The sequence below is a fragment of the Astyanax mexicanus genome, chromosome 3 (genome assembly GCF_023375975.1).
Source record: "Astyanax mexicanus isolate ESR-SI-001 chromosome 3, AstMex3_surface, whole genome shotgun sequence".
In the NCBI taxonomy this organism is placed as follows: Eukaryota; Metazoa; Chordata; class Actinopteri; order Characiformes; family Acestrorhamphidae; genus Astyanax; species Astyanax mexicanus.
Window position 1 is genome coordinate 11005904 of NC_064410.1, and position 72089 is coordinate 11077992.

General features: G+C 40.3%; 2 protein-coding genes across 2 annotated transcripts; both read right to left on the bottom strand.

Annotated features, from left to right (window-relative positions):
• Window positions 1-24153: 24153 nt before the first annotated feature.
• Window positions 24154-33641, bottom strand: LOC125799318 (golgin subfamily A member 6-like protein 22). Its single transcript, XM_049475800.1, has 2 exons — window positions 33375-33641; window positions 24154-30705 (listed from the first exon to the last, which is right to left on the bottom strand). The coding sequence occupies exons 1-2, from the start codon at window positions 33487-33489 to the stop codon at window positions 28739-28741; spliced, it is 2082 nt and encodes a 693-aa protein (XP_049331757.1). The 5' UTR covers window positions 33490-33641; the 3' UTR covers window positions 24154-28738.
• Window positions 33642-33776: 135 nt separating this feature from the next.
• On the bottom strand, window positions 33777-46248 carry LOC125799337 (GTPase IMAP family member 4-like). The gene is made up of 3 exons (XM_049475875.1): window positions 46169-46248; window positions 37465-37605; window positions 33777-34538 (listed from the first exon to the last, which is right to left on the bottom strand). The coding sequence occupies exons 1-3, from the start codon at window positions 46182-46184 to the stop codon at window positions 34039-34041; spliced, it is 657 nt and encodes a 218-aa protein (XP_049331832.1). The 5' UTR covers window positions 46185-46248; the 3' UTR covers window positions 33777-34038.
• Between the last annotated feature and the right edge of the window lie 25841 nt (window positions 46249-72089).

Consider the following 72089-nt stretch of genomic DNA (forward strand, 5'->3'; position numbering starts at 1 on the left):
TTTTCAGAACCATGAATCAAGCACTGTTTAATCAGGAAATACTGAAACTCTAAAATACTAAACTCTCAATAAACTTTCCTGATGTGATTATTTTATTCTTGCTGATAATATGAACACCAGCAGATGGAGCTCTGTGCACTATAATAGACATATTTGATGCTAGTTGCCTAAATTAGGCTACAGAAAATATGTAAAGAAATTAATGCCAAATTGAAAAGCAAATACTACCAGGCAAAAATGTAAATGCAATCTGAAAAAAAAAGATTGCTTTTCCACACTAACATGCAGAATAACTAGCAAAATAAAATGCAAAACCACTATTACATTACATTTCACTGCACTTGATCTCTTTATTGAAAAGCAGTACACAAGAATGGACAGTTTCCATCATTTTGAAGTCTAAAGCATCAAATACTAGTTTTTTTTTTTTTTGTAGGTGAGAGCAGAGATCAGATTAGTTTTGAGACTGAGCATTGCTTGTGACAAGTTTAAAAGATCATTATTTTACAGAAAACATTGTTTTAATAATACAAACCCAGTCAGTTGAAATCCACTAAATGAGTGTCATGCTGAATTCAGCACCCCCACCAGGGAAGGCACCCCCTGCCCCCAGGACTCCACTCAGGCTTCACAGTAACAGATGGGGAAGTGGCTTGAAAAAATCTTGGTTTGATAACATTTTCTTTCCATTTATTGGTAATTATAAACAAACAAATATTGCCAAAAATGTATGAATAATCGCGTTAGATCTTATTTTATAAGAATAATTCCAAATTGTTAATTGTAAATCCTTGTAAAATAAGATTTTTTTAAATTACAAATATAGCCCAAATTCAACTGTCATGTATTTTTCTGTTTTTTGTTTATATTTATATTTTTATTAGATTTTTATTATTATTTGTTATTATGTTTCTTTTATCTTATTTGTATTATGTTTATTCCACATTTAATTTTAATATTTAATGTCTATACACCTATGTAAAATTATTTTATTAAACATTTACATTTTCATGGTTTTTATTTGTTTTGTATTACTTATTGATTTACATTTTTTATTTTATTGTATTGTGAAGCACTTTGAGCTGCATTTTTATGAATGACTCGGCTATGTAAAAAAAGTGGGCTGCCTGAAAACACACCCCCTGTAACGACTTTAATCTGATAATATTACTTTAATCTTACAGTCAATTATTTGTATTTGTTTTAAGAGTGGTCCTAAACGTTGTGTATGAATAATAGCGCTGAGTGGGACAGGTGTTGTCTAATGTCCTGCTCCTGGTTGGACTGCTGGAGCATTAAGTTGTTTCAGAATGTTCCTCAGCGTATTGTTTTAAATTTGGGGAAAGTCTTTGCGCTAAATGTGAGAACAGGGCCATGTGCTCTAAAATCCACTCCACTCTAATCAGCACATAATCACCTGTAACTGCACCAGCCTCCATTTATAGAATTACAGTGTTTATTTCCTCTTTTATCCTGTTGCTGAAAGACACTTCCTCACTCTAGGGTAGCACCAGAACTTTTTAAATGAGGAGTTGAAAGAAAAGCTTGACTTCCACTCACGTAAAATAAACTGATAATACAACTTTGAATTTCATGTTATGTTATGTTTACACTATGTCAGAATGTATAAAGGTATTATTTTAAGAGAACTTACTAAATAGTTTGTATTAAGTGAATAAATACACATAGTAAACAATAAACAAGTGAAATATGAACAATACAATAATATATTGTATCATTTTTATTGTGACACATTGTGTACATTTTTGAGCATCTTGTGGATAATGTCAGTGCATAAATGAAACTGACATACTGTTTCACTACACAGAAAATAAATAGTCCTGTTTAATTTGAAGAAGTGCAGCACAATTTAAATACATATTACTGTACTAGGTATGGAGGAGTAATTGAATAGCAGTTTTTTTTAATCTGCAACTACAGATACATATTATCTGTGTCAGAATATCATGATAAATATTATGTATCATGAAAATGTTTTCAGATAATGTGTTAAATTATATTTTTGCTGTTTAGCGAATCACTACACTGCCTTGAGCAATAGTGACTGGAACTGAAAATTCTGCCGGATTAAAAAAGTTCACAGAGCAGAAAGTCAATTTAATCAAGTTTTATCATGTAAATTAAAAGTGCTGCAAGTGCACGTGTATAAAATATACACTATATAAAAATGCAATCTGCTTCTGCTGCATTGCTTATAAGCACTCTTTCAAGCCACGGGTTATGTGATGTTCTCATAATGAATAGCTTTTAAAATTGCTGACGGCCAAACTGAAAATAAACTGATTTACTGTTGAAGCTAAATGGGGATGTGGTAGACGCAGAGACAGGAAAATATGTTGTGAAACTTTAGGTGGTTTGGAGGAAGCACGTGGTACAAGTTCACCATCCCAGCACTCATAGCCTTGTGTGAAAATAAAGTTCTAAATGGTGTGTGGAACTGAAATTACAAAAATGTTATGAAATTTGGTGGAGAAAAAGCCAGCTTTTACTGTATGGACAAGTGTTAAATATAGAGAACTCAAAAATGAGAGATTATTCTCCTAATAAGGCACATAGGTTTAATGAAATTATACATTGTTAAGAACACTAGTAGAATCATTATCTCCCATGTGTGAATAGGCATGATTGGCAAAGGCTTGGCTAATAAGATATATAATCTATGTAGACAGAAAACTACTGTTGTCAGGTGATACACTTGAAAGCTGACAGGAAGCAGTGCACCGTGTACAGTGACATGCACAGGAATCTTGAAGGGCAGTTGCTCTAACCTCAAGAAAGAAAAAAAAAGCAACAGAACAACCTCAGAGGTTTTTCACTGTAAGCACACTGTCTTTATTGAAATATTACAGTGTGAAAATGTAAGCAGTGTAAAGTGTTAACAGTGTAGCAGTATACTTTTACACTAAAAGTTCAAAAAAGGAGGCGCCTATTTGGAGCCATGTTATTATGGTTAGCCTCCCACAAAACAACCTGAGCCATGTAAAACGTTGACTGCAAGTTAGCTGACTGTCGGGGTTTTTTTGCTACCTAAACGTGGCACAGTAGGTGGCTGTCAGATTATTTAGGATCACTAAAAATCCTAAACTCGACGACATCGGATTTTAGAGAAGTTGATTGTGATCATGTCTTGTAATACTGTGAAGGCTACTGTCAGGGCCAGACAGGAAGGAGACTGGTGCAGATACAATAAAATAACTTTTATTAAAGTTATAGAGCAAACAGGGGTAGTCAACAGAAACAGGGTCAATACCAAAAATGCACAGTGTAGAGAAACCATACCATAAACGGAGGACAGTCCAGAGTTCATACACGGAAAGGCAGTATCACAGGTTAGGCAAAAATCCAAAGTACAATAAACAGTCCAGGTCATACACGGTAATCCAACACAAGGGAGCAGGCAAAAATCAAAGTCGGTAGAAAACAAAAACAAGATCATACACGGAGAATAGCAAGGGCAAGAGAAACGCTTTGTATTGTAGGATTTACCAAACAGATACTCGGCGAGGTGTGAGCGTGAGCATGGTCCTTAAATACACTGAGTAATCAGTACTCGGGACTTCCTGGTGGCGTCATGTGACGTGTCATGTGATCGGGAGTGCGTGTTGTGTCATGGAGTGGTGCGTTCTGGGTATTGTAGTTGTTACTGTGAGAATCGCAGATAGAGCTGGATGTGGGAGACACAGACGTGCTTTCAGCACCAGACATGACAGTACCCTCCCCCTGAGGGACCGGAGCGGAGGCAGAACGGGGCCGACCCCGGCGACGACCACCCGGCGGACAGGGAGTACCGGCGGGAGGTGCAGGTGTCGGAGCAGAGGTGCCAGACAGACGGGGCTCACCAGAGCGAGAAACCCGACGAGTTGGAGCAGAGGAGGTCGGAGGACGCTTGGGACGTCCACGGGGCCTAGGAGCAGGCTTACCAGGAAAACGAGCATGAAACTCCACGAGCAAGGCAGGGTCCAGCACGTCTTTGGCAGCCACCCAACAACGCTCCTCCGGACCATACCCCTCCCAATCGATAAGGTATTGGAGTACACCCCCACGTCTGCGTGAATCCAGCACCTCCCGGACAGCATACGTGGACGACCCCTCCCCCTCCACAGCCGCGGGTGGAACATCAGCCGGTGCAGCGTCAGCGAGCGGACCCGGGACCATAGGCTTGAGGAGAGATACATGAAAAGAATTATTAATACGATACTGAGGGGGTAACTCCACCTTGTAAGTAACTTCATTAATACGTGACAAAATCTTAAGAGGACCAATAAACTTAGGCAGGAGTTTTCTACAACTACCCTCAAACCTAAAGTCCCGGGTAGAAAGCCACACCCGATCTCCTGGTTGGTAGTCTGGGCTATCACCACGGTGCTTGTCAGCACGCTCCTTGTACACGCGCAGTACCTCAGAGACTTTACGATGCGTGTCTTCCCACACCTGCTCACTGCGCTTCATCCATTCATCCACAGCCGGCACATCAGTGGACACCGCTGTCCAAGGAGCTAGAGGAGGCTGAAAACCCAGAACACACTGAAAGGGGGTGAGGCCAGAGGTAGTGTTAACTAGGGAGTTTTGTGCAATTTCAGCCCAAACGAGGTATTGTGACCAATGTTTGGGATGTTTGAAGCAGTATGTGCGGAGGAATTTTCCGAGTTCCTGATTAACCCTCTCACATTGACCATTACATGTAGGGTGGAACCCAGAAGTGAGACTGACATGTACACCGAGATGTTCAAAAAATGCCTTCCACACACGAGAGGTAAATTGAGGACCACGGTCAGACAAAATATCTTCGGGGATACCAAAGTGTCTAAATACATGCATATAAATAGCTTTGGAAGGCAGTAGGCAGAGCTGGGAATGGAATAAATTTAACCCCTCTAGAGAAACGATCAACAACAGTGAGAACTGTAGTATAACCCTCAGATACAGGCAGATCAGTAACAAAATCAACAGCAATATGCGACCAAGGTCTCTCAGGTACAGGGAGAGGTAGTAGCTTACCGGCTGGAAGGGTTTTAGGCGTTTTACATTGCGCACAGACAGAGCAGGAGGTAACGAAAGAGTGAACATCAGCACGCATAGAATCCCACCAGTAACGGGCAGAGAGTAATTGTAACGTGCGTGTGACACCAGGATGACCAGAGGTTAAAGCGGAATGAGCCCAGGTGATGAGCCTGTCTCGAAACTGAACGGGGACGAACGTTTTACCCTGAGGACAGTCCTCAGAATTGGGCTGATTAGCGTTGCTTTGGCGAATCTGATCGTCTAACTCCCATTGAATGGTTGCGATCTGAACAGAGGGAGGAAGAATGCGTTCAGCCTCCTGGGGCTGGGATGCGCTGTCCACTGTGCTGTAAACCCTGGACAGCGCATCAGCTTTAGTATTACGGTTTCCCGGACGGAACGAGATCGAGAAGTTAAATCGAGAGAAAAAAGAGACCAACGTGCTTGTCTCGGATTAAGTCGTTTAGCCGTGCGGAGGTATTCCAAATTCTTGTGATCAGTATACACAGTAAACGGATGAACGGACCCCTCCAGCCAGTGACGCCATTCTTCTAGAGCTAATTTCACAGCAAGAAGTTCCCTATCCCCTATCCCATAGTTACGCTCCGCAGGGGAAAGCTTGCGTGAGAAGAAGGCTACAGGAAACAATTTGGGTGGCGACCCACTACGCTGAGAGAGAACCGCGCCAACACCCGATTCGGAAGCGTCCACTTCCACTATGAAGGGAAACTCGGGATTAGGGTGCCTAAGTACAGGGGCTGAAGTGAACGCAGCTTTCAGCTCACTGAAAGCGCGATCCGCTTCGGTTGACCACTTCAGGATTTTAGCAGCCCCCTTAGTGAGAGCAGTAAGGGGCGCAGCAATGGAGCTAAAGTTACGGATGAACCGCCTATAAAAATTAGCGAAGCCAAGGAATCGCTGGAGTTCTTTAATGGTCTGGGGCACTGGCCAATTAGTAACGGCAGTTACTTTCTCATCGTCCATAAGGACACCGGAGGAACTGATAACGTAGCCGAGAAATGTGACCCGTTGCGTGTGGAACTCACATTTCTCGGCTTTGGCAAACAGGCTATGTTCTCTCAGGCGTTGGAGAACTTGGCGGACATGCTGTATGTGTGTGGGGAGATCTGGGGAATAGACAAGGATGTCGTCTATAAAAAGGACAACAGAGTGATTAATTAGATCGCGAAATATGTCGTTCATAAATGACTGGAATATGGCTGGGGCGTTAGCGAGACCGTAGCTCATGACCAGGTATTCATAGTGGCCGTTTGTGGTGGAAAACGCCGTTTTCCATTCGTCACCTTCCCTGATGCGAATGAGATTATAAGCGCTACGGAGATTGAGTTTGGTGAAGTACACGGCATTACGTAACTGTTCGAGAGCTGCTGGGATTAACGGGAGCGGGTAAGCGAACTTTTTAGTAATGTCGTTTAAGCCTCTGTAATCTATGCAGGGTCTCAAACCCCCATCCTTCTTCTTCACGAAGAAGAAACCTGAACCAACTGGGGATTTGGATGGGCGAATGAAACCCTGCGCAAGAGCTTCACTAACATACTCTTCCATAGCCTTCTCCTCATCACGAGACAATGGGTACACACGAGCTTTGGGCAGTACAGAACCCTCTAGTAAATCAATAGAGCAATCATAGGGGCGATGCGGAGGTAACTCGGTAGCTTTAGCTTTACTAAACACATCAGAAAAATCATAGTACTCGGAGGGAATAGCAGGGGTATCTACAGAATTAGGGCTTTCGACAGAGGTAGATTGCAAAGAGAGTGAAATTAAAGATAAACAGTTCTCACGACAGAAAGGAGACCAGGCAGTGATGTCTCCCAGGCTCCATGAAATGACGGGGTCGTGTGTCTTTAGCCATGGCGCTCCCAAAACCAGTGGATGTTCTGTGCGTGGGAGCACATAGAGAGAGAGCTGTTCCACATGTAGAGCGCTGGCTTGAAGGGTGAGAGGAAGAGTCTGCAGGGTCACAGGTTTGGAGCGTACAGTCTTTCCATCGATGGCATGGATGGAGATCGACTTGGAGAGAACTTTCGTGGGTATGGCGTGCTCCTCCACCAGATCCAGGCTGATAAAGTTCCCCTCCGACCCAGAATCTACAAGCGCTGAGACACAAAAAACATCCGTTGGAGTGGTAATAATAACAGGCAACACGAAACATTTTTCTTTAAGTTTAGAAACAGGGGTACATACCACGTTAGCGCGTGGAGTACTCTCCACGCGCTGTCCCAGAGCAGACGCTTGAGCAGAATTGGGCCGGAGTTCACAGTTAGCCCTTAGATGACCTGGACCACCACAATAGAGGCACAGGTGAAGGCGTATGCGACGCTGCCTCTCAGCGACGGATAGTCTGGATCGTGTGATGTCCATGGGCTCAGAGCTGGGTGCAGGCACAGATTCCGGAACTGGATTCCCGGACTGGAGTAGTGCAGGGCGAACCACAGGAGTGTGGCTAACAGCTTTGGGCTTACGGGAAAGGAGCTGATCCAGACGGATAGACAGAGCGATCAGCTGATCCAGGGTGAGTGAGTCGTCCTTGCATGCAAGTTCTCTTTGAATCTCGGGGTTAAGTCCGTGTCGAAACATGGAGATGAGAGCAGGGTCGTTCCAACTGCTGCTAGCGGCTAACGTACGGAACTCCAGAGCAAAGGCTGCCACAGATAGTTTACCTTGCTTCAAGGAAATCAGAAGCTCTCCACTAGATTGCCCATAGCGTGTATGATCAAAAACGCTGCGAAAAATAGACAAAAAAGTGTCGTAGCTGGATTCAGAAATGCTCTCCCAAATAGCTGTAGCCCAGTCCAAAGCCTTGCCAGACAACCGAGAAATTATAAACCCGATTTTAGCTTTATCAGAAGCAGGAGGTGAGTTGCTAAAAAACACGGAACACTGGAGCAGAAATCCATTACACTTCTCAGTGTTACCGTCATAGACTTCTGGTTTACACACAGCGAAAAAGGGAGTAGTGGGTTTGTTAGGACTGGCTACAGGGCTAACCACTGGGCTAGGGTTCTGGGTGGACAAACCCCGGAGGTGACTCATAATATCGGCTAGCTGCTGCTGTTGGTTAACCTGGTGGCGTGCTAGCTCATCAACAGCTTGAGTCACACCAGCGAGCGTTTGCTGGTGCTGACCTAAAAGCCGACCCTGGTTAGCCAAACCAGACTTAATAGACTCTGTATCCGCAGTCTCTGTCATTATGGCCGAGTATCTTGTCAGGGCCAGACAGGAAGGAGACTGGTGCAGATACAATAAAATAACTTTTATTAAAGTTATAGAGCAAACAGGGGTAGTCAACAGAAACAGGGTCAATACCAAAAATGCACAGTGTAGAGAAACCATACCATAAACGGAGGACAGTCCAGAGTTCATACACGGAAAGGCAGTATCACAGGTTAGGCAAAAATCCAAAGTACAATAAACAGTCCAGGTCATACACGGTAATCCAACACAAGGGAGCAGGCAAAAATCAAAGTCGGTAGAAAACAAAAACAAGATCATACACGGAGAATAGCAAGGGCAAGAGAAACGCTTTGTATTGTAGGATTTACCAAACAGATACTCGGCGAGGTGTGAGCGTGAGCATGGTCCTTAAATACACTGAGTAATCAGTACTCGGGACTTCCTGGTGGCGTCATGTGACGTGTCATGTGATCGGGAGTGCGTGTTGTGTCATGGAGTGGTGCGTTCTGGGTATTGTAGTTGTTACTGTGAGAATCGCAGATAGAGCTGGATGTGGGAGACACAGACGTGCTTTCAGCACCAGACATGACAGCTACACTTCAAGCTCACCTTCAGATCAGTCACTCTACTCCCACATCATCTTCAAACTCCTCTTGTGTCTCTGCTAGTTGGCTGAAGCGCCGCCCGTCGTGTGCTGCTCTTTTTTCTTTTTTTGTCCCCAGCTACGCCCGCGCCCCTCCCTTTTGCCTATCTCTCGAGGTGTCTGAATCTGAATGATTGACTCTGAAAACTTTGTTTTACGAAACTTCAATCAAAATGACGAATTATAAAGAAAATCTTGTTGAAATATGAAATCATATTTGCCTATGTTATTTTTTCCCCTCCCTCGGAAGGGCAATATCAGCCAAGGACGGCAAAAGGGCAGTTGCCCAAGCACATTGGGCCATAGCGTCTGCACGTCACTGACCGTTGCAATGCAGTGGTTTCCTGTCAAATTTGCACCCTTGTGGTTATTTGATATTTGCATCTGAGCCGAAAAAAGCACCCATCTTTTGTCAAAAGAGGAAGAGAGAAACCAAAAGCAATGTGAAGGGGTGAGGACCCTTAAGGGCAGTTATACCTTTATGCAAATTACATGTAAATCAATATGATACAATACAATTGGACAGAATCTATAAGTATGACCAGGGCTGGACAGGGACAAAAAAAATTGTCTCTGGCATTTTTGGTTTAGACCGGACCCTCATAATTAGTAGAGCACAACCGACTTGTAGTTTATGTATGTAAGCTCAATTCTAATTCTTCAGGTGCTTCCTCTTTTAAACAGCTATAACATGTATTTGTATCAGGCTACAAACAGGGCTGCTTTATGAATTCATTAATTTATGAAGGGAACGGGGACCGGGCGTGAGACAGAACAGGAGACTGGACATCGGGCAGGACAGGAGACAGAGCCTGGGCGGGGGACATGACTGGAGACTGGATGGGGCCGGACATGGGAACAGGGACAAAAACATTTACAGGGACAGACACAAACACAGTGACTGGGACGGGAACAGAAAAAACACCGGGAACAGGAACAGACACGGGGACCAGGACAGGGAGAGACAAGGGCACAAAAAACACAGTTGGGTGCCCAGGACTGGCTAATGTCTGTGGGATAGTTCGTGGAGAGCCATAGAGATTTGGTGGTGCATCTCAGACCAGACACTCTGGATGCGTCTCATCTAGTCGTCTACAGCAATAATCCCAGAGGAGCAAGCCGTCCATGCAGCAAGGGGTGGTTGATATCCCAGGAAAGCACTGGAAAGGCGTGAGTCTGGTAGATGCATTGGCAATTTTTAAAACAGTACATGTGTAAGAATTTACCCAGTTCCTGGTTGGTCCGCTCACATTGTCCATTGCAGGAGGGGTGAAAACCTGAGGTGAGGCTAATTTAACACTGAGGTGTTCAAAAAAGGCTTTGCAAACTCTGGAGGTGAACTGGTTACCATGGTCAGATAAAACCTCCTCTGGTATATGAAGAAAACCTTGTCTGTAGAGAGCTTGAGCAGACTAAAGGGCAGTGGGCAGAAACGGAAAAGGCACAAACTTAACACACTGAGAGAATCTATCTACAATCGTGAGTATAGTGGTGTAATTGTTAGAGGCAGGAAGATCAGTAACAAAATCAATAGAAATGTGGGACCAGGGACAGGTAGGGGCATTAATTATCTGCTGGATGAGATTTGGGAGTTTTACATTGGGCACAGATGCTACAGGAAGCGACAAAATCACATCTTTTCTCATGGTGTCCCACCAGTAACGTGACGTGATGAGCTGTAAAGTGCGAGACTCACCCGGATAACCACAGGACAGCGCAGAGTGAGCCCACGTAATAAGAAGGTTATGAAACTGGGGAGGTACCAGGTACCCTCCGGTGGAGTTTGGTGAAGAGAAACCTGTCTGATCTGCTCATCAAACTCCAACTGGATAGCTGCGACAGTGGCTGGTAGGATGCATTCTGGTTCAGAACTATCCTCCCCCTCGACAGAAAAAATTTGGGAAAAGGCATCAGCTTTGTTACGGTTGCAAAGATGGAACGAAATGGAGAAGTTAAAATGAGAGAAAAAAAAGAGACCAACGAGCCTGACGGGAGTTAAGACGTTTGGCGGTTTTCAAGTACTCAAGGTTTTTGTAGTCAGTTAACACAAGAAAAGGGTGAGTAGCACCCTCCAACCAGTGGCGCCACTCTTTGAGAGCGAGTTTAACAGCCAAATGTTCAGCCAAGGGAAAGCCATGGGAAAGAGTTTGGGATTGGTACCTGACCGTTGGGAGAGGACAGCTCCTAAACCTGTCTCTAAGGTGTCTACCTCTACTACGAAGGGTAAGTCTGAATTGGGGTGTTTTCAGAATGGGAGCTGTGGTAAAGGCTAATTTTAGGGCTTCAAAGGCAGATTGTGCGGACTTGGATCAGGACAGTTTTTATGGGCACTTTGGAGTAGAGCAGTAAGCAGGGAAATGATAGTACTGACGTTATGTCATGGTGACGCCTTAAGAACTGATAACTTTAGCATAGAGGTTATTTTTTAGGAATCTCTGGAGTACTTGACAGGAGTGAGCTGCATGGGTGAGAAATGACGAAGCGACCTAATATATCACGGAAGACGTCATTTATGAATTCCTGAAACACGGACGAGACATTGGACAAACCGTAACTCATAACCTGGTATTCATAGTGGCCACCAGTAGTGGTGAATGCGGTCTTCTATTCTTCACCCTTTCTTATGCACACTAGATTGTAGACACTACGGAGGTCTAATTTAGTGAAGTAGGACGTGCCCCGAAGCTGTTCAAGGGTTATAGGTAACATATTCATCAATGGCTTTCTTCTCCTCACGTGTCAGGTCGGATGAAGTCATCCTCAGCCCTGGAGTCGATCAGAGCTGTATCACGGAGAGAGACTGATTGAAACGAGATAACAACTTCTATGGAGAGTGCTTGTAAAATAAACACTTTAAAAGTAAAGAGATCTCCAGGCGCTGTCCCCAGGTTGGTGCCTTGGGTTTTTGTGGCCGAAGCCCACAGGTAGCCTTGACATGACCGGACCCACTGCAGTACAGGCACAGGTGAAGCTGGATTCAGCGCTGGCGCTCTTCAAGAGTTAGCTTAGCATAGTCACGACATAGGTTCAGCAAAGGAGACAGGAGCTGGAAACACGGGAGTAGAAGAAAAAGAAGGAGGCAATAGGCGTGAATGAGATGGATTATCACGAAGTGTGGATTTACGTGAGAGGAGTTGGTCTAGACGGATGGCTAGAGAGATTACCTGGTCCAGTGTGTGGCCGTCATCGCGACAGGCTAACTGGGCAAGGAAATCAGAGAGCGAGAGAGAGCAGAGAGATGACCAACTAGCTGTGGCCCAGTCAAGAGCTTTTCCAAATAAACAAGATACTACAAAGGCTATTTTAGCTTGATCACTACTAGGAGAAGAATTGCTAAAGAACACGGAACACTGTAGTAAGAAACCAGCACATTTATCATGGTGACTGTCAAAAGTTGCTGGCCTGCAGACGTGAAATGAAGAGTAAGAAACTACAGGATTAGAAGTCGCAGGAGCAGCAAAAGCTAGATTAGCCGTAGCAGGGTTAGCTATAGAAGCAATGGGAGTGGCCATAGCAGTAGCAGTAGTAATAGTGGAAGCAGGAAAAGAAGGAGCACATGAAGGTGGTAGTAAAGACTCTAAACAAGAGTTGAACACCCTGGCCGGTTTGCTAACTCACTGTTACTCTGGTTGAGGCCTACCAGCATTTGCTGGTGCTGCCAAAGTATCTGGTCGTGATTACAAGAACCAGAATTCATGGCCTCAAAGCCAGCTGTCTCCATGTTACTGGCTGCGTATTCTGTGACAAATACCAGGACCAGGGGAGACAAACGCTGGTTAGAAACATGGGTTTATTTACAGGGTTTGGGAAACAGGGGTGGTCAAAAACAGAGTTGCACAGAGGGAGTATTTACACTAGCTAGACCAGGGGGGAAATGAATAGCAATCAGTTAGTAGTCACTGTAGTTCTGAGCCTGAGACTGCTGGGAAACTGAGTCTTTAGTCAGAGAGTCTTCAGGAGCAGGCAGACTGACAGAGTCAATTGTGACATCTTGATTAACTTATTTCTTATTGAACTCAAACGTAAAATGCACATTCCTGGAACAAAGAGAAAGCCTCATTTGTATTTTGATATGGTGTAAATATAGCTAGCCTGCTAACTGAAGAAGCCTAAAGAGGAACACCACAAAAGACCTTGACATGGCTTTCAGTTTAACAATTCTACAAAGGGAAAATTATGAACATTATATTCCCCCTTTATTTCCATTTTTTCTCATTTTTGTGTGTGATGTTGATAAGTTGTAATAGTTCTTTATAAAAAATGCTCCAGTTTCTTCTGTCATTTTATATAATAAAAAATATAATAAAGATTTATAAATAATAATAAAGATTGTTTAAAAAAATATGGTGAACATAGAGATTATTGTAGAAGAAATTTACAGCACAGCAACAATTGTGTGGTATCATTAGATATTTTATAGATCACCACACAGTTCCAGCTATTAATCAGTTATTCCAGTTATATATTTAAATTTCAGCCTCCAATGAACCTCAGCTTTATATAAACAAAGAAAATCCTACTGATGTACATTTACTTGCTAGTTACCAAAACGATGGAACAGGATTTTTTCAGTAACATTAGTTGCTAAATACTAAATTTCTAGATGCAATAAGCTGACATCTGTAGAATGTATAGAATTTATCTGCAGCTCTATTAACTCTAAATACTTCTATTAGTCATCTAAGCAATGGCTCAGAACCGATTAAGGTGTAAAATCATTACATAATTTCAGCTAATGTAATTATAGATTTCTGGTGAAACAAAACCTCACATAGAAATGAGACACTTGCCTCAAACAACTTTAATTTTTAGCTTGATCTGCAAAAAAAGCAAAAAAGCAGTTCAGCTTCACAAATGATCTGTGAAAAAAAAAATAATATATATATATATATATATATATATATATATATATAGACTCTGTCATGGTTAGGTACAGCATACAGACACGTGTAGATAAATAAATTTTATAAAATAAGAGGCAATACCGTAAACAGGAGACAGTCCAGAGTTAATACACGAGATATCCAGCAGCAGAGATAATCCAAGAGGCAGTAGTGATACACAATCCAAGTCAAACACAGAAAATCCAATATAAGAGGCAGAGGCAAAAATCGGCGTTGAGAAAACAAAATCAAGGTCATACACGGAAAAACATACACAGTAAGTAAACGCTTTGTAAAGTGGTAGAAACCAGGCAATACGGCACCAATGAGTTCGTGAAGCGTCCTTAAATACCCTAGGGTAATCAATACACTGAGCTTTCTAGCGGAAGCATGTGAGGTGTCACGTGAGTAGGTGTGTGCGTGGTGTCAGCGTGTGGTGCATTATGGGTAGTGTAGTTGTTAGGCTTCAAACCACCCTTAGGGCCGAGTGAGACAGACGTCCAGACGTGACAGACGTGACAGACTCAAAATTACTTTACTTTCTTTACTACCTATTTATTACACCAGTGGTGATTGCTCTAAGACTGCAAGGGAAGCTCAGCTTCCCCTAAAATGTAAAAAAATAAGTGATTAAATATATACTGTTGTGTGTACATGCCACTGATTAAATATGCGCTACAACGCGCTGAACTTAGTTCAGAATCAGCTTATCACTGGTAACGCCGCAGCTTTCCTCTCACTCATTCCCGCAGCTTTACTGCGCTGCTTTAAACAGTGCGGACGCTGAGCGTCCACAGACTTCAAAAGCGGAGCAAAGCGCGCGGCGAAGTCATTGGATAAATGCTGGGCTTTGTCCCGCCCATCGGACGCTCAGCGTCTCTGGGGTCTATGGGGCAGTGGGCTGGCCTCGGCCGGCCCGGACGCTCAGCTTCTGCATGATGATTGGATGATCTGTCTGAGGCGGAGTCCCTTTTTGATTGACAGCGAAATGAGCGAATCAGCGATCTTTTAGTGTAAAAATCCATTTGATAGTCTTCCTTACGAAGAAAAACTTAGAGTTAAACAGCAGGGCAGACTGCTCAGATTACTTTAGTGTAAAAGGTGGGGAAAAGTAACAGGTATTTTCAGCTGTTCTGGTATGATAAAGTGAGCTGGCTGACTGGAAGTGCTGTAACAAATAAAATGTACTGATGGCCATTCCTCTTGATGAAACTATCTCAGGACATAAATTAACAGGGACCAGTAGTAAGTATTGTGTTATCATTAAATATAATTTAAATAATTTAAATTAATAAAGGGATTATTTAAGGAAATTAAAAAGGAAATAAATTTACCTGCATTTTTTTCCTTTACCAACTTTAAAGATTTTGCGTAATGTTTTTTTACTGATCATTTTATGTTTGTTCATGTCATAGCGTCGTTTTTAATGTAATTGTTTAATGTAAAGAATGGGTACCTTTTTGTTGTGTAGTGAAAACTTGAAAATAAGGCCTTTTGTTACAAAAAAAATAAATCTCAGGGAGAGTAGAATTTACGTATAAATAAAACTACATATGTTAAGATGTAGGCCGAAATTGAGCTTCCCCTCCTTGAAAGACCAGCATCCGCCACTGTTTCAGCTGGCAATGGCGGACGGCATGGTGAATTGTATTCACTGACAATGCTTTCTAGAAGTATTCCTGAGCCCATTCTGTTATTTCCTTGACAGTGGCATTTCTGTTTGAGGTGCAGTGACGTTTAAGGGCCCGGAGATCACGAGTATCCAGTAGAGTTTTACAGCCTGGACCCTTACGCACAGCGATTGTTCCAGATTCTCTGAATCTTTTGATGATGTTATGCACGGTTGATGATGAAACTTAAAAGTCTTTGCTATTTTCCTTCTTCTGAGAGACACTGACACTCTAAGACACTCTTTTTATACCTAATCATGTTGTCAATTGTCCTAATTAGTGTTAATTGGTCTTCCAGCTGTTCGTTATATGCTTAATTTCCTTTTTCCAGCCACTTATTCCTACTTGTCCCAACTTTTTGGGGATTTGTTGACACTGTGAAATTTTGATTCAACATATTTTTCCTTAAAATGTTACATTTACTCAGATTAAACTTTTGATCTGTCATCTATGTTCTATTATGAATAAAATATTGACATTTGCCATTTCCACATCATTGCATTCAGTTTTTATTCACAATTTGTTTAGTGTCCCAACTTTTTTGGAATCCGGTTTGTAAATATTAATTAAATATAACACAAGGAAGCACATTTCTTTAAGTGTTTTTAAATAAAGGATTTGATTATTAAAGGAAACAAAATCCAAAAATATCCAAACCTACATGACACTGTGTGAAAAAGTGTTTGCTTCCCAAACCTAATAGCTAGTTGGGCCACCCTTAGCAGCAATCTTTCACAGCACTGTGACTGCATTTTAGCTCAATTTTCTTTACAGAATTGTTGTAATTCCACCACGTTGGAGGGTTTTCAAGCATGAACCGCCTTTTTTAGGTCATGCCACAACATCTCAATAGGATTCAGGTCAGGACTCTGACTAGGCCACTTCAAATTCGTTTCTTCAGCCATTTAGAGGTGGACTAGCTGGTGTATTTTCCCAAAAGTCTTGGGGATCATCAAGATGTTGTCTGGCAAAATTGAAATGAGCCTTAATGTTCTTTTTGCTCAGCAGTGGTTTTTATCTTGGCACTCTGCCATATAGGCCATTTTTCTTCAGTCTCTTCTTATGGTGGAGTCAATAACGCTGACGTTAACTGATGCAAGTGAGGCCTGCAGTTCAATGGATGTTGTTGTGGGGTCTTTTGTGACCTTTTGGATGAGTTGTGGCTTGGGATCATTTTAGTTGGCCAGACACTCCTGGGAAGGTTCAACACTTTTCCATGTTTTCACCATTTGCGGATAATGGCCCTTATTGTTGTTTTATGGAGTCCCAAAACTTAAGAAATGTCTTTGTAACCTTTTCCAGATGGATAGATCTCCATAGTTTGTTTCAGATTTTTTTTTATATTGGCATGATGTGTAGCTTTTGATTATCTTCTGGCCTACTTTGCTTTGTCAGGCAGGTGATTTCTTGATTGAGAACAGGTGTGTGGCTGGCTAGAGAAATTGAACTCAGGTGTGATAAACCATAGTGAAGATTTTTCACTGGGAGCAAACTCTTTTTTACACAGGGTCATGTGGATTGTTTTCGCCATTAAAAATAAAAACCTTTCTTTAAAAATTGCATTTGTGTTTACTTGTGTTGTCTTTGAATAATATTTAAAATAATTTGATGAGCTGAAACATTTAAGTGTGACAAACATGCAAAAAAAAAACCGAAATCATGAAGGAAGCAAACACTTTTTCACACCACTGTATATATGAAGTATATGTTCGGCGGCACCTGCCATTTTTGGTGGAACAACATGTGCAAGCAGGGGTGCAACTACATACTTTTTGAGGTGTATGCGAATATACTATCTGCCAATAAATAGTTATTGGCTGATCAGGGCAAGTTAAACATTATATAGTTTTATTTTCTCAAACCCTGATCTGTGTGTTTTGATTTAGAGACGAGTCTTTTTAACCAGGTTACCACCATCTGCTTAGTTCAAAAATCACCGTATATCCAGATATGTTTTAACATCAGCGCTGAAACTCGCAGAACTAAAAAATCCTCCCCAGCGAGGCAGTGGGGGGATGTGTCAGGGGCTTCCCTACTAGCCCACCGCGCTCCGCAAAACCAGCAAGCTGATTGGCCTGAAGTTCCCCTGAAAGGCGGAACTTTATGCTTGAACTGGCTCCGTGAATAGCGTCAAGAGATTTTCCATTCACAGCAGCCTGTCTCCTCATTAATAATACTTAATTTTCCTGCATTGATTTGGCGCCCCCTCTAGTTCAGCGCCCCTATGCATCGCATACGCTGCATACCCCCTTTTTGCGCCACTGTGTGCAAGTAATACTTCACAACCTGGCAAATTTGTATAAATGGTTTTACAATTTCCACTGACATTTCAAGACACATTTTAAGGAACTCTGTGGATCACTCTGGTCAGGCTAGATATAAAACAACATCTAAAGTTTGAGTGTTCCCTGTACTTTGAAACATGCCACAAACCCCATCCTTCCCTCAGTAGGCCATTAGGGTAAATGTGTCAAGAATCAATACAGACCTTCAAACTTCATGTGGCTTCATATTATATCACAGTACAGCATAGAGAGCTTCATAGAATGGGTTTCTATGGCCAAGCAGCTCCTTCCAGTAGGGCTGGCCCGAATAGCGTTTTTGAAGCTCCGGATATTCGGCACTGATTGGCAGCGAATATTGGAATATTCGTTTTTAAAAAGACGGATTAAAAAACGGATTAAAGTGCAAAAACAAAAAAAAACTCACGGCCTCCTTAATTCCCCACAAAATTTTCCACTGACCCCAGCCGAAAAAAAAACGATTTTCCACCCTTTCCTCAGCTGGGTCGGGCCCAAGAAAATGATTTGTGATTGTGATTTTTTTTGCACTTATGCTATTGTACTGCTGCAGTGCAATACTTCGATTTTATATTTTGAAATTCGTTAGATTTTAATAATTTTAGTATTTTGAGCTTAGATTAGTTTGTTATTTTCCAATTCCATATTTATTTTTTCTGTTCGTTATGTTCTATCGGTAATTTACTTCGCGTTTTTTTGTAGTATACATTTTTATATTTTTTACTGCCTGCAGTTCAGTATTTCAAGTTTATATTTTGGAATTTCGTTAGATTATATTTCTCATAGCATTTTGAGCTCACTTTAGGTGGTTATTTTCCAATTTCATATCTATTTTTCTGTTATTATTAAATGTTATTAGCTTATTAGCTTGTTGCTAGATTATTTGTCATTTAGCATACAGAAATTCTCACTGATCTTTTTAATGAATGTTGATTTATTAATTTAAAAGCTGTACCTAAGTATTTTAAGCCAGACACTGTGTGTTTTATAGTGAGTTCATCTGCACATTTAAATGGTTTGTCCTGTAGGAAAGCGCAGCGATTTATATGCTAATACTGTTGTCTGACTGAGGAGCTGCTAGACTTTCTGTCAAATGCACCCTTAAACAGGAAAAAATCCAGCCAGAAAAGACCTGGGGTGGGTTTCCCGAAAACGATCAATCTTAGCGAATAACGAACGAACTAACGAATGACGTGTGTAAAGAACGAGCCAGTTCTGCGAGTGTTTCCCAAAGAGCTTCGCAACGTGAAAATTAACGAAGGAGGTTAAAGAACGTCTTTGTTGACTCCTCCCCCAAAACAGCGTACTCAATCGATCCACAAATATCGATTCAACACTGCAATATGCAGTATTTATTCACTATTACACCCTAAAAACGTAGAAATGTGTTGTAATTAACAACATTATACTCCTAAAGATACATATGACTAAATAAATACTAATCTATTTTATTTATTATTTATTATTATTTTATTTATTATATAAAATCTAATCTATTTTAAAACATTAAACTTATTTTTACATTTTTAAAACTATTATTGTTAATATATATTATATTAATATAAGATATTATACTAATATTATTAACAGTAATATTGATAGTAATATTAATTTATTATTATTCTAATTTTTCCTAAATCACCATCTCAGTTGGGTTTATGTCAGGGGATTGTCAAAGCCATGCACCTTTTTGTCTACTAATTCCATTTGCGTCAATTAGTTTTCATGGTTTTAATATTAATCGACAATGTAAACAAAAAAAAAAACATGGAATGAGACGTGTCCAACTTTTGACTGATATTTGCGAGCTGACACACCCCAGAGTTTGCCCAGATGAACTTGGTGACTTTGCAGCTTTGCTTAGACCGTGAGCATCATCTGCAGGAATTGACTGATTGCATTTCTTGCAGCATTAATGTCAAGAATTCTATCATCGCTAATCTGGATTTAAATAATTTACTCGTGGGTTTGATTGCCCAGTTAGACTACAAGCCACAGTTGGCATTATAATATAATATAATATAATATAATATAATATAATATAACTTATTCACTCATTTACTCACTCCTCAACCGCTTTATCCGTTAAGGGGCGCGGGGGGCGGGGGGGGTGGTGGTGGTCGATGCTTGGTGGCTGGAGTCTATACCAGCTGGCATCGGGCTGAAGGCAGTATACACCCTGGACAGGATGCCAATCCATCACAGGGCAGACAGACACAGACAGACACACAGACACATTCACTCACACCTAAGGTGCAATTTTTATCCGACATCTAATTAGCCTGAACTAATTTCTTTGGACTGTGGGAGGAAACCGGAGCACCCGCAGACACGGGAAATAATATAATATAATATAATATAATAATTATATAATATAATAATAATTATATAGTAATATAATTGATTATAATTAATAGTAATATAATATAATGTAATAATATTAATAATTATATAATAATATAATTGATTATGATTAATAGTAATGTATTATAATTGCTTCAAACACGGAAATTATCATTTTTCTTCCTCAAAATTGGCGGTCCCTGGTGTTTAAGGTGCTGAACTGCAAGTCGAGATCCCCTAAAGAAGCTCGTTAAAAATAACGACTAGGTGAGAGCACTCGTTAATCTGCGAGCGAGTTTACGCAGTACTTTAGTTACGCACGGGTTTGGGAAACACTCTTTAATTAACGATCAATCTTAAGTACGAGTTAACGAAGTTCTTAGCGTTACGAAGCTTTCGGGAAACCCACCCCTGATCCCGCACGTCTGCCCGACCGTCCTAATTTAGTAGAGCATTAAACTACAAATCTGAGATGTACCTGCTGTACTTCCTAATCTCTGCCCCCAAAACTGTCTGTTAGCTTGCTTGACAGACGCGCCAAATCCCCCCGCGAGCACGCGCGGTGCCTCGCTCACCGATTAATTTATGCATTGAGCTTTAAACGCGTAGCTGAGCTGTAACTGGTGAAATATCACAAAAATCACAGTGTGATTTGTTACATTAAAACACAGACCATTTTCTTCAGCCGAAACAGACAGGGCCCGCGGAAAGCGGTGGGAATTCTCGGCCGGCCCGAGTTCAGGCAGACAATCTAAACTCTAGTATGCAGAACTCTTTCTGTTCAGCAGAACAAAATTTTAAAAAGCGCATAGCTTTGCTTACTTGTCCAGACGCAATACTATTGTAATATTACTTTATTGTTCTACTCTTCTGCTGAGTTTTTCGTTTTTGATCTTTTGAAATTCGTTAGATTAGATTTTATTGGGCTTTCGGTTAGTTATTTTCCTATTTATTTCCTATTTATTTTTCTGTTATTATTAATTTTGTTATTCATTTACCATTATTTTAAAGAGCAGGCTCTTATTTGCCTCACGGAGTAATACTTTGACTTTTATTTCACCAGAAGAGACTTGACTTGACTCGGACTTAGCGCGAAGTGGAGCTAAGAAATGGAAAAAAACGAATATCCGAATACCAAAATTAAAAACCGAATACCTACTCAACCAGCGAATATCCGAATACCCGATTATTCGGGTCCAGTCCTACCTTCCAGGCAGAAAGGGGATGTCCAAAAAAATCAAGGTAAAAATGTGAGCAGAATTCCAAAAAACAGGTAAAGACAAGACACACAGAATGCTTTGAAAGACATTGCACCAAGATCCAGGTGCGACACTCATTTATAAATAAGTAATTGAAAACAGGTGTCGAAAAGCAAGTGACCTCCAGGGTCAGTTGTAACATAACACTTTATCTGTGTGTGTGTGTGAGCTTGTGTTTAGTGCACAGGTAAAGTTAAATGATGACCAAGTGGCTGATTGTGTGTAACTGCACACTGTGATTTGCACTTTTTTCTTAGTGAAACACATGATTTACAAAACGCTGTTGATGTGATGAAAACAATAAATAATGTTAGACTCCATGTGGAGAGCTATGAAGATGATTTAATAGTCACAGAAAAAAAAATGGAATGTACTTCATAACATTGTACTTCAGAAAATTCTTAAAATTAATAAACATTTTTAACGCATTTGGAAACTACTATAACCTAGAAGATGTGTTGCTTTGTGTCATTATGGTAGCCTAAATGTGTCAAGTAATTAATACTACAAAGCACCACATTCTTAGATTGACCGTATTCATGAACAGCATCTCATTTTATAGCCTTTTCACAGCTACACTAGTTTAAAGTCCAAGGGTGAGTTTCCTAAAACATTTGTAAGGCTAAGTACTTTTAACCTTGTACTTTGTTCTTTACGTATTACTGGAAGGCGAACATCTTATATTAGGTATATCAGAGCACTTTATGCTGTTGGATCTTAGAAGTTAGGATAGCTGTGTAATTCTGGACCAGGCTTAATCCCTGTCTGGTAAAACAATACTGGGTCTTTCATTTCACACATTTGTAGACAATATAATCGGTAGAAATATGTAGATAAGGGGTAATATATGTGATTCATATTATTCATCAAGAACCTTATGTAGTTTAAGTGTGGCTATTACCTTTACAATTGATGTGTTATTAAAATCTCATGTAATGCAAACAACATGAACTCTGTTTGGTATAGTCCAGATTAAAATAGTTTAAAGTTTAAATTTTAATTTTAAAATAGTAATGTTTGACATTAAATAGAAAAACAATTGATGCGATTGCAGTTTTGTGTTTGAACGATCTTGCTGACCTACTATATTCATATTATATTTATATATTTATTGTCATACCTGATAAAGACTATGTAGTAAAATTATACCTAATTACATTATGCTTTTGCTGATTGAGCAATTAATAAACACAAGTCCACATTGTGGAGATCAAATCTTGTCAGGCACATTATGCTTTACAGTATATATGATCTTGATATGGTTTATATAATACACAGACAGTTATCCTGCATAAGTAAAATGTATATTTCCTTTATTCATGACTGGAATACATTTTATTTATGTTCCTTCTGACACAGGAGGCGTCTTGCAGCTGGGGTGCCAAAGCTGAAGCGCACAATAGGCTAGGCTACAAAGATTGTCATTTAGAACATTTATTTGCAGAAAATGAGAAATGTCAGGGGTTTAACGGGATCAGTCACACAGCTCAATTAGATAGAAACATGACAGAAATTTATTGGAATTGAGTTTGTATTATTACATATTTTTAATCAGCTTTAATATAATGCAGTTTGTTACATTAAACTTATTTGTAATAGTGAATATGCACAAATTGCTTTCCCATTTTAATAGCATTTCTTGTAGGAGAGAGTGAGGTGATTTGTTACAGGTTTTACTTAAAGTGACTTTAAAGCAAGACCATGACAGTAATGCTTCCAACTAATATATATATACATATATTTCAGGATGTGGTGCATCCCTGGGAACAGTCATTTTGGATCTGAAATATAGTATTTAAGAAATACATAGTCTTTGAAGAGAATACATTGGGGTAAAATTACTAATTTAAGGTTTATTTAAAATTACTTTACAACATCAATGTTCAATTTGAGCATATCAAAAGGTCACACACATGAGCACACCAATGGTACATTTTCTTAAACAAGGTCTAGCAAACCAATCACGTTCTAGCAAAGATTGAAGGTTTATTAGCATAATTAGCATATCTCTTAATTTTTTCCTTTATTGAGCTATTGCAGTTTACATTTACATTTGCATAAGTTGCAGCTGAATGCTTTAAATAACTACCCAATTTTGCTTCTCTGTGAACTATCTGCATTGTGGTAACTGATAATGAGCAGTTCCTGGGGAAATAATTATTAATGCTCCCTATTACTTTTTCTTAATTAATGCACATTTAACCCAACCTGCTTTTTTCTCTCTGATCCAGCTAGCAGGGATATCGATGTAATTTCTTTAAGCATACTCAACAGTTTTGGTCTAAAATTAAGAATGTCACATAGTTTTAGTGATAAAATGTAAAAATACAATGTACAATTACAAAAAAATAATATGTTGATAAGTGGGAGTGAGTTAATCCAGGCCCTTTGGCACAAATCTCTCCAACACCACTATTTTGGAAAAAATGCATCATCCAGTAGTCTTGGGCTAACATCATGCTAGCTGTATATACTCATAGTGTAGCTTACCAAAGCACTAAAACATGTGTGAAATGGTTTCAAACTTGTCATCAAAAATCTGTGATCATAGAAATTTTACTTTGAAAGGCAAAAAAACAGTTTTTTGAACCTAAATGTGCTAACTTTCATGCAACAAGACTTTGTTCTTTGCAGGATGAGTAAAATGGCTGACATTTCAAAACTAATTTTTCTGTGGTTCCCTAGAAACAGGCGGTGGCACAACTTCCCCACTGGCACAAATCACCCCACTTTCCCCTAATAATTGTGTAAACTTGTAAAAAAAAAAAAGTGCCTAAGACTTTGTACCTTACAGTACATGCTTCAAAAATACATCAATCATCCAAATAGCTTTTGCCAGTTTATTCAAAGAATATGCCAGACAAAACAGTTTTTTTCAAGAGTTGCAAGCAGAAAAAGATCAAACATTTCAAATCATTAATATCATTATTTAGCACTCATAAGCAAATACATTTCAACTAATAACTTTGAGAAGGCTCTATGCAAAGAAGTAGTTAGTTCAATCTGACTATGTTAAATATATATATTAGATATATATTTAATGTATTTAATCACATGAAAAAAAATATATACATACAATGCTGTGAAAAACTATTTGCCCCTACTTATTTTATTTTATTACACTTTCAATTTTCAGATTAACTAAAAAACTTTAATATCAGAAAAATATAACCTGAGTAAATAAAAAATATTTTTTTAAAATGATAGTTTATTTATTAAGGGAGAAAATCTATCCAAACCAGCCCTGTGTGAAAAAGTATTAAACCTAATAATGTTTGTGCCACACTTGACAGAAACAACTGCACTCAAGCATTGGCGATAACTTACAATGAGTCTTTTACATCTCTATGGAGGAATTTTTATCCACTCTTCTTTGCAGAATTGTTTAATTCAGACACATTGGAGGGTTTTCAGGTATGAACATCTTGTTTAAGATCATCCACAGCATCTTAATCAGACTTTGACTAGGCCATTCCAAAACCAAAACCATTGTTTTAAGCCATTCAGAGGTGAACTTGCTGGGGTGCTTCTGATCAGTTTCTTGATGTCGATTGGCCTGAGCTTGAGGTCATGAACAGATGGCCGGACATTCCTTCAGGATTTTCTGGAGGAGATCAAAATTCCTGGTTCTATCTATTACAGTAAACTGTCCTGAAGCAGCAAAGCAGGCCCAGACCATCACACTACCACCACCATATTTTACAATCAGTACGATGTTCTTTTCTGAAATTATGTGTTAGTTTTGGGCCAGATGTAAAAGTTTCACTTTTGTCTCGTCAGCCAAAGGGATATTTTCCCAAAGTCTTGGGGATCATCAAGATCAAATGTAAGGGAGGTCTTTATGTTATTTTTGGTCAGCAGTGATTTTTGCCTTGAAACTCTCCTATAGTTAAAATTTTAGACCGGTCTCTTTCTTACTATCATTAACACTGACCTCAACTGAGGCATTTTTACTTTTTTTACTTTTTCACTTTTTACACAGGGCCATGTGGATTCGAAATTGTTCTCCATTAATAATAAAAACCTTCATTTAAAAACTGCATTTTGTGTTTACTTGTGTTTTCTTTGAATAATATTTAAATAAAGAGTGAGAAACATGCAAGAAAATAAGAAATAATGATGGGGCAAACCACCTGTGTGTGTGTATATATATATACACATACACACACACACACACACACACACATACATACACACATACCTACATACAGCTCTGAAAAAAGAGGCCATTTCAGTTTCTGAATCAGTTTCTGTGATTTTGCTATTTATAGGTTTATGTTTAAGTAAAATTAACATTGTTGTTTTATTCTATAAACTAAATACAACAAATAAAAAATATTGTCATTTAGAGCATTTTTGGCAGAAAATTAGAAATGGCTAACATAACAAAAAAGAGCTTTCAGACCTCAAATAATGAAAACAAAACAAGTTCATATTCATAAAGTTTTAAGAGTTCAGAAATCAATATTTGGTTTTTAATCACAGTTTTCATGCATCTTGGCATGATATCCTCCACCAGTCTTACACACTGCTTTTGGATAACTTTATGCCTTTACTCCTGGTGCAAAAATTCTAGCAGTTCAGCTTGATTTGATGGCTTGTGATCCTCCATCTTCCTCTTGTTTATATTCCAGAGGTTTTCAATTTGGCAAAATCAAAGAAACTCATAATATTTGAGTTTCTTTTTTTTAAGAGCTGTATTTATCACTGTGAATCAAATCATAATCAATGAATGAAAATCATTTATCATTTCATAGCATGAAACTTTGATCACTGATCTTAGAAACTGTATTGATTGGCTGTATTAAAAACAATATAGATATGTTTTGATCATTCCACTGATTAATTCTATTGCGTAAAAGAAGCAGGTTTGTGAGGCTTAGTCATGGTAGGGTTCTATCGAAGCCAACCTTGTAGAAAAAGTTGATATTTTGTATTCTAAAACCTGATTTGACCATGCTTCAAATTTTAACAGCACTTTTAAAATAGTAAATTTTTGTCAGGGTTTCATATCTACCCTACTTTTTCTGTGTTTACATTTTACAGGTTTTACAATTTGGAAGGTGTCTTACAGTGAAAAGAAAAAATATTGTTAACAATTTGACTGATTGTGTCCCCGATCTGTTTACAGGTGGGAGCATGGAATTTACTAAAATCTCTTTGTATGATTAAGAGGCCGAGCCCAACTCCTGAAAACAACCCCACACCAAATGACCTCTCCACCAAACTTTACGTAATGAGACAAGTAACGTTTTCCTGGCAACCATCAAAGCCAGACTCGTCCATCAGATTGCCAGACAAAGAAGCATTATTTGTCACTTGAGAGAAAACCTTTCCACTGCTCTAGAGTCCAGTGGTGGCATACTTTACACCACTGAATCCGATGATTTGCATTTGGTGATGTAAGGCTTGGATGCAGCCATGGGAACCAATTCCATGAAGGTCTCTTTGCACTGAAGGCTACATGAAGTTTGGAGGTCTGAAGTGATTGATTCTGCAGAAAGTTGATGATCTTTGCACACTATGTGGCTCATCATTCCTTGACCCCCTTGACCCTTGATATTATGTGTCCTAAGTAGCTGTCCTTCAAAATTGATTCCATTTTGTTAATACAACTGGCAGTTGACTGTGAAAAATTTAGTAGTGAGGAAATTTGAACTGAACTTGTTGCACAGATGCTGTATTCTATCACGGTACCACACAGGAGGAGTTCACTGAGTTCCTGAGAGAGACCAATTTTTTCACTAATGTTTATAGAAGCAATTTTGATGGGTGACCAAATTATATTGGCATTATAATGTATGTTACATGAAGTACACCTAATATGCTACTTCCACTAAGCAAATCCTAAACTAGTTTTACCCAAAACCTATCCTAACCTTAACCTCAGGTTTAACGCCTAGCTCTAACCCAAATCCTGGCCTTAATCCTAACCTTATCATCAGTCCAATACCTAATCCTAACCATCACCCTGACCCTAAATCTGGCTCCTTAATCTCAATTTAATCCATTTATTGGAGCAGCATTTGAACATCCAATAACCTACTAGATTTTCAGATGCTGCTACTTCATTGATTTGTTGTTTATAAATTACTGGCTGATGAGTTTATTTCATTTAAAAAATACCACTTGAACGTTACACCCACAAATTTTTATGTATTTTATTGAGAGTCCAGCTGTGTGCAGTTTAGTCACAATATAAATAACACTATTCAGTGAAGGCCTCTTAATACCCATTGTAACAAGTAATTGTGTGAATAGTAAAAAAAATGGGGAGGGTGAATTCAGCATTTAGGGCAAAACATTTAAGTTTGGGCTCATCTGACCAGAGAAATTTCTATTACAGAAAAGACTGCTTATAGCTTGTGTATGTGTATGTACACATTTTGCCATTTACTCATTACAGCAGCCACACCTGACCTATGCATTACAATAACCCAATCAACTGAAGCAAGTTTAACTTCTATAATTTAGCTGGTTCCAAATAATTATACTAAACTGTTTATTTAACAATTCCACATATATTACTCCACAGTATTCTGATGTTTCAATGCATCATGGACTTGTCATTTACACAGTATTCACACAGTTATTTACACCTGATTCATTATGGCAACCAACAATAATAATGCCTTCAGAACATTAGCGTAGCCAGTAGCGTAGTTTTTTACGAGATGAACACAAAGCGTAATATAAATGCTAATGCTACATTACTATTTGGGAAACTCAGATTACACCCTAATGTAATTGTTTGGTTGCTATAGGCTTTTTATTCGAGTGATTTAATTAAAACAATCACTTTTTTAGGGTTTTAAAGTTAGAAACAGAGTTTCTGAAGAGCAGCATTCAGCTGCTGTTCTCCTATAGCTGTGAGTTAGTTAAGCGTTATAGCGTTAGTCAAGCTAAGCTACAGTAGCAGGCTAGCATTAGATACCACAGCTGGCTGTGTGAGTAGGCTAAGAGTAGGCTAAAACGTCTTTCATTAAAGCTACACTGTTCATTACTAAATCCATTCAGATGGGTTTACATTCTCGTCCTATTTGGAATCCTGTCCAGTCTAAAATGAAGCCTTTCTCTAAAGAGTAAAAAAGCTCCAGCTGTATATAATTAGCCTGTGTCTGGAAGCTACCATGCCACTTATTCTAGTGTTCTGTAACAAACCTCTGAGGCCCTCACAGAAAAGCTATTATACTGAAAATAAATTACACACAGGTGAACACATTTAAGTTTGTGGGTGTAATGTAAAAAATGTGGAAAAGGGGAGTGACTAAGTTTTCAAGGCACCTGTCGGGTCTATCTATTGCCTCCATTACTCAAATTAATCAACTACTTAAATGAATAACTCCATCTTGTGTTTAAAAGATTGAATGATAAAACACATGTCTCAAATGAACACTCTATAAAACACCTATTGACCTTTTCAATTATCTTTTGCTTCCTTCTTTGACCCACAAACCCAATTGACAAATCTATCTACACCTCGACCTGGTCTTGTTCTGTCTGCCTCTGCTTTTTCAAAACCCTCTTCAAATCCTTTTTCTTTTGCTTCTTTAACTTTTTCATCAAGTTGCACATTAAAATCTGACTCTGCTTTTTCAAAACCCTCTTTACATCCTTTATCTTTTGCTTCTTTAACTTTTTCATCAAGTTGCGCATTAAACTCTGCCTCTGCTTTTTTTCTTGCTGCGAGTTCAGTCTGAGTCTTCAGCTCATTCATCTCCTTCTTGTGAGTTTCTTTAAGGAATTCAATGTTTATCTTTTCTTCATCCTTTCGTTTTTGCTCCTTTAACACTTTCTCTCTTTCAAACGTATCTTGCTGTTTCTGCAGCTGATCTTTCAGTTCCTTTTGGAACTGTTCATCTCTTTTTCTTTTTTCTTCCTCCTCTTTTTCTCTCTCTGCTTTCATTTTTTCTTCCATCTTTCTTAACTTCTCATTTGCTTCAGTCTCTATCCTCTTCTTCTCTTTTTCTTCTGTCTCCTTTCTCTCCTTTTCTTTAATTTCTCGCTCCGTTTTTTCTTTTTGTTTTTCCCATTCATAATTTTTTTGTTTTCTGATCTGCTGTAAATTCAATTCCTCAATAGATGCCATTTTTTTCTCCCAACACCACTGCTGTTCCTCTCTCCTCTTCTCCTCGTCCTTTATCCTCTCCCATTCTCTCTGCTGAGCTAACAGTTGCTCCTGCAGCTCCTTCTTTTTACTTTCCTCTGCATGTTTAATTTTCTCTTCTAATTCTCTTATTCTTTTCTCCTCCTCTTGTTTCTTTCTTTCGTACTCCTTCTGTAAGTTCTGCTGATTTTCCTTTTCTTTTTGTATTAATCGTCTTTCTCTCTCAATATTCTCTTTTTCTTCGCTCTGTTGGTTTTTCCAATCTTCTTCTGCCTTTCTTCTCTGCTCCTCCTCTTGATCTCTCCGTCTCTGATCGTCCTCTCTTTGTTTTTCCCACTGTTTTCTGGTTTCCTCCCTTTCTCTGTTTATTTGAACTATCCACTCTTTCATTTGTTTTTCATCCTCTTCTCTTCTTTTCTTGAAATCTTCTCTTTGTATCAGTTCTCTTTCTGTCATCTCGTTTTTTATTTGCAGTGCTCTTTCTTTAAATTCATCCTCTTTTCTCCTGTCTGCTTTTTCTTGCTCCTCTTTTTGTTCTTGCATCTGTTTTCTCAGTTTCTCCAGCTCATCTTCATGTTTGTCTCTCAGTTCTTCTTTCTCTCTCTCTATCTCCTCTTCTCTCTCCTTCAGGATTCTCTCCTGTTCTTGCTGAAGAGCTTTCTCCACCTGCTGGAACATCTCATTAGTGTAGCAGCTTCCTCCATTTACTTTCACCATGGAGTCGATCTTCTTCAGTAGAGCAGTGACCTGGGTGGTGTTGGTATTATTATTGTTGTTATTGAACACATGATATCTGTTTCCAAATTCAAGCAGGTATCTTTGTAGTTTAGTCCCAGACTTCATTATGTACTCTTCAATGGGTTTTCCTTTTAGTGCATCTCCTCTAGTGAAGAGCACAATCGTGTACATTTTAGACTTCTCCCCAAAAGTATCTTGGATCATCTTCACTGTGTCTTGCTCCTCTTGTGTGAAGCGCTGTCCTGCAGCCAGCACCAGCAGGAACACATGTGGACCTGGAGCTGCCATGGAGATGCATTTAGTGATTTCTTTAGTGATCTCTTCATTATCAACATTTGTATCAAAAAGTCCCGGAGTGTCAATTACTGTAATCTGCCTGCCGTTGACTTCAGCTGTTTCTTTCTGACACACAATGGTAACTGATCCACCAAAGTCTTCCTTAAACACTTCATTTCCCAAGATGGTGTTCCCAGTCGCACTCTTTCCAACTCCAGTCTTCCCCAGCAGGACAATCCGCAGAGTGTCATGGTTTTTGAACAGATCTGTACACAAGTTCCAAACAGAGAAACAACTGCATTTTTTGACATTGATTAGGTTAACTAATGTTGTGTATTGATATTTTGTCATGTTTGTAAACAGGGATGGATGGGAGGGCATGCAAACAATACATTTCAAAAACAAAAAAGTGAAAACAAAGCAGAGACAGAACACAAACAAAGGCAGCCATGAAACACAAATCAAGAGAAACAAACCCATAGAACTAGACTGGAACAAACTGAAAGAAACATGAACTGACATGAATCACACCAGCCAAGAAAACAGACCAGAGAAGAAAAACTAAAACAATTGCAGCACATGATCTAGGAATACTAGTGTAGCCCTGTTTTAGATTTCTGTTCTGGTTAGAAGATCTGTGTGTATGGGAGGGGTCAGGCAATTATGAGGTCAGCTGATGGGTTAAGTCAGGTATATTTATGGCCACCCAGAGTCCTCAGAGCTAGACAAGGTGAGCCTAAGCTGGGTGTGTGACTGCTTGGAGCGTGGGGCCTAGTTCCCTGAGAGTTTGTGATTTTAAGGCGGCAGAGTTGTTTGAAGTACCCATTTAAGCAGTGTGTTTATGGTGAACCACATGTTAAGAAGGCCACTATTTGTGTAGCTGGGAGTCAACACAAATAGACCCAGTCTTTCCTTGGTGTTGGTGACTTGGTAAAGAGCAGGCCTACCACTGTGCTTTCTTCTGACTCTTGTCCCCTTACCCTGTAAACTGAGTGATTGTTTCAGCGACTGGGTTGCTGGCTGCTTTTCTCTACTTATATTTTATTTTTTTTTTATTTTATTTATTTTTTTTTGTCAACTTCCCCTAATGCTGCGGCTTGAGCCATTTTTAACTTGAGTGTGTTGACTCACAGTTTACGGTACATTTGGGCCCTGTTTCTATTAAAACTAATGTTTGATTAGGGCAGCCTGTTTGCTAGAAGCCTTTTCTATTTTATTTTATTTTAATTCTTTTATCTTTTGTATTCAGGCTTGGGGTTTTTTGTAACGTTTGGTAGTACCAATTAGAGTGGGATATATTTTGTTTGCTCACTAATGATATTGTGCAGTGTAATATCGTGTGGGGGTTGCTGTGTTTTTTTTTTAGAATATAATCACGTGTGTAATTGTATCCCTAGTTGGTTCCCCAACATTCTTAACTTTCAAGCTTTTGAAACAAACACCTTACCAAACAACTGACAGTGTTCCCGGTTTTGTTGTAATCCTCAGAATAAAGATTTATGTATTTTTGCTAAAAATTGTGTATCAATTCTGTTTCTTTCGGAGCTCCCCTTTGCTCTAGGGTTAAACCAAGGGGTGGCGTAGTCTGGCATAAGTAGTAAGGGGGCGCCACACTAGGAACATTGTATAGGAACAGCATAGGAACACTAATGAGTAAGAGGGACTAGGGTGGAGACAAGGAGGGGAACAGAAACAGATCACAAACATGCAGACAGACAAGAACAGGACTAAAGCAGGACAACATGTGACATACAGTGGTGCTTGAAAGTTTGTAACCCCTTTAGAATTTTGTATATTTCAGAATTAAATATGATCTAAAACATAAACAGTTTTCACAAACCTAAAAGTAAATAAAGAGAACCCTGTTTAACAAATAAAACAAAAATATTATGATAATTTATTTTTTTTTAGGAAAATTTTCCATATTACACATTCGTGAGTGGCAAAATTATGCAAATCTCTAGAATTAAATTTAGAGTCAAATGTTAAATTAATTTCGAGTCAAGTTTTTTCAATCAATGGAAAGAAAATCAGGTGTGAGTGTGCAGAGCCTATTTTATTTAAAGTCCTCACAACACATGTATGTGGAAGTGTATCATAGCACGAACAAAGGACATTTCTGTGGACCTCAGAAAAAGAGTTGTTGGTGCTCATAAGGCTGAAAAAGTTTAGAAAACATCTCTTAAAAATTTGGACTCCACCAATCCACAGTCAGAAACTCAAAACCATTGTTACCTGCCCAGGGTAACTTCTAAGCAACTGATGGCCTCTTTCATATTTACTAATGTTAATATTAATGAGTCCACTGAACAACTATGGTGTGTATGGCAGGATTACAAGGAGAAAGCCACTGCTCTCCAAAAAGAACATTGCTGCTCGTCTGCAGTTTGCTAAAGATCACCTGGACTAGGCAGAAGGCGAGTGGAGGAATGTTTTGTGGACAGATGAGAGCGAAAAATAACTTTTTTATTTAAATGAAAAATATTATGTCTGGAGAAAGAAAAACGCTGCATTTCTGTGAAACACGGTGGTGGTAGTAGTATCATGGTTTTGGCCTGTTTTGCTGCCATACTAGCCCAGATGCAGCAAAACAGGCCAAAACCATGATACTACTACCACCATGTTTCACAGAAATGCAGCGTTTTTCTTTCTCCAGACATAATATTTTTCATTTAAATTGACAGTGGGTCAATCCTGAAATCAAAGGTTCACATACTTTTGCCACTCACAAATATGTAATATTGGATCATTTACAACAAATAAATGACTCATTTGTTTCATTTCTATTTGGTATACTCTATCTACTTTTTGTGTGAAAATCTTAGCATGTTTTCGGTCATAATTATGCAGAAAGTTCTAAAGCATTCAACAACTTCCAAGCACCACTGTTTAAATATTGCACTGTTATTATTCTTAAAAAAGGAATATTCCTTACCTTCTTGTTGATCCTTGTTCCTTGACTGGAGATCACTGATTTCTTTTAGTAGATTTTCAATTTTCCTTTTGTACTTCAGCTGTGTTTCAACCTGAGCATCAAAATACTTAGCCATGGTGTAATAACAATCTCCAATATCTCTAAACAGCTTCTTTAAAGGTCACCTTCCGTCGTTTTTTCTTTCATTTTAAAATGTCTAGTTGTGGTCTCTAGTATGAATGAATGACATGTGAGCCGTTTTTGTAAAAAAAAAGTGCTCAGGTGTCTCTGTATAGCTCTTTTTTAATGGACTGTTTTAGGGGTGTGTCCAAAATGACCGGATTCCAGCTTTGCTCATGAATATTCATACATGCAAACAGCATGCAAATATCTCTCCTCTGATTGGCTAGGAGCACTGCGACGCCCCTCCACCGCTCTGCCGCTCACTGCTTCCCACCTCCTAACTGATGAGCGGTGATGTTGCGTCGCTTCAGCTCCGCCTCTGGGAGTTTCTCGAGCCAAGGTGGGCTGGTCTGTGAGTTTCTGCCTACGTAGGCAGAAAGATAATTCAAAATTCACCCGTTTTTCGGAGGGGGGGAGGGGGATTTCTTTGCTTAGCTCCTGCAGACAATGGGGGCTGCAAAACAGTTTAATGTGCAGGTGTACACATTCAACTCGGAGAGACCTACTGTATTCCACAAAAAACAAGAAAAATCGGATTTTCGCGGAAGGTGACCTTTAAGCATGTCATCAGATTTGCAGAATCTGTTTTGATGTCAAAAAATATAAATCGTCCCCCAAAACTGTTGATAATTTTCTTAACAGACTCATCTAATTCTTTGTTCTGAAGAGGTTGGGCAATGAGGACAAGTGAGAGGCTTTTCAGTCCAGTGCCAAAGATGTTCTGGATCTTCTCCAGTTCTCCTTTATCTTCATCAGTGAGACGTCCCTCAGGGAGGACGAGGAGAAAAGCATGAACTCCAGGATCACAGAGAGAGACACAGCAGAAAGTCTCCTGCATCACTTCCTCCTCTGAGAGCTGAGAGCTGTAGAGAGCTGGAAGCTCCACCAGGGAGATCAGACGTCCACATACTTCAATATTTTTTTCTACTAAAAGTTTAGACACGGATGCCTTTGTTTCTGCCTCCCTCCCACACAGCACCAGGTTCCATGTTTTTGGTAATGCTGAAAACAAAAAGAAAAACAGGAAGGCAGCAATTATAAACAACATACCAGAGTGTAAAAGGCAAAATTGGGTCATACATGGTAAATCCAGCAGAAAAAATGGCAAGTACAAAAATAGTTCGGCAACGGAGAACAAACAATACAGAGGGCAAGGCAAGACAGGTCAGTAAACAAGGCAAAAACAAAGAAAACACATTGTAAAAGAGCTAACTAGATTTTATACTCTGCTAAAAGCTAAGGTAACTGAGAGGTATTCCTACTAAACAGTAGCGGGAGCGGGAATGCCATTGCTTCACGTGATTATCAGAGTCAGGAAAATCCGGTGTGCGTGTATGCTGGGCATTGGAGTCTTTGTTGGGGAAATCAGACTCCAGAGCAGGCAGAGTGACAGCATTAGGGCTGACAGTAAATAAAGTATCAGTGTTAGATTGGCAATATTTATGTATTTGTATTAATCACAACAATATTTTGTGATTTAATCATACTTAAAATTACGATTTCTTTTATTCTGGTACTGGTACTCTGTATTTTGGGAGGGCGACTGTATTATAATCAGCAGTTTCTGCCAGTGCAAGAAGTTATGGGATTGGTTAGGTGCTGATGCAGCTTCATGAAGAAGACTGGAGAGCAGTGGCATATTGTTCCAGACATTTAAGTGACGCTGAAACTAGGTATGCCCAAACAGAAAAGGAATGCTTGGTAGATGTTTGGAAAATAACTGTATGGCCTAGAGGGGTTCACATTAATCACAAACAATAAACACCTTCTCCCTCAAAAGACCTGTACAATGTACCAATCTGATGTCAGAGATTGTTGATGAGGTTTAACCCCACGGCAGAGTATGCACCGGTAAGACCCTGTTCATAGCTAACAGAAGCCACAGAAGCAGACACAGGGATGCTGATTTTGAGCAGGTACATACAGTCATTCATTTCATTTTGTTGCATTACTGAATTTGACAACATCAATTTATAGTCTTTAAGCTTCCTAGTTGCTTTTTATAACCGACATATGACTGTGTCTAACTCTCTCTTTTTATGCTCTTATTTTATGTTTTTTCTTGACATTTGGATTTCAGATGGTAACTGAACGCAACACTGAATGTTCACATGAGTATGGAAGATGGACAATATTAGTGTGATAGAATGTACAATGTTGCAAATGCATCTAAAACTAATCTCTATTTATTATTAATAAATCCAATGTCCAAATTAAAACATTTTGCACAACAATGTACATGTCATAATGGAGCTTCTGATTCTTTCATACTTAGAGGCTCAGTAATTAATAATTTTTTTCAACGATGTTAAGAAATGCATAACTGATAAATGACATGTTGTGACATATGATACACTCATCTTTCCATACTTGTCATATCCTGAATAAGTCTTAGTTTTAAATACGCTTAAAAACTTTTACTGTAACAGTACAGACAATGGCCAGTAAAATGAGGAAAAACATGATATCACAAAGCTATGTGAGGGACAATGTTACCAACTATGCTTTACCAGTTCAGCTCTGTATTACACACAGAATATAGTCAACATTTAAACACCTTTAAATATATCTATTTTTTAAATAGATAACATATTATAGACAGTTAAAATGTTGGAACACCTATATGGAAAACTTTTGTGTGTGTAATGAAGGGAGTGTTCAGTCCAGGTTTTCTTAATAAAAACACATTCTGAAAACAGAAAATTATTTTAAAAGTATTACTTACCAGTGCAAGATTTAGGTCTATAAATAAAGTTCGCAATTTGTTTTCTTATATTTGTTTTTGTTTTCTCTGGTTTCTGTTTGGTCTGTGCATCTTCATAATGTTTTTTATGTGCTTGGTGTCTTGTTTGAATGCGTTCGTCTTGTTCTGATATCTCCATATTCAGTGCTTCTTCTGGTTGGTCATGATTGTCCAGTTCTTCTTTTTGTTCTATTGCATCCTCAAACATTTCACAGTTAAGGCTCCCACCAGTCTCCTCAATTATCTTCTCAATCCTCTCAAGAAAAGCAACACAACTACTCCCACTCCACTCTAAATGTCTGTTACTGTATTTTGTAGCAATTGTCCATGATATATTCTCCTGGACTGGGTCTACACTTGTACCTCTTTCTGTTTTTTTTGTTGTTAGTACTAAAGTGTGTTTTTGATCCTCATCAGACAGAGAGTGGAGGATGTAATTCAGCCTGTGTCTGTCTGTCTCGGTGAAATCATCCGGCTGTAGAACCAGCACGATAACATGAGGTCCAGGAGAACACAGAGTCATGCACTCTCTCAGTTTGTCGTTCAGTTTATTTTCTCTGAGCGGAGAGTCAAACAGGTGAGGTGTGTTGATGATGGTGATGTTTCTTCCCTCCACTGTTCCTGAAGCTCTCTCACTGTTCTGCTCTACTGAAGGGGGTGGAGCTTCAGTATTAAATGCCTTTCTTCCCAGGATGAAGTTCCCCACTCTGCTGATCTCTGAGCTGTTCTTCCCCAGCAGAATGATCCTCAGCTCCTCACACACTAGATAATGACAGTCCAGTGCCAAAGATGTTCTGGATCTTCTCCAGTTCTCCTTTATCTTCATCAGTGAGACGTCCCTCAGGGAGGACGAGGAGAAAAGCATGAACTCCAGGATCACAGAGAGAGACACAGCAGAAAGTCTCCCGCATCACTTCCTCCTCTGAGAGCTGAGAGCTGTAGAGAGCTGGAAGCTCCACCAGGGAGATCAGACGTCCACATACTTCAATATTTTTTTCTACTAAAAGTTTAGACACGGATGCCTTTGTTTCTGCCTCCCTCCCACACAGCACCAGGTTCCATGTTTTTGGTAATGCTGAAAACAAAAAGAAAAACAGGAAGGCAGCAATTATAAACAACATACCAGAGTGTAAAAGGCAAAATTGGGTCATACATGGTAAATCCAGCAGAAAAAATGGCAAGTACAAAAATAGTTCGGCAAGTTCTGCTCTACTGAAGGGGGTGGAGCTTCAGTATTAAATGCCTTTCTTCCCAGGATGAAGTTCCCCACTCTGCTGATCTCTGAGCTGTTCTTCCCCAGCAGAATGATCCTCAGCTCCTCACACACTAGATAATGACAAAGGGCAAAAATGATTAATTGCTTCATTCTCCAGATTATTTTTGTCAGCATTTCCCTGTAAATAATAGGATTCATACAACAAAAGGTTGTTATTAATAATGCGATTGTATCAAAATGTGTGATTGTAGTGGACAGAATTATGATTATCATAGGTATTGTTATGGTATTGTAACATGCATGTGGGTGGTTGACATGATGTGGCCTTTTTTTTTGGTCCAGTGTGTCAAATATATGTAAATCATAGAATAATATGTCAAAAACTGAATTTACAGAGCATTCATGGGATTTAATCTTTTCACAATTTTTTAGTCAAACCAGAAAAAGCTCATATATTAATAACCATGATGTCTACTTGTAAGTCTGCTTGTCTGGAAATTCGGGCATAATATTTTGAAACTTAAACGTTTGTCCCAAAAATAAAACTCATATGGTGTGACGCCATACTCCTAGAGGTGTGCCAAAAAATCGATTCATATAGGAATCTTGATTCTCATTTACTACGATTCAGAATCGATTTAAAATGTCCCAAAATCGATTCTAAGTCATGCTGAAGTTTGTTTTGAAACTTTTCTGCGTAATTATGCGAGACTTCACCACGCAGCAGGCTCTGGGACACACGCATGCGCGGAAAAGTTTCAAAACAAATGGAGGAAAGAGAGATTCAACCGGTCCCGTCTTCGTTGAAGGCAAAGACATGGAATCATTTGGGCTTTTTACCGAATGCCAGGGAAGACCGAGCTTGACATGAGCTTCATAGTGTGCAAGGTTTGCAAAATGAAGATCAAAAACTTTGGGAACACGAAAAACGCACGGGCTCATATAACCAGGCATCACCCGGAGATAAAAGATGCGAAGCAGAGTCAGACACCAGCAGCAGACCAACACACACTGCAGTCCTTCACCAAACTGTCTGCTAATTCAGAGGCAAAAAAATAACCAGGTCTATTGCCTGTTTCATTGCAACTTCCCTTTAAAAATAAGTGCATGTTGTTAAACTGTAGCATCTTATTATACCAAAGCACTTTATTTTTGTTCCAGCTTATTTTATAGCTGTGGTCCAGACATAATTTTTTGAAAAGGCACTTTGTATATTTAATTGCATTATTTATTTTTAGAAAGATAAATTTTTATTTTTGTTACTTAAGCAATAATGTAATATTGCCTTTATGCAATGGTTGAAAAAATACATTTAAGCATTGGTTAATGTTCAAAACCTATTAAATGTGAAAACACTTTATTGTCTGTATTTGTCATTCTGTCTTACCAAGCAGACTGTAGTAGATCATGCAGAGTCTATAGACTGAACCAGAATTTTTTATAAATTAAATCCGTTTTATATCAAAATTAGTTTAGAATTGAATCGTGGTCCCCAAAATCGGAATCGAATCGAATCGTGAGATAGTAAAACATTCCCACCCCTACATACTCCTTTTTTTAAATGGGCGATTGTTCGGAGGCCTTTTATGGAGTGGGGGTCCTCCTTCTTTTAGGAGGAAGAACAACATCTCAGAAAGACACTGAAAGTTACAGGGTGTGTTATCGCTCTTTATGTTTTTCTGAAAAATCAAGTATATCTAGCACTCCTGCTTCAGTTCCATTTTGCACTGTCATATGGTGTGCTATTTTACACAAAAATGCCCAAATGAAATTTCCTTTTAGTCAATCTTACCTGCTTTTATGAAGCTAGCATAAAGCTACATTGCTTAATTTCATACTAAGTACATGAAACGTCATAATACTATTTTGTCACACTATATGATATGAACTGCATTTAAATCTTAGATACACGTTATATATATATTTTTATATTTCTTTTGTTTAACACATTTTGATAGTATATTTTTCACAAATGTAATATTTATACAGCAACACTCACTTATTCATGTAGATTCACTCAGACACAGTTACTCCTGAACACAAAAAAAAATGTTCAATCTGCCCCAGCTGCATATATTATAAACACATGGTTCTTCTGTTTGTTTCAACAAATGTGTCACAATGTTTATTGGCACACTTTTTTAACAATACATCAACAGCTTTCCAATCAATCATTGTTTTGCTCATTATCTTTTTAAAAAGAAATGATGCATTAAATATAAAAAAGTTAAATGATTTACTAAATAGTATTACAATTCCTGTAGCTGTAGTGTTAATTTTGACAACAAATTTTGATGCTCTCAGGATGTACTGAGAGACTTCATGAGTTAAAGTAAGAAACTTATGAGAAAGTGCTGTAAGGCAGTGTTTCTCAACCAGGGTGCCGCGGCACCCTGGGGTGCCGTCTGGCTTCATCGGGGGTGCCGTCAAAATATTGCGCCTCACGTGCATATTTCCTTTCCAGAGTCAGCTCGTGTCGGGGTGTGTCCCAATTCACAGGCAGCATACTCTGAAGGATGCGACCCACAGAGGCGGTGTATTACTGCGCTGCTGTGACGCAATCTGTCTTCGAATACAGCCTCTGAAGGATGCGGCCCCTAAATTGGGACACACTGTAAAGTTTTTCCCCCACGCGATGCATTGCGAGAGTAGTGTGAAGCGCTCAAGCTCGCATGGAACGTTTTTTAAAAAGAAGATTGCAGATTCAGATAACTCTGAATTGGAGCCATTAACTTCTTCATCCAGTGGTAGTTCAGCAGTGAGTGTAGCAGAGTATTTCACTCGTTTGAAAAGTCAGCAGGTTTCGCGCTAATTGTAAATTACCCCCCCCCCCCCCCCCTGTTAACTGGGGTACCTTGACATCTCGCATATATTTAAAGGGTGTCGTGATAGAAAAAAGGTTGAGAAACGCTGCTGTAAGGAACTACTTTACACAGACTTAATAGATTCACTTATTTTATTGTTATATTTTCGCTACATATTTTTTCTTTCTGACCTGTTGCTGCTTTAACACTAGCTATATCTTTCCCACTGTGAGACTAAACAGATGATCTTATCTGAATAAGTGAGTTAATCTGTATCAGTAACGTTAGTTTTACAGAACAGCAGTGTTGTGTTTTAGTACACAGTCGCGTTAAACACACCGTCATCAGCTCATGAAATAACATTTTCAAGACAAAATCTACAAGACGATATATATATATATATATATATATATATATATATATATATATATATATATATATATATATATATATGGAAAGTTTGTAGAATATAACCCTGTGATTTAATTTTGACTTAATTTTGAGATTAAAAAAAATAATAATTCAGCCAAATATGTCAACCATCCGTATACAGAATACACAGTACTATGAAAAAGTTTGGGCACCCCTGATCATTTGCATGACTTTGGTTGTTCAGATCATATAAAAGACAAACACAGTGATATTTGAGAAGTGAAATGACCTTTACAGGATTTACAGAAAGTGTAAAATAACTCTTTAAACAAAACTAGGCAGGTGCATGAACTTGGGCATCCTTGTCGTTTCATTGATTTAAATATCTTTAGCACTAATTATTGAAACACAAAATTAGTTAAGTAAGCTAATTGACCTACATACAAATCCAATTATGAGAAAGACAGAAGGCAAAAACAGTAAACAGTCCAGGTCAAACACGGTAAGTCTAAATACAAAGGAGCAGGCAAAAATCGGTGTAAAAAAAAACAAAGAGATAAAGGTCAAACACGGAGTAACAGAGACAGGATAACGCTTCGTAATGAGGTAGAACCAACAATACTCGGCACAGGTGGGCGTGTGAGAGGCTTTTTTATAGTGCCTGTAATCAGTATTCTGGGCTTTCTGGGGGTAACATGTGATGCGTCATGTGATCGGGTGTCTGTGTGAGCGTGTGGTGCGTTCTGGGTAGTAGTTGTAGTTGGAAGACTGAGAATCCCCGTTAGAGCTGAGTGTGGAAGAAACAGAAGCGCTTTTAGCACCAGACGTGACAGTACCCACTGGTTAACTCGTTCACACTGCCCATTGCAAGTGGGATGAAATCCTGAGGTGACACTAACATGAACCCCCAAATGTTCAAAAAAAGACTTCCACACTCTAGATGTGAACTAGGGACCACGATCAGAAAGGATATCCTCAGGTATGCCAAAATGCCTAAATATATGTGTGTATATAGCCTGTGTAGTCTGAAGTGCTGTGGGTAAGGCTGAAAATGGAATAAATTTAACCCCTCTAGAGAATCTATCCACAACTTTGAGCACTGTGGTGTAACCCTCGGACTCTGGTAAGTCAGTAACAAAATCCACTGCATTGTGAGACCAGGGTCTTTCAGGAACTGGGTGAAATACTAGTTTGCTGGCTGGAAGGGTCCGACGGTCACGGCTGCAGAGGGTTATTCGCGCTGTCACGGAGATAGTGGCATCACGGCTGCATGGGGTTATTCCACTGCAACGGCACGGGGATAGTGTCATCATGGCTGCAGGGGGTAATTCCACTGCCACGGGGATAGTGGCGTCTTGGCTACAGGGGGTTATTCCCGCTGCTGTGGGTGTAGTGGCGTCTCGGCTCCAGGGGGTTATTTGCACTGTCGAGGGGATAGTGGCATCACGGCTGCAAGGGGTTATTCCACTGCCACGGGTATAGTGGCATCACGGCCGCAGGGGGTTATTCCACTGCCACGGGGATAGTGTCATCACGGCTGCAGGGGGTAATTCCACTGCCATAGGGATAGTGGCGTCACGGCTGTAGGGGGTTATTCCACTGCCGCAGGAATAGTGGCATCACGGCTGCAGGGGGTTATTCCACTGCCGTGGGGATAGTGGCATCACGGCTGCAGGGGGTTATTCCACTGCCGCAGGGATATTGGCGTCACGGCTGCAGGGGGTTATTTGCACTGCCGTGGGGATAGTGGCATCACGGCTGCAGTGGGTTATTTACGCTGCTCTGGGGATAGTGGCGTCACGGTTGAAGGGGGTTATTCGCGCTGCCACAGGGATAGTGGCATCACGGCCACGGTGGTTATACGCGCTACTGCGGGGGTTATTCATGCTGCTGTGGGGATAGTGGCGTCTCGGCTGCAGGGGGTTATTAGCGCTGTCGTGGGGATAGTGGCATCACGGTTGCAGGGGGTTATTCCACTGCCACGGAGATAGTGGCGTCACGGCTACAGGGGGTTTTCCACTGCCACGGGGATAGCGGCGTCACGGCTGCAGGGGGTTATTCGTGCTGTAGCAGGGATAGTGGCATCACGGTTGCAGGGGTTATTCCCCCTTTCTTGGCCTCGTGGACGCTCGTCTGATGTTAAGTGGAGTTTAAGGGTTAACATTACCTAGCACTCAGTGTTATATCTCCAAGGCTGTATATCTGAAAAAAAGTTTGTCCTTTAAGTTTTACTGCTGTAAAATTGACTGTGGGGGGAAGGCAGGTAGGCATTCTCTGCTCTAGTGCTGTTAGCCAAACAGGGGCGATATATTTGCATGTATGACTATTCATAAGCGAGACCCTAAAACCTGCTTTAGATCACTGAAATACTGGTCTCCGAAGAAAGGCTTTCTTCGGAGACCAGTAATTCAGTGATTTAAAGCAGGGCTAAATAGAAACACCTGAGCACTTTTTTTCTCACATGGCATTTATTCATACTAGAGACAACAACTAGAAATTTTAAAATGAATGAAAAAACGATGGAATGAAAGCTCTATCAAAACTGTGACTTGAATAGAAGGTGAATGGCCCTATTTTATTATTTGTAGCCTCACACTAAATTCAACTCCACACTGTGAAATAGAGAGAGAGAGAGAGAGGGGGGGGGGGGGAGGGAGAGAGAGGAGCAGCGCATTTTGCATGATTTCTCTTGATTAAATAACAGTAAATATGGTGGCCTAAGTGAGTTTAATACCATTTTACTACAACTGATCTGACGTTATTTAATAAAACAACTTTTTAAAGAAAACAGAGATAATGCCACGTGCAATTTTAGAGCACTGGTTAAGGTTTTAATTAATGAATTAATATATTTAATATTTTAATAAATTTGCCCTGGTGATAAGAAACGAACACTAACATATAGCTTTATATTTCTGTGTATTTCAAATGATTTTAGTTTTATATAATTGACGGGCAGCACCAGACACCAGGGTGACAACATGCTTTATTTTTCTGATATAAAAAAATAATAATAAAAGGGAATTTCAGTTAAATAATAGTGAAGTGAAATAAAATAAATTTATGTTCAGTCGAAGTGCTTTTCTCTTTTAATTTTTTATTTCTAAAACTCCAGCATTTGAGTGAGAATAAGCATCTGTTAAAATTCTTAAACAGCAGAATGTCTATAACTGCTATATTAAGCTACAGTTATTAGGTCTGTTTACTGAACATAAATATAAATCCTTATAACTGTCAGAAGTAAATATAACTAATAATATTGTACTGTGCAGACTTTTAGGTATATTAAATTTTTATAGTTGATTGCTGAAGGCTCTGGGTGAGGTGTTTTTTGCTAAAGGTAAAGGTGGTAAAGAAGTGATGGTGTGGTATAGTGAATGGGGAGCGCATTGCTCGTGGTGATCATGATTCAGTTTTGGCTGCGCGACTGACAGTTGAATTTAGACGTGGTTTTGGGGGATCAGTCACGCAATGCTTTTTTCCGCTGCCAAGATAGAAACACGCCAGAAATTTACCTGAACACACAATTTCCAGACAACCATGCTATTCCAATGCTATTTTAAGGACGCATGCGCAAGGCATAAAAATAGATTGTTAACGGGGTGTACGATGGCAACATGCCTCGCTACACGCCTTGCGCAGGGTGTACAATAGGGCCCAAAGTGTTTTTTGAGCACCACACTTAAGTAGAATTACTAATTTTTTTTTTAAATTGCACTTAAGTATTGCAAGAAATTAATTTTAAAATGTACTACTGAAGTACAGTATTGTTTTATGTAGTTACTATAGAAAGCAGTGGAAAAATCTCAGAGTGTAAAGAAGAACAGGAGCATGTGCGGCCTTTTTATAAGACAGTTTGATCACATTTTTATAACTGTAACGAGTAGCGATGCAGCACATAAAAAAATGTATAATCAGTCAAAATATTAACCTAATCCAAAATATGTAGTGAAATAAAATTGGAAGTAGGAGAAAAAATAATACTCCAATTCAAACAGATATAGCATTTTATTACGTTAGTACAGTAGTGAATTAGTTCTATGTGTTACTATCTGTCTCTGTAAAAAATGCATTAAAAATTACATATATAATTCCATTACTACAATATTAACACAGTTTAGCTGTGATTCAGTTCTGACCTTCACTCAACGCCATTTTGTAGTAGTACTTCAGCTCTAACAAAAAGACTTCTAAGCCTCAACCCATATCACCCCCCCTCTCTCTTTTTCTTTGTTTGTGTGTGCGTTGTGATGGAATGTGTTTATTGAAATTATTCATAATCAATGACGAATATTATGACGACTATTATTTAATTTCATTTTGTTCCATGCAACGATAATGTGTGCTCAGTGATATTCACCCCTCAGTAAGCATATCTGAGAATCTGTGTGTGTGTTCCTATATGAAAAACAGTGTGTGTGTGTGTGTGTGTTTGCCGAGGAATGCGTGTCACTGTTTTCTGTCTACTATCTGGCACCAGGCTCATTTTTCCACCAGGCTGCAGAAAACCACAGTCTTGAGAACCGGCCTGATATGCTCACTAAGTGGTTATGTCACACCACCTGTCAGAAGAAGTTGATGCGTCACACTGGTGGCACGTATACCCATATTAGGGAGTAAGGTAGCTAGGGTTGGGTAGATCTAAAGGGTATAAAGGGACTGTGGCACTCTTCCAAGGGAGGAGATTCTGTATTCTTACATCTTACATTCTTACAAAGAAATCTTGTTACTCATTTTGATCTAGAATCAGAGACTCTGCAACTTATTTTCTGTCACTATTTCTGCCACAGCACGAGCGAGATTAACTTATTTACACATGCTTACAGAAGATAGGTAAAGGCATTCAAATAGTAAAATAAAAGGTGTGTGTCATTCTCTGAGTTAATTCTTGATTATGTAAGTATTTGCTGGATAGCAACCTTATTAAAAGTTATCAGCGCTGAATACAAATAATAAACCCCTACCATGCAGATGCAATACAGACTTATGATTTTAGTATATATGTATACTGTATATATGCGCTGAGGATGCGTATCAAGCCAATACCTGCTCTCTGATTGGATAGACCCATTGTGTTGGACGGAATTATTTGTATAAAGTTCACCTCGGCTTAACTTTCATCGCATCACATCCCCCAGACTCGACGCATCGGACCCATGGTTCAACACGTGACTGCGTCTGACGGAGCCAACGCTTCACATTGAAAATGAATGCAATACATTGCTGTGCATTGTCACGACGGAGCAGTGTAAATGCAGTGTTGTCATGTCACAACTACCAGCAACACGTAAATAATACAATATAGCTAATAATATTATATATTAAAGTGTGCCAGACCAGCAGTAAACTATATCTGTATTACCACTGGAATCGTGTTTTAGCAGCAGAGTGTCACTACTTAATAGCTGAGCTTAACACTTTAATCATAATAGTCTTGATGAAGCAGTAAATAAAGCACCAATATATTACATATATGATCCAATGTTTCAGTTCTTACCGTCACTCGACGCCATTTCGCGGTAGTACTCCAGCTCTAACCAAAAATGAAACCAGACTTCTGAGCCTCCACCCTTATCATCCCACCTTTCTCTTTCTCTCTCTTTCTTTCTCTCTCTCTTTCTTTGTGTGTGCGTAAGTGAGATTTATTTTGACATGCGTACAAAAGATCAGGGGCGTAGCAGCAAATTCTGGGCCCTATACATTCTCAATGTCAGTGGGCCCATATATCCATGCCATTACACGAGGAACGTTAGCAAAAAAAAAATGGAAAAAAGGGGTATTTGTCTGAAATAAAAAAAGCATAAATAAGGTTTTAAGCTACAACCTCTGGCAAAAATGTGTGGCAAAAATCATAATCACAATTATTTTTGATTATTATTGAGATCACAGTTATTTACCATGATTATTCATTGGCTTTGATAACATCACAAATGTATTGAGCATTGACAATAGCTTTTAAGCACTGCACTGCAGTGCAATTCTAATTCTTTTTACCAGACAAAAATAATAAATTGCTTGATTGCTTAATATATTACTAGTGTGCACTTGAGCCTACAGTGATATTGGTAGGCTATTTACATGTTAATATATGCAGCAGAAATATTGCTAGGTGGATCATCTGTTAAGTCGCAGCACAGAGTTTCACTTTCAGCTCTGCTGTGTTAGTAGACAATATGCTTTAGCACACGCACTGAACCAAAATACTAACTTACTTTAAACTAAAGGTAAACAAATCGCATTTAGGCAGCAATTCTACCAGTCAGTAACATACCAGTCATGACGGCTCATCTTCACTGCTGCTCCTGTTGCTCCAGCTGCACCAACACCACTGTTTGACTGTTTGTTTCAGAAACTGGTTAATGTCGATAACTAACATTAGCCGGCTCATAATTGTCTTTATACTTACAGCAGCAAGCAGCCTGGTTGGCAACTAGCTTCACGACTTCATGTGAGCATACAAACATAAGCAGCGATCTCTCTGGCTGTGACCGAAATGGCTCCCTACTCCCTCATTAGTGTTGCGCTATGTAGGGAGATACTAATAAGTTCACTAATTAGTGGTAAAACTGGAGTGAATTCGGACACTAACTCATCATTATCATGCGCCAGCACTGGTCGCATAAAAACACACAGGTGAGAGAGGGGCTGAACCGTGTTTAAAACTCCATAAACTCCACACTGAACTGAGCTCTGAATTAAAGTTAGTGAAGCTCTGAGCTGATCATGACGTCATTTATCTGTTTGTTATTTTTACGCTGTTTAGAAGATGATCCTCACATTACTGAACTACATTAAAAATAGCAGCGTACCCCGGCTCGCACTGTTGCCAGATTGGGTGGTTTCATGCCAAATGTCGAGTTGTATCTGAAATTGTCTGGAGGAAACACTGTGATTTGACAGGTGAACAAAACTACCAAGTGTTAAGAGTTTGGAAATTTAACTCGGCGGTGTTATAGTTAGATATCTAACCAAGGACGGATTAAGGATAGTCCCCGCCCCCATGCGCACCTCCCCTCCCCAAAAAACATAAATACAGTAATACATTAAACAACCAGTCACTAACTAACCCTAACTCAATAGTCTATTTTAAATATGTTTCTTTCTACTCTTCTTTCTTGCAAAGTCATCCACTAATTCATCAAAATTAATCTGTCTGACCAAATCTGATTCAATGGCCAGAAGTGACAGTGAGTTCAGGCGGTTTTGGCGCATCCTAATCCTGAGTTCATTCTTAATACGAGCCAGTTTGGAGAATGAACGCTCCCCTTCACAATTTGTGATAGGCACAGTCAAAAAAAGTGCTATGTAGACATTTGGAAAGGTTGACTGTAAATTCAAATTTATCATAGTTTTGAGCATTTTGTTTTTCTTTTTCTGTTATGAATGATTTGTATTGTATTAATTCATCCGCCAGGCTCATGTTCAGATCTGAAGGATATGCTGCAGCGAGTGAGTTAGCCTTTAAAGTGAGTTCACTGTTGGACATATTGTCAGGCATGAAAAGAACATCAAATAGCTCAGTTAAGTGTGTGTATGCATTCAAACGGTGGTTGAGACAGGACACAAGTTTGTCAATGACAACATTGACAGTTTCAATCCGAAACTTGTCCTTTCCGTTAAATGCTACACCTGGCTCTGCACTATCATCAGACATAATTTTGCGCTTCTTTGTACGCTGGAGGTCATTCCTGTACTCTTGGGAGACAGCAGTGGTGACATTTAAAGCTCCTCCATATCTTTAGACATATCATTCAATGCCTCTCTCAGTTGTGCATAATATTTCCAAAGAGCCTTAGTTGACTCAGCTTGTGCGCTCCATCGAGTACCTGACAGTGATTTCAGTGTGAGTTTGATATCAGTATCACGGAAAACCTTTCCCCACCTGTGTGTAGATGATGCACAAAATGTGTACATTGCCTGTACAAAGTCAAAAAAACGTCCAGCTTCTGGGCTACTGTCAACAGCATTGACACCAACTAAATTCAGTGAATGTGCTGCACAGGGGACGTAACAAATCAAAGACTTTCTTTGTTTAAGATGAGCTTGGGCTCCATTGTACTTTCCCGACATGTTACTTGCATTATCGTATGACTGGCCCCTACAGTTGGATAAGTCTAGGCCCAGATTCTCCACAATAGCAACGACACACTCTGCCAAACTGTCCCCACTATGGTTTTCAAAAGGCTCAAAAGCTAGAAAACGCTCAACTACATGTCCGTCATTATTAACAAACCTGAAAATAAAAGTAAGTTGGTCCACATGAGCAAGGCCTGGAGTGGAGTCAACTATAACAGAGAAGTATTTTGATTCTTTGATCTCATTAACAATTGCCTGCTTTGTTCTCTGTCTCATCAAATTGATAAATTCTTCACACACTGTTGATGATAAGAAGGACACAGAACTTTTTCCCTTCCCTCCAAACCTTTAGAGGTGCTCAGCTAGGAATGGGTCAAATTGGGCTAAGAGTTCTATGATGCCCAAAGATTACCATTGTGGGCTGATCCTAATAGCATCATCTCCCCTGAAAGCAAGTCCCCTCTCCCCCAAAAACTGGATGACTGCAACAACTCTTTTCAAAACTTCCCGCCAGTATTGTCTTTCTGCATCAATTTGTTTGACAATATCAGAATTAATTGTTGCTGTGCCTCTGGAGCGATTATATAATGCTAGAATGCAAGCCCTATGCTCCACACTCCCCTCATGCTCACCAATCCGCTCTGAATGTTTCCATGTTTAATATAGTAAATATTGTAATGTAATATCATGTAATATAATATAATATAATATATAAGCCTTTGAATATATGCAATATAGAATAGTATAATATAATATAAAAATATTTATATATATTATAAAATAATATAATGCAGTATAAAGGGCAATGATCCTTTAAAAAGGCTGTTGGTTGCTGATCTGGTAATAGCAATGTAAAAGTTGTAGTAAAAGCACAGAGCAAATTCGCAAGCTGAACTCTCTGAATGTGAGGAGTTTTGAAACTGGCAGGGGGTTTTATATAGATCTTGCATATTCACTTGGAAGTTCTCGCAACACCTGATTGGCTCAGCCCCCGTGGGAATTTAGGGCAATGTAACAATTTTTCACCACTAAGTAAGAGGGTGGGGGAGGGGCAGTCACTATCTACTACAAAAATGCTGTTTTGTGTGTGTGTGTGTGTGTGAGAGAGAGAGAGAGAGAGAGAGAGAGAGAGAGAGAGAGGCATGGAGAGGGAGACAGGGGGAAGGTTTTGAGTATATTAAAAATGCTGTGTTAATGATATTAAATCAAGTTTAATTATTGTCAAGACCCCTTCACACTGCCTTGAAACATGTCAAGTCATGTCAAACTGTCATTGAATAGTCATTGAATAACAAGCTGAATAAAATATGTTTTCCAATAAATAATCCTCAAAAAAATATCAGGGTTACACGCATACGCAGCCACAGCTACTACAACAAAACCACTTGCTGTTTCATCATCTGTCACCAAACCAAAATTGTGCTACTCAGTAAAATTAGCTTGCAGTTCTGTTGTATGAAAAGGCACTTTTCCTTTCATGCATTCCTTCAGAACTAGAGTGACCACTGGTATCTTTACTGTTGTTTATTAAAGAGGAAACATGAAACTAGTCAAATGGCTTGTTGTTTTCACATAAGTGAAATCACACCCTTGGCCAAATTCACTCAATTTAATCGGTGTCAAAGATAGCATTCATCAGACAAGCAATTTTGTCTTAAATTTAAATAATTGCAAAATTGCTAAATTAATTTGTGTCTCTGCGCTTAAGAGAAATTGAACATAATAATTTTGAAACAATACAAATTCAGAAACATTAGGTAAGGGCCTGAATTTGTAGGTCCCTAGAAAGTCAAGGAGCCATAGTAAACGACTTCTATGGAAATCAAGGGCCCCATAGCAGGGGCCCTCGGGATCAAGGGCCCTCTAATGGTATGCCCTGCTCTTCTCTAGGGCCCCCTGGTAGGGGCTCTCATAACCAGGGCCCTCTAAAAATATGCTCCCCTCTTTCCTAGGACCCCTAATAGCCAGAAGTCGAAGTCAGAGCAGTGCCACAACGCCTCATCCATTTTCCTAAGGGGCCCAAAAGCATGACTAAGGGCCCCAAAAGCATGGCTAGGGCCCCCAAGAGGTCCTGGGGTCAAATCCCTAATAGTCAGAGGATCCTTAAAATGGAGGGCCCTCGGAAATAAAAATAAATTGTACCATAAATGTTGATAGGCATCGCAAAAAGTTTTCGGCCAGGGCCCCCCGGGGCCCCCTGACCTCAAGGGCCCCTGGGCGCTGGCCCCACTGGCCCGGTCAGTAATCCAGCCATGTATCTAACCCTGCAGAGACAGAGATTTTAGTCCTGCTGATGGAAATTTGAAGCTGTGTTTATGTTCGTTATTATATGTGAGTAAGTTATTTCTTTCTTTCAATGCTTGCAAGGTTGTTTTTACGTACTGTTTTTAAGTTTTTTTTTCGTGTGTCCAATGATACAAGCCACAAAACACACAATACAAATATGCAGAGAAGTTAAACTCATTTAAATATATTTTTTTGTAATCAGTGATATTTAAGATATTTATGGTATTTTAGTTAAGATCATGTTGGAATAAACCCTGTAATATTGTTAATATGATGAACATCAGCTGTTTGGGTGGTTTTCTCTGTAATTTTGTGGATTTGAAACACGTTTTACCCTGTAAATTGGTTTTATCTGAATCCCACTTGCCAATCTGGCAACCCTGGTGGCTCGCTGTCCGCTCCGTTTCTTCGGCTGTCTGTTGCTTAGTTGCGAGACCCGCAATGCATTTTGGGACACATTCAGCTCTTAGTAAGCAGCGAAGTTTACTATAAATCATGATGCATTATGGGAGTTTTTAGTGCCCTCAAAATCACGTTCGAATCCCCCCTTATGACTCGGACACTCAAAGAAAAATGGCTGACATACTCAATAGTGCCCTAACTAGTAAATAGGGAGCCATTTCGGTCACAGCCTCTCTCTCTCTCTCTCTCTCTCTCTCTCTCTCTCTCTCTCTCTCACGTGAGCATAAAAACATCAGCAGCAGCTATTTGGAGTTTACCAAGTTAACTTTAATTGAACTTTGCATAACAAGCAAACTTGGTTCACCTTTGGGAAAGAAAGTCGTTAACAGCCGCCTCGCTCATTTCGCCTTCATTTCTTCATTTCTTTCCTCTTTAGATACCCTGATTTTTGTGCATCATGAAGTTTCACCCCCAGGTCATTCAATCGGGGCTTACTGACGTTACACTTGTCGCCGGTCGCTGTCGGGCGGACTAAACCATTTTGTGCATCCAAGAGGGCCCCCCCCCCCCCCAGAATGTCCAATATGTTGAGAGGACTGTGACTAAAGTTCATTCTCTCAGTTGATGTTATCAATATATTTGAAGTATTAATTAATAAATATTTAATTGGAGGGCCCAATTCATTGAAAAAAAAAAAACAAAACAGGATTTTCATGGGCTCCTCTCCCTTCTCGGGCCCTGGGTAGTCAGGTCCACTTTTCCCCCCACTACCATGCCCATGCAGAAGATATACAGGAGGTCTAGAAACACTTTCTTCGTTTTGTTAAAGGGCTCTTTTTTCAGTATAAACACAAAAAGGCAGATACAGTGCCTTGCAAAAGTATTCGGCCCCCTTGAACTTTTCAACCTTTTGCCACATTTCAGGTTTCAAACATAGATATGTTTTTAAACACAGATATGAATTTTTTCATTTTTTTGTGAAGAATCAACAACAAGTGGGACACAGTTGTGAAGTGGAATGAAATGTATTGGATATTTTAAACTTTTTTTTAGAAATAAAAAACTGAAAAGTGGGGCATGCAATTATTATTCAGCCCTCTTGCGTAAATACTTTGTAGCGCCACCTTTTGCTGTGAGTACAGCTGCAAGTCGCTTGGGGTTTGTCTCTATCAGTTTTGCACATCGAGCGACTGAAAGTTTTGCCCATTCTTCCTTACAAAACAGCTGGAGCTCAGTGAGGTTGGATGGAGAGAGTTTGTGAACAGCAGTTTTTTAGCTCTTTCCACAGATTTTACAGAAGGGGCTATGTCACACCACCTGTCAGAAGAAGTTGATGTGTCACACTGGTGGCATGTATACCCATATTAGGAAGTAAGGTAGCTAGGCTTGGGTAGATCTTTTTGTGATTCTTCACAAAAAATTACAGTTTTGCAAGGCACTGTAAGTAAATGTCATTCAAATAGTAAAATAAAAAACTTTCTGAGGTTGTTTCTGATTATGTAAGTATTTGCTGTATAAAATATATACTCTATATGAATTCCCACCTCATGTTCACTTTCACTGGACCTACTCATACTGCCCAGGTCTGATGATTTTTAAGAACAGATTGGCATGACCAAATTTCTTATAAATGACTAAAAGTCATCACTGCAACAAAGATTTTTTGTTGGAGATCCGGTTTGGAATTCCCTCCTCCTCATTTAAATTTAGAATTTAAATTCACTTGTTACAACTATGGAAGCAGATGTGTTAGTTAAAATATGTTATGTTGAACAAAAATACATGTATCTTATAAAGAGATTATTTAGAAACAATCTTTTCTAAATAAAAAAAAGTTTTTGGTGTTGGCTCTGTAATTGGCCCATGTCTTAATATGTCTGGACTATGGCAGATCTGTCATACATGGAAGACATGGAGGAGCTAACCCAAAAGTGATAGAAATAATATATATATATACACCCAAAAAAGAGGACATTTTAAACAAGTCATAAGCATTATAATTTAGGTAATACAAGCAATTATATTAACACCAGTGACTGAGAACAGTGGAGTATTTCATTCATATGCGTTGGTATGTTCCCATGCAATAAATGAGTTTATTTAGCAACTTGTGGGCTGTGTGATGGTGAGCACATGCTTCCAGTACAGAAATGTAAGGGTGTTCTGTGCATTTCATTCAAGATATTACCATGGGTGTTGTGCTCAGTGATGCATGATGCAATTGCATTGCTGATAGAATCGGCCGCTGGCCCTACATGCAGGCATTCGTTGGACTACAAGCCTGTTCATGTGCAGGGATCGGTTCCACAGCATACATTGCTGCTAGTATGGGCCACAGGCCCCACATGCAGACATTTGCTGGACTATCCCTGTTTAAGAGTTGCTGGAAAACTCTACAACCTTCTAATTGCAAGCACAGTGTAAGCTTTCAGCCAGAGGTATTGCCTGGGTATGTAAAGATCAGGGCTCAGCCTAGTTAATTTTATATATATAACTTACAACCACAAACTTAAATGTATTTTATTGAGATTTTAAGGGATAGACAAACACAAAGTATTTTAATCGTAAATTTAATTTAATCATAATTGTAGATGACCTATGGACTCCTGGGTTTGGACTCTCCTCATAAAGTATTTGTAAATTTTTCACTGATCTGTACCTTTTAGTATAAATACATTAAATCATTGTTTCATAATGTTGCTAATATCTTTAATCCTTTTTGGATTGCTGTGATTTTATATGGGTATAGTGGTATACTGTGCATTCTGTGACAAACACTAACCATTTCATTTCACTATATGAGTACTTCTTAAGACAATGTGTGGACTAACATTACTCACAGGTTTAGTTAATACTTATTACTAACAGACTACTTATGAGAAATGACACCAGGATTGGAGTTACAAAATAAATACACTACAGTAATTAATAAACTAGACAAGGGGTATTTAATTAGAATTCAGTATGGTCCAGTTAGAGAAAATTTCGACAGGCCAAGGTCTGGACCGATTGTTAGCTTGTGTTATGATTCAGTGCTATATCCTGTTGTTTGAACTATGATGAAAAAAAAATATATATAATAATAAAAAATGCCTCGCTTTTTATTTACATTCCTTTCCTGTCTCTCTGTCGCGCTCAGCGTGACTTTAGTTTCCGCCCATTCTTGTTTTTCTGCTTGTTCTTGGGTTCCCTATTTCCGTATAAAGGCGTTTTTTGGCAGAGGAAAGCATTTGGTGATCTTACACGTGATTGGCCTGTGAGTTTATTGCGCAGCAAAGCACGTATACACTGTAAGCCCGGATAAGTTGAATTTACTTAAAAAGATTGAGGAAACCGGTTGCCTTGAATGTATGAATGTATTTGTGCCCACATATGTTCAACTAACTCAACATTGTTGAGTATTGTTTAGAAATATTCAATTTTATGTAAAACAGACTTAAATCATTTGAGTTTAAACAACGTATGGGTTTACAGTGTACAATTAAATATTTCTCAGTAGTTTATCGGTTTGGGTCCACATAGGGCAACATTTGGGTCCGGACCTGGACCGCGGTCTGCCTATTAGTGACTGCTGAAATAGACATATATCTATTACACACATGCATTCTTCACTGTAAACATCCATATTACTTTACTACCTTCTGAGACAAAGTAGTAATGTTTATTGTTGAAGAGAAAGTATACATTTAAAAAAGTTATTCTAATTTTTCTCTGAACTAAGCATAGAAAATGAAAGCTGTGAGCTGGTTTTAGTAAAACTGGCAGATTGTGATGTACAATTTTAGGTGTGAAGTGTTATCAAAAACATGTCTTAAGGGAAGGGCAGCAATGTTTAAAATCTGGAAAGAATGTCTCATGACCAAAACCTGTTTTTTAAGTCATGTGATTTCAAATAAGTCTCTGTGTTTAAATGAGAAAAAACACACCCCTATGTGCCATTATGAACTGTTTTGTTTTTGAACCAGAATAGCAGGTTTAAATACATGAGCTCTGAGATAAATGCCCTGATTACTGCAGTTAGTCTGTGTAGAGTGACCTTGTGAAATGCACTTACAATGCTTCTATAACATTATTCTGAACCTTTAAAAATAGATCCCTATCAAACTTTTGTTCTACACCAAACTCAACATAATGAATGTGTGCACACATAATTGTCTTAGTAGTTAAGTGTTTTTACAAGTTAAGACTTCAGAAAACGTCAATGCAAAATTATATTTTAAGGAACTAAACTATAATATAATAAATAAAAATATTATAGATATAAATAAAGATATTAAGTTTAGAAACAACGAAGTGAATACAATATTTATAATTATGTTGCTTGATTACTTTACATTATTTTTTCTCATGTAATGTTATAGAATTTTAGGTTTAGGTGTAAAGTGTTATAAAAAGCCAAATAGTCTAAAGGGAAGGGAGCAATGTTTAAAATAGGAAAAGAATGTCTCATGACCAACCCCTATTTTTCAAGTCACGTGATTTCAAAGAATCTCTGTCTTGACATATATAAACACACCAACCAGAAGAGCATTTCAGTGTTTGGAGCTGCGCCCTCACTACAAACACAAGGGACTTTTGTTCCCTCAACAGGTCCTGACAAGGCGCTTCCTCTAAAGTACCACCGGTATTACCACGCCCACGGACTTCCCAGCCAATCACAGTACAGCAGAGCAGCTGAACGCAGCACAACTTTCTGACCAGTTAGAGGAGGAAACCACTGCATTTTTTTTTTTTTTTTTCAAATTTGTCCCTCCCGGTCTGCAGCAGCTGAGCTATTTTTTATTTTCAACCTTTCACCTGAAAATAGGGGATTTATGTCAGCAGTATATTAATATAATATCCCTAAAATGGTACAGAAATCATAACTTTAATCATGAAAAGATGCTAACTGTTACCTAGTTATCTGTGGGATTAATGTGGGACTAATTAAAGACAGAAAAGATACTGTTACCTAGTTATCTGTTTGTTTAGCAAGCCCTTCCCTATTCCCTATTGCCAAGTATGCTGCTTAGTGTGCTAGTCACTGTCTAAATAAATATATTTAGCTATATTACAGTTACTATATGACTCTCAGGCTGGTAACTATAGTTCTATATTTCCACCAGGCTGATAAGCAGTTAATACTCTAAATAAATAAAGGAGATATATTACATTTACTATATGCCTCTCAGGCTGGTACCTATAGCTCTAAATGCCTACCAGGCTGATAAGCAGTTAATACTCTCATTAAATAAATATGAATTATAGTTCATGTTTATCTCAATAACTACTAACTAATGTAACAATAAAAAGATAATTTAAGGTGATATTAAACTTATAAAAATAAATACTGGTCATATATTTGTACATCTCAGAGTTTAAATGAGGATATCTTGCATATATTGCCAACAGTGAAAAAACACTTTGTCATGATGGGGTACAGAATACAGACACTCGCGGAACCAGTTAAGGATTTTATTAAAAACCCACAGGGTATAAACAGAGATAATAACAGTGAGTAAATAACACCAGTAAACAGATACCTGGAGGTTAAGACCATAACAGGATAGTGAGGCAGTCCAATGGTCATACACGAGGCAGGCAGTATCAGAGGAAATCCAAAAACAGAAACGATACACAGTCCAAGAGTGGTCATACACGAGGCAGGCAGTATCAGAGGTGATACAAAAACAGAAACGATAAACAGTCCAGGTAATACACGAAAAAATCCACAGAGTAGGCAAAGGCAAAAACCAAGATCGGAAAACAAAAGGCAAGGTCATACATGAGAAAACAATCACAGAAATAAATGCTTTGTAATGTGGACGAAACCAGACAATACGCGGCGCAGGTGTGAGTATGAGCTGTCCTTATATACTGCAGGGAGTAATCAATATTCAGGACTTCCTGGCCGGGGCAGGTGAGGTGTCATGTGATCGGCAGTATGTGTGATGTCAGTGGGTGGTGCATTCTGGGTGTTGTAGTTGTCTAACTGAGAACCTCCGTTGGAGCTAAGTGTGGAACGACAGGGAGTGCCTACAACACCAGACGTGACAGAACCCTCCCCCGAGGGAGTCGGCAGGGAACGAGAACGACCACGACGACGTCCACCCGACGAGCAGGGAGTACCAGCGGGAGGAACAGGAGTCGCCACAGAGGTACCGGATAGGCGTGGGCTGCGAGAACGGGAACCCCGACTAACCGGAACCGAAGAGGAAAGTGAGCGCTTGTGACGCCCACGGGGTCTGGGAGCAGGCTTGCCCGGGTGACGGGCATGAAACTCGGCCAGTAGAGCAGGGTCCAGCACATCACCGGCAGCAACCCAGCAATGCTCCTCTGGGCCGTAGCCCTCCCAGTTAATCAGATACTGGAGCACACCGCCGCGCCTGCGAGAATCCAGTACCTCTCTCACCGCATATGTGGCTGAAGCCTCCCCCTCCACTGCTGCGGGCAGAACGTCATCAGGAGTACCCTCAGCGAGCGGACCTGGGATAAGAGGCTTAAGAAGAGACACATGGAATGAGTTGTGTACCCGGTATTGAACTGGCAGCTCAATCTTATAGGTAACCTCGTTAACCTGCGATATTACCTTAAATGGACCAATATACTTGGGCACCAGTTTCCTGCACTCTCCCTCAAACCTCAAGTCCCGTGTAGATAACCAAACCCGATCCCCAGGTTGGTACTGGGGGTACTGCCTCTGTGTCTGTCAGACCTCTCCTTGTAGTGGCGCAACGCAGCCGAGACCTGCTGGTGAGTATCCTCCCACACTTGCTCACTCCGTTTCATCCAGTCGGCTACTGCTGGAACCTCAGAAGACATGGCCGTCCACGGAGCTAACGGAGGTTGGTACCCCAGAATGCACTGGAAGGCCAGAAGTGAGACCAGAAGTTGAGTTAATGAGTGAGTTTTGTGCAATTTCTGCCCATATCAGAAACTGAGACCAATCAGTAGGATATTTATGACAGTATAACCTAAGAAATTTACCTAATTCCTGGTTGGCACGTTCACACTGCCCATTGCTAGTGGGATGAAACCCAGACGTAAGACTAATGTGAACCCCCAAATACTCAAAGAAGGACTTCCATACCCTAGATGTAAACTGAGGGCCTCGGTCAGAAAGGATATCCTCCGGAACACCACAGTGTCTAAAAATGTGAGTGTATATGGCCTGAGCAGTTTGTAGAGCTGTGGGTAAGGCAGGGAATGGAATAAACTTGACACCCCTAGAAAACCTGTCTACTACCGTGAGAACAGTGGTGTAACCCTCGGACTCAGGTAAGTCCGTAACAAAGTCCACTGCAATGTGAGACCAGGGTCGCTCAGGTACAGGAAGAGGAACTAGCTTACCGGCTGGAAGGGTTTTAGGTGTCTTGCACTGAGCCCATATGGAGCAGGAGACGACAAACGCATGTACGTCAGCTCGCATGGTTTCCCACCAATACCGAGCTGAGATTAACTGTAGGGTGCGTGTGACACCCGGGTGGCCAGAAGTGAGTGAGGAGTGAGCCCAACTAATTAAACGTTCTCTAAACTGCACAGGAACGAAGGTTTTCTGAGGCGGACAACCCTCAGGGGGAGGTGAGTGTTCCACACTCTGCTGGATGAGATCGTCTAGTTCCCAGCGAATGGCTGCGATCTTAACATCGGGAGGTTAAGGACTGGGATGCGCTATCAGGAGTGCAGAAAATTCGTGATAGCGCATCCGCCTTGGTGTTACGGTTGCCGGGGCGAAACGAAATGGAAAAATTAAACCGTGCAAAAGACCAACGTGCTTTACGAGGGTTGAGACGCTTAGCATTACGTAAGTATTCAAGATTTTTATGATCTGTGAGGACAGTGAACGAGTGAGCGGACGCCTCCAACCAGTGACGCCACTCCTCGAGAGCAAGTTTGACCTCGACCACAAACGGAACATCGGGCTTAGGATGAGCGAGAATGGGAGCAGAAACGAAAGCAGACTTGAGTTTAGTAAAAGCAGCATCAGCTGCAGGGGACCACTTGATCATGGCTGGATTACTGACCGGGCCAGTGGGGCCAGCGCCCAGGGGCCCTTGAGGTCAGGGGGCCCCGTGGGGCCCTGGCCGAAAACTTTTTGCGATGCCTATCAACATTTATGGTACAATTTATTTTTATTTCCGAGGGCCCTCCATTTTAAGGATCCTCTGACTGTTAGGGATTTGACCCCAGGACCTCTTGGGGGCCCTAGCCATGCTTTTGGGCCCCTTAGGAAAATGGATGAGGCGTTGTGGCACTGCTTTGACTTCGACTTCTGGCTATTAGGGGTCCTAGGAAAGAGGGGGGCATATTTTTAGAGGGCCCTGCTTATGAGAGCCCCTACCAGGGGGCCCTAGAGAAGAGCAGGGCATACCATTAGAGGTATAGCCCCTGCTATGGGGCCCTTGACTTCCATAGAAGTCGTTTACTATGGCTCCTTGACTTTCTAGGGACCTACAAATTCAGGCCCTTACCTAATGTTTCTGAATTTGTATTGTTTCAAAATTATTATGTTCAATTTCTCTTAAGCGCAGAGACACAAATTAATTTAGCAATTTTGCAATTATTTAAATTTAAGACAAATTGCTTGTCTGATGAATGCTATCTTTGACACCGATTAAATTGAGTGAATTTGGCCAAGGGTGTGATTTCACTTATGTGAAAACAACAAGCCATTTGACTAGTTTCATGTTTCCTCTTTAATAAACAACAGTAAAGATACCAGTGGTCACTCTAGTTCTGAAGGAATGCATGAAAGGAAAAGTGCCTTTTCATACAACAGAACTGCAAGCTAATTTTACTGAGTAGCACAATTTTGGTTTGGTGACAGATGATGAAACAGCAAGTGGTTTTGTTGTAGTAGCTGTGGCTGCGTATGCGTGTAACCCTGATATTTTTTTGAGGATTATTTATTGGAAAACATATTTTATTCAGCTTGTTATTCAATGACTATTCAATGACAGTTTGACATGACTTGACATGTTTCAAGGCAGTGTGAAGGGGTCTTGACAATAATTAAACTTGATTTAATATCATTAACACAGAATTTTTAATATACTCAAAACCTTCCCCCTGTCTCCCTCTCCATGCCTCTCTCTCTCTCTCTCTCTCTCTCTCTCTCTCTCTCTCTCACACACACACACACACACACACACAAAACAGCATTTTTGTAGTAGATAGTGACTGCCCCTCCCCCACCCTCTTACTTAGTGGTGAAAAATTGTTACATTGCCCTAAATTCCCACGGGGGCTGAGCCAATCAGGTGTTGCGAGAACTTCCAAGTGAATATGCAAGATCTATATAAAACCCCCTGCCAGTTTCAAAACTCCTCACATTCAGACAGTTCAGCTTGCGAACTTGCTCTGTGCTTTTACTACAACTTTTACCTTGCTATTACCAGATCAGCAACCAACAGCCTTTTTAAAGGCTCATTGCCCTTTTTACTGCATTATATTATTTTATAATATATATAAATATTTTTATATTATATTATACTATTCTATATTGCATATATTCAAAGGCTTATATATTATATTATATTATATTACATGATATTACATTACAATATTTACTATATTAAACATGGAAACATTCAGAGCGGATTGGTGAGCATGAGGGGAGTGTGGAGCATAGGGCTTGCATTCTAGCATTATATAATCGCTCCAGAGGCACAGCAACAATTAATTCTGATATTGTCAAACAAATGGATGCAGAAAGACAATACTGGCGGGAAGTTTTGAAAAGAGTTGTTGCAGTCATCCAGTTTTTGGGGGAGAGGGGACTTGCTTTCAGGGGAGATGATGCTATTAGGATCAGCCCACAATGGTAATTTTTGGGCATCATAGAACTCTTAGCCCAATTTGACCCATTCCTAGCTGAGCACCTCTAAAGGTTTGGAGGTAAGGGAAAAAGTTCTGTGTCCTACTTATCATCAACAGTGTGTGAAGAATTTATCCATTTGATGGGACAGAGAACAAAGCAGGCAATTGTTAATGAGATCAAAGAATCAAAATACTTCTCTGTTATAGTTGACTCCACTCCAGACCTTGCTCATGTGGACCAACTTACTTTTATTTTCAGGTTTGTTAATAATGACGGACATGTAGTTGAGCGTTTTCTAGCTTTTGAGCCTATTGAAAACCATAGTGGGGACAGTTTGGCAGAGTGTGTCGTTGCTATTGTGGAGAATCTGGGCCTAGACTTATCCAACTGTAGGGGCCAGTCATACGATAATGCAAGTAACATGTCGGGAAAGTACAATGGAGTCCAAGCTCATCTTAAACAAAGAAACTCTTTGATTTGTTACGTCCCCTGTGCAGCACATTCACTGAATTTAGTTGGTGTCAATGCTGTTGACAGTAGCCCAGAAGCTGGACGTTTTTTTGACTTTGTACAGGCAACGTACACATTTTGTGCATCATCTACACACAGGTGGGGAAAGGTTTTCCGTGATACTGATATCAAACTCACACTGAAATCACTGTCAGGTACTCGATGGAGCGCACGAGCTGAGTCAACTAAGGCTCTTTGGAAATATTATGCACAACTGAGAGAGGCATTGAATGATATGTCTAAAGATATGGAGGAGAAATGTGTAACTCGAAGTGAAGCCTCTGCACTCTGTGACAAATTGGACACGTTGGAGATGGCCTTCATGGCATACTTCTGGGACACAATACTACAGAGGTTCCAAGCCTCAAGCCTGCAGCTGCAGAAGCATGATATTGACATATGAACAGCTACACAACTTCTCTTGTCTTTACAAGACTTTGTGGCAGCACAGAGAGATAACTTTGAGGTGTTTGAAGGGGCAGCTTTAAATGTCACCACTGCTGTCTCCCAAGAGTACAGGCATGACCTCCAGCGTACAAAGAAGCGCAAAATTATGTCTGATGATAGTGCAGAGCCAGGTGTAGCATTTAACGGAAAGGACAAGTTTTGGATTGAAACTTTCAATGTTGTCATTGACAAACTTGTGTCCTGTCTCAACCATCGTTTGAATGCATACACACACTTAACTGAGCTATTTGATGTTCTTTTCATGCCTGACAATATGTCCAACAGTGAACTCACTTTAAAGGCTAACTCACTCGCTGCAGCATATCCTTCAGATCTGAACATGAGCCTGGCGGATGAATTAATACAATACAAATCATTCATAACAGAAAAAGAAAAACAAAATGCTCAAAACCATGATAAATTCGAATTTACAGTCAACCTTTCCAAATGTCTACATAGCACTTTTTTTGACTGTGCCTATCACAAATTGTGAAGGGGAGTGTTCATTCTCCAAACTGTCTCGTATTAAGAATGAACTCAGGATTAGGATGCGCCAAAACCGCCTGAACTCACTGTCACTTCTGGCCATTGAATCAGATTTGGTCAGACAGCTTAATTTTGATGAATTAGTGGATGACTTTGCAAGAAAGAAGAGTAGAAAGAAACATATTTAAAATAGACTATTGAGTTAGGGTTAGTTAGTGACTGGTTGTTTAATGTATTACTGTATTTATGTTTTTTGGGGAGGGGAGGTGCGCATGGGGGTGGGGGGGCCCTGTGCAACTCTTTGCCCAGGGGCCCAGACTATCCTTAATCCGTCCTTGCACTTGAGGACCTTGGTGGCACTCTTGGTCAAAGCAGTAAGCGTAGCGGCGATAGAGCTGAAATTGCGTATAAAACGCCTGTAAAAATTTGCGAAACCCAAAAAACGCTGGAGTTCCTTCACGGACTGAGGAACGGGCCAATTAGTAACGGCGGAGACCTTAGTATCGTCCATAAGGACACCCTGGGGACTAATAACATAGCCGAGAAATGTGACCCGTTGGAGGTGGAATTCACACTTCTCGGCTTTAGCATAAAGACCATGCTTTAAGAGGCGCTGAAGTACCGAACGGACATGATGGACATGAGACTCAAAATCAGGGGAGTAGATCAGAATAACATCTATAAAAAGGACCAAATATTTATTGATCATGTCACAGAAAACGTCATTCATAAATGACTGGAAGACTGCCGGAGCGTTAGCGAGACCAAAACTCATAACCAGGTACTCAAAATGCCCGTTGGTGGTAGTGAAGGCAGTCTTCCATTCATCTCCCTCGCGGATACGAACCAGGTTATAGGCACTGCGTAAATCTAATTTGGTGAAGTACTCACGTAGCCTCACGTAGTTGTTCGAGTGCGCTAGGGATGAGAGGGAGCGGATAAGCGAACTTTTTGGTAATCTTATTTAAACCAAGGTAATCTATGCAGGGTCGTAGACCCCCATCTTTCTTTTTAACAAAAAAGAATCCCGATCCTACAGGAGATTTGGACGGGCAGATAAACCCCTGCCTCCTCTTCATAAGTAGCCAAAGCCTTCGCTTCGTCAAGAGTGAGTGGGTAAACTCTAGCTTTAGGGAGAGTGGCACCTTCTATAAGGTCAATAGCACAGTCATAAGGGCGATGTGGTGGCAGTTTAGTGGCGTTAGCTTTGCTAAATACTTCTGAATAGTCAGAATATTCAGGGGGGGGGGGGGGGATCACGGGTGAATCTACAGCTTCGGGGCTTTCTATGGAGGTAGATTTTAAAGCTACGTCAGAAAGGGTTAAACAGTGTTCAAAACAAAAATCTGACCAGACCGTAATGTCCCCCTCAGGCCAGGAAATCACTGGATTGTGTGTTTTGAGCCATGGCATGCCCAATATCACTGGGTGCTCAGTGCTGGGGAGCACGAAAAGTGACAGTTCCTCATGGTGGAGAGCGCTGGCTTGAAGAGATAGTGGCACGGTCAGGAGAATCACAGGTCTGGAGCGCACCGACTTCCCATCCACAGCGTGGATAGAGAGAGGGCGGCGAAGTTCCTTCGTGGGGATGCTGTATTCCTTCACCAGCTCCAAGCTTATGAAGTTTCCCTCCGATCCGGAATCTACAAGTGCTGCGACAGGGAAAGAACCAGTAGGTGAACATATGATCATGGGCAAAGAGAATTTTTTTGAGTCACGACAAGGAGTCAGATTACGTACCACGTTAGCGCGCGGAGGCTTTCACGGAGCAGAAGACTTCACGGATCGGGTCAGGCAACCACACTCAGCTTTACGATGGCCAGCCTCTCCACAGTAGAGACACAGATGGAAGCGAATGCAGCGTTTGCGCTACGTAGCAGACAGCCTGGATTTTCTTGGCTTTATCAGTAGTAGGCGGAGAGTTACTGAAAAATACCGAGCACTGCAAAATAAAACCGCTACACTTCTCCGGATCACCATCATATAACTCCGGTTTACACGCAAAAAAGCCGGAGGAAGAAGTGCTAGGGCTAGGCAAACTGGTGTTAGCCATGGGGCTAGTGTTAGCAGCAGAGCTAGTGTTGGCTAATGCTAAGCTCTGAAGGTGCTCGAGGATGCTAGTCAGCTGTTGATGCTGATTAGCTTGCTGGCTAGCTAGCTCTGAAACGGCGTGGGTCACACCAATGAGGGTTTGCTGGTGCTGACCAAGAAGTTGTCCCTGGCTAATCAACCCTGTTTTTAACTGGTCAGAGATTGCTGTCTGTTCACTAGAGGCCGCGTATTCTGTCATGATGGGGTACAGAATACAGACACTCGCGGAACCAGTTAAGGATTTTATTAAAAACCCACAGGGTATAAACAGAGATAATAACAGTGAGTAAATAACACCAGTAAACAGATACCTGGAGGTTAAGACCATAACAGGATAGTGAGGCAGTCCAATGGTCATACACGAGGCAGGCAGTATCAGAGGAAATCCAAAAACAGAAACGATACACAGTCCAAGAGTGGTCATACATGAGGCAGGCAGTATCAGAGGTGATACAAAAACAGAAACGATAAACAGTCCAGGTAATACACGAAAAAATCCACAGAGTAGGCAAAGGCAAAAACCAAGATCGGAAAACAAAAGGCAAGGTCATACATGAGAAAACAATCACAGAAATAAACGCTTTGTAATGTGGACAAAACCAGACAATACGCGGTGCAGGTGTGAGTGTGAGCTGTCCTTACATACTGCAGGGAGTAATCAATATTCGGGACTTCCTGGCCGGGGCAGGTGAGGTGTCACGTGATCGGCAGTATGTGTGATGTCAGTGGGTGGTGCATTCTGGGTGTTGTAGTTGTCTAACTGAGAACCTCCGTTGGAGCTAAGTGTGGAACGACAGGGAGTGCCTACAACACCAGACGTGACAGAACCCTGCCCCGAGGGAGTCGGCAAGGAACGAGGACGACCACGACGACGTCCACCCGACGAGCAGGGAGTACCGGCGGGAGGAACAGGAGTCGCCACAGAGGTACCGGACAGGCGGGGGCTGCGACAACGGGAACCCCGACTAACCGGAACCGAAGAGGAAAGTGAGCGCTTGTGACGCCCACGGGGTCTGGGAGCAGGCTTGCCCGGGTGACGGGCATGAAACTCGGCCAGTAGAGCAGGGTCCAGCACATCACCGGCAGCAACCCAGCAACGCTCCTCTGGGCCGTAGCCCTCCCAGTCAATCAGATACTGGAGCACACCGCCGCGCCTGCGAGAATCCAGTACCTCTCTCACCGCATATGTGGCTGAAGCCTCCCCCTCCACTGCTGCGGGCAGAATGTCATCAGGAGTACCCTCAGCGAGCGGACCTGGCACAAGAGGCTTAAGAAGAGACACATGGAATGAGTTGTGTACCTGGTATTGAGCTGACAGCTCAATCTTATAGGCAACCTCGTTAACCTGCGATATTACCTTAAATGGACCAATATACTTGGGCACCATTTTCCTGCACTCTCCCTCAAACCTCAAGTCCCGTGTAGATAACCAAACCCGATCCCCAGGTTGGTACTGGGGGGTACTGCCTCGGTGTCTGTCAGACCTCTCCTTGTAGTGGCGCAACGCAGCCGAGACCTGCTGGTGAGTATCCTCCCACACTTGCTCACTCCGTTTCATCCAGTCGGCTACAGCTGGAACCTCAGAAGACATGGCCGTCCACGGAGCTAACAGAGGTTGGTACCCCAGAATGCACTGGAAGGCCAGAAGTGAGACCAGAAGTGGAGTTAATGAGTGAAGGCAAGGTCATACATGAGAAAACAATCACAGAAATAAATGCTTTGTAATGTGGACGAAACCAGACAATACGCGGCGCAGGTGTGAGTGTGAGCTGTCCTTATATACTGCAGGGAGTAATCAATATTCGGGTCTTCCTGGCTGGGGCAGGTGAGGTGTCACGTGATCGGCAGTATGTGTGATGTCAGTGGGTGGTGCATTTTGGGTGTTGTAGTTGTCTAACTGAGAACCTCCATTGGAGCTATGTGTGGAAGGACAGGGAGTGCCTACAACACCAGACATGACACACTTTTCTAATGCATATGTGATTACGATACATCATAATTAGTCCTGTTTACCAGTGCATCTCAAAAGACCAGAAAGTAATGAGGAAAAAAATATTTTGTATTAATTAAGTGACAAATTTAACACCTACTTTTTTATTTTAAGTTTTACATTAAATATTCTAGTGAAATTGGTTAAGGTCAGGATTTAGTATTTCTAGCTTTTATGAGCTTTGTTCAGGTTTTCTGAGATACACTAGTAATTCTGCCAAAACAAATCCAATAAATATGAGAAATATGTTTGTTGTTATTGTTAGTTTTATATAAATATAAAAGTATATAGTGAATTCAAAGTTTAATACAATCATCATTTTGATCTTCATTTTCCTTACAGGATATTTTCTCCCAGAAAAAAAGGATAATAAAAGGTAGGTAATGTTCCCAAAATGTTTAATTGTATCCATGTATTAAATGGAATATATTGGTTTATTTACATGTGCAATGTACTGTTTTCTTTGTTTTATTGACATGTTCTGTACATTTTTGTATGTTTTTCTTTATGTAGCCTCTCTATATTCTGGCACCAGTTTTTAAAGTCATATATGTTCTTTGTATAAATAATAAAGCTGTTGCAAATAATATGTGGTTCATCTTTCCTAATACCATTATTGTAATGGTACTTACAAATGATCAGAACCGATGACTGACTTAACATTAACATTATAGCTTGACCATCTCCCAGGTAAAATGAGCACTTTTTAAATACACATGCCTTTTTCATAATTTTCATAATAAATACTGAACTAATCACATAACTGTTTTTTAATGAGAGTGTTCACTACTTATCAGCCTGGTAGGCATATAGAGCTATAGTTACCAGCCTGAGAGGCATATAGTAACTATAATATATCTTCTTTATTTAATGAGAGTTATAACTGCTTATCTGCCTGAGAGGCATATAAGCAAAACAGGAGAGTTGAAATTTCAGAGTTAAACAGCTGAGAGTTGATTTTCACTCTCAAAGTGTAATTTTAACTCTTTCAGAGTTAAATGGTGTTCAGTGTTGGAGTTATTGGACAGAGTTGAATATTTCAGTGTTAATCCCACTAAACCCAATAAATACTGGCCAACTCCACAGAGATTTAATTAAACTCTGCCCAGTTAAAAACGTATTTGCATAATGGGTGTGTCCCCCAGATCCTAACATGTGAAATCTTGCCCACCAGGGCTACCTTCCATTCGGTATGTTGTTAAATTTTGTTTAATGGTTGTTTGTCTAGCCAATATATTGTAGGCTATAAGAGCAAGTTACCATCCTTTGTACAGTAAATTGTGATAAAGTGTTGGTAATGCACTAAGAAATACAATGGAAAATTACACACTAACCTGTCCTGAATAATAATTAAATAATAAAAAGTCAAGTGAGAGAACAACAAAATGGGATCCCACTTAGCCAAAGAACTAAAATATAACCCAAAAATGCACACTGCTCCATTATTTCATGAGATGAGTAGAAATTATGGCACAATGGGGGGGACAATACAATCACCCTCCTGCGAAGTCCCAAAACCTGGAGCGTTTGGACCAGTCAGATGATCTGATTTTCGTAGGACCGATGGTTGAAGTAGCAGGACACGAAGGGCCAATGTTAGTCCACAGATACTGGACTGAGAGAGACATTTTGGAAGTTTCTACTGGACTACCAGACCCATAGCAAGTTGGAGGAAGGAAATTCGGAGATGAATTTGAGAACTTTTGTGTTTCGTGCTGACCCACATCCAATGAGATAAAGCGTATCCTGATGAGAAAACTCGGATCAAGTTACTGCAAAATTGACAGAGGCTGGCCGCAGCAGGACATCACACTGGGTAATGTTCAGTGGAATCAAGATCCCGCAGCAAACCCAGATCTGAATTTGGAATACAGAAACATGATAAGAGACTTAAAAGAGCGCCTTGTTGCAGCTTTTCCCCTTCATGTCAATATGGGAAAAATCGCTGAATGCAAACAGGAAGACGGAGAGACTGTGCAGGATTATATGGTTCATCTAACCAGAGCCCACACTGATCACAGTGGACTCGAGGCTCCTGCAGCCAGAGCAGAAAATGCTGATGCGGTTTCTTCATGGGAAGCACACTTGCGTAATAGCTCCCTACTGGGACTGAAGCCAGAATTGGCCAATGCCATCAAGCAACACTGTATCGGATTTTATCGACAACCTCTCAGCACTTTAGAAGATCATGCCAGACACTATGAGATTCTTTTCAACAATCAAGCAAAGAAAAAGGAGAAGAAGAAGTCTGAAACAATGGATCAAGCTATGTTAACAATGGTACAGCAGGTAACGGAGCTAACTGCAAGCTCCCAGAGAGGAAAAGGAAAAGCACGAGGAAGAGGAAGAGGTGGACGAGGTGGATTTGCTGGTAACGGACCTGTATTCCGACCACCAGCGCCTCAACAACAGCAACAAGACAGTCAGGAGGACGAAACTGAAGTGGATTGGACAAACAGGTGTTATGCCTGCAGAAGGGAAGGACACTTTGCTAGAGACTGCCCTGGAGAAGTTGACAGCAGTCAACAAGTGACGGGCGGAGGAGAGGCAGGACGGCACAGACGAGTCCACTGAGTCATCGGACAGGGAAGTAGATCTTTCTTTTTCTTACCTCAGTTTAGTGCAGCAATTAACCCATAATCCAACAGCAATGCCAATGTTAAATGTTGAAGTGTGTGGAAAGACACTGAAATTTATTGTTGACAGCAGTGCTGGTTATTCTGTAATTAGGACTGAGGATTTGAAATGTGAAACACAACCAGGAAAGCATACAGCATTAATTGGGGTAGGAGGGCAAATAGTTAAAGAAAAAGTGTCTGTGCCTCTCCAATGTTCTTTAAATGACCGATCCTTCTCTCATTGCTTTTTGATCTCCTCAACATGCCCAGTAAACTTGTTGGCTAGAGATTTGATGTGTAAATTAGGTTGTAACTTGATTAGCTCACCAACTGGCTTATCTATAGAATTTGAACAACCATGCATGGTTCAATTAGCACCTGGGGCTCCAGGGTATGCATACATGTGGCGTTGTGTAGAAGAACAGAGTGAAACAATGAAACGTTTCCTGTCAGAAACAAAGAAACTGGTGACAGCCTTTAGAGTGGAGACAAACTGATTTTGTCAGTGGGCCAGCCCAGTGGGCCAGCCCATGAATACAAACAGTTGTTTTACCACACGACTTCAGAACCACTGTCTACAACATTTTTAATATGGGATAGTGAAAAAAGTAGCAGCTATGGTCTCTTTAACTAAACAGCAGGACACTTTGTTCACAGTAGACTCACCAGTTAGAACACCAATCTTTCCAGTTAAGAAGCCCGGCCGGGATGAGTGGAGATTTGTGCAGGATCTGCAAGCAGTAAATGCAGCAGTCCAAGCACGAGCCCCTGAGGTTACAAATCCCCACACTATTTTGTCTCAGATACCAACGGAACACACCCACTACAGTGTAGTGGATCTGGCTAATGCATTTTTCAGTGTCCAATTCATCTAGACAGCAGATTCTGGTTTGCATTTTCCTTTAAAGGGAAAGCATATACATTTACAAGGTTGTGTCAGGGTTATTGTGAGTCACCTACCATCTATAACGCTGCACTGAGAGATAGCCTGGCAAGCTTAATTCTACCGCAAGGGGTCACTCCTGCGCAGTACATGGATGATCTTCTCATCTCCGCCCCCTCTGGGCAGCTTTGTAAACAAGCAACATTACAGTTGCTGCAACACCTGGCTGAGAAGGGCCATAAGGCCAGCAAAGCAAAATTACTGTACTGTAGGACTGAGGTTACTTTTGTGGGTCATGTCATAAGGGCAGGAGAGAGACGCATGGCAACTGATAGAATTGAAGCTATCTGCCAGATTCCTAAGCCCACAACAAAGAAACAGCTGCTTTCTTTTTTGGGAATGTGTTCATACTGCCGTACTTTCATTTCCTCCTATGCAGAGAAGGAAGGCCCCCTTAGGGATATGATTCCTACAAAAGGGGCTAGCACTGCAAAACTGCAGAGGACAAAGGAGGCGGAAGAAGCATTTATACAGCTTAAGGTGGCTTTGCAAAATATGTCAGCATTGGGCATACCTGACCCAACTAAACCTTTTGTTCAGATGGTAGATGCAAAAGGCATCTATATGACTTCAGTGCTTACTCAAAAACATGGAGATAAGCTACGCCCTGTTGCGTACTTCTCTAGTAAGCTGGACTCAGTGGCTCAGGGCCTGCCCACCTGCCTTAGAGCAGTGGCAGCAGCAGAAAAGGCACTAATAGCTTCAAGAGACATAGTAGCTTATGCTCCACTTACATTAAAGGTACCACATGCAGTGCACAACATTCTTCAAAATCAGAGAGTTGCACATCTATCAGCCCAGAGATGGCTGAGATATCATACTGCTTTACTTGGCATGCCTAATGTTACACTACAACGTTGTAGCATGCTCAATCCTGCTTCCCTCCTCCCAACTCCAGAGGATGGGGAGCCACACTACTGTCAGCTGTTGCTGCAGCACGCATGCACACCACGAATAGATTTGCAAGAAGAGCCATTGCACAATGCGCAAATGGAGCTCTTTGTTGACGGCTCAGCAAGCAGAGATAAGACAGGAACGAACAGAGTAGCATACGCTGTAGTGTCTGCCACAGAGGTCTTGGATACTGCCATTTTGCCCAGTTCTTACTCAGCACAAGCAGCTGAGCTAGTAGCCCTTACAAAAGCATGCAAATTGGCAAAAGGTCAATCATTGAATGTGAATCACTGATAGCCGGTACGCATGGGGTGTGGCAAATGATTTTGGGTTCATGTGGAAGCAGCGTAACTTCCTGACAAGTTCATGAACAAAGATCAAACACCATGAGCTGATTAATAACTTGCTTTCTGCTATTTTGCTTCCCTCACAGATCGCAGTAATAAAGTGTGCCGCCCACACACCCACAGGAGATCCAGTGAGCAAGGGAAATGCCTTTGCAGACAGCGTCACTAAGCACACAGCTCACAATGCACACATCACAGCTGCACAAGTTTCTACACCAGAGCAGGAGAAACCTTCCCTGATTGGCATTCAGTCTATGGCAACACCATCAGAAAAAACAATTGTGGGCTAAAACTGATTGCTACAAAGCCAATGACATTTGGAGACAAAAATCCACCAATAGGCCACTCCTACCCAAACAATATGCTAAGGGTTTGATTAAAATTGTCCATGGGAGGAGTCACATGGCCAAGGGAGGGATAGTAGACCAGATTTCCAGGTATTGGTATGCACCTGGATACAAATTTTTTGTTCTTCATGTCTCATCTGTGCTCAGCACACACAGACACCACTCACACAGCAGCCAGCAGA

Excerpts from the sequence above, each read along its gene's own strand:
- LOC125799318 (XM_049475800.1), bottom strand. The coding sequence starts at position 33,489 with ATGGCTAAGTATTTTGATGCTCAGGTTGAAACACAGCTGAAGTACAAA. Across the intron at positions 30,706-33,374 it reads GAACAAGGATCAACAAGAAG|ATCTGTTCAAAAACCATGAC; the intron begins GTAAGGAATATT and ends ACTTGTGTACAG.
- LOC125799337 (XM_049475875.1), bottom strand. Across the intron at positions 34,539-37,464 it reads GAACTTGCCGAACTATTTTT|CATTACCAAAAACATGGAAC; the intron begins GTACTTGCCATT and ends TTTTGTTTTCAG.